The sequence below is a fragment of the Salvelinus fontinalis genome, chromosome 26, assembly GCF_029448725.1.
Source record: "Salvelinus fontinalis isolate EN_2023a chromosome 26, ASM2944872v1, whole genome shotgun sequence".
Lineage (NCBI taxonomy): Eukaryota > Metazoa > Chordata > Actinopteri > Salmoniformes > Salmonidae > Salvelinus > Salvelinus fontinalis.
In genome coordinates this window covers 804,661-876,749 of record NC_074690.1, presented here as the reverse complement: position 1 = coordinate 876,749, position 72,089 = coordinate 804,661, and the positions used below count along the sequence as shown (strand labels likewise).

Genomic DNA, 72,089 nt, shown 5'->3' with positions numbered 1-72,089 from the left:
GTAAAAAAAATTGAAAAAAAATAAATACATTTTTAAACAAACCAGTTAGTGCCGTCCACCATACTACTCAGTACTACTTAGTACTACTCTCAACAAACCAGTTAGAGCCATGTAACGGTCCTGACCTGTTTTATGTTGTTTTTTATGTGTTTATGGTCAGGGCATGTGTTTTGGGTGGGCAGTCTATGTTATCTGTTTCTATGTTGGTTTTGGGTTGCCTGGTATGGCTCTTAATTAGAGGCAGGTGGTTTGCGTTTTCCTCTAATTAAGAGTCATATTTAGGTAGGGCGTTCTCACTGTTTGTTTGTGGGTGATTGTCTCCTGTGTCGTGTAATGTATGTACCATACGGGACTGTTTGGCTGTTCGTTTTCGTTTCGATGTCGTCTGTTTCCTGTCCGTGAGTTTACGTGTAGTTATGTAAGTTTATGTTCAGGTTTCGTTGACGTCGTTTTCTTGTTTTATAAATTTGAAAGTGTTTTGTTTTTCGTGTTGCCATCATCGTCGTGTTAAATAAAGATGGCTTATTTCCCTGAAGCTGCATTTTGGTCTGATGATCCTTCTCTCCTCTCCTCGTCCGAGGATGAGGAGAGAGACAGTCCTTACAAGCCATCCACAATACTACTCAGTACTACTCAATATTACTCTCAACAAACCAGTTAGTGCCATCCACCATACTACTCAGTACTACTCAATATTACTCTCAACAAACCAGTTAGTGCCATCCACAATACTACTCAGTACTACTCAGTACTACTCAGTACTACTCAATATTACTCTCAACAAACCAGTTAGTGCCATCCACCATACTACTCAGTACTACTCAGTACTACTCAGTACTACTCAATATTACTCTCAACAAACCAGTTAGAGCCATCCACCATACTACTCAGTACTACTCTTAAACCTTTGGATGCCGTCTACCATAGCGGCCTCCACTTTAGAGGTGACAATTTTAATACTCATCACTGAATCCTGTATCAGAAGGTAGGCTATACCTCATTACTCCCTTCTTGTTCACAAAGCTCTGCTACACAAGCTTCCAACATAGCCCACTTATATGAGAGACCAAACCCGTTTGCAGGGTTGGTTAACTCTTGAGGTCCCGCTTGTCTCCACATAGTTTGGTAAATCCACCCTTGGTTTTAATGCACCACAGTAACGGAATACATTACCAAAACAAATTCCCTGGTGCCGATAGGGCAGTTTATAACTCTGTTGTCAAATGAGTTCACTGAAGTTTGCAATTGTTTCAGTCGATTATTAGAACTTAATAAACTGTAAAAACCGGATGTTATACATTCATAGCTGTCTTGTAGCTTTTATCATTTTGGTTGTTGTTGTTGTATTGATGGGTTTCTTTTTGTCCTCATGGCACCATTGTAGACACTGGACTAAGTTGGGTTTCCCTGAATAAATAAAAGTTAACAATATATATTTATTTTTATTTTTCTACTCTGAAACGCTGACCTCTGAATTAGAGTACATTTATCTAAATCTCAACTTTGAACTAAGCTATGATGATAATGCTGCTAAAATATAATCAGTTAGTTATCTCTTTAATTCTCGGGAAATATAACCTAAGTAAGTTCTCTGGACAAAAAACTAGAAACACCAAATCTGGAGGTTTACCAAAGGTCAAGCCTTCCCATTCTTTGCTGTTGTTCATGAAGTGTTTTCCTACTGCTCTCAATATGTAGTATATATACCTCGAGGATTTTGAGTCTGGCTATTACATTTCCTTTCAAAGCAGCTACATCTATTAATAGACAGGAAGCAAGAGCACTATTGGTCATGGATGAAATCCAAACAATTGTACAGTGATATTAAAATGAACCATATGGGTTTTAGGAAATCTCTCAAACAGCTGGCAGTGGGTTTATACCTAGGCTGGTTAGCGCTAGCAGTGGGTTTATACCTAGGCTGGTTAGCGCTAGCAGTGGGTTTATACCTAGGCTGGTTAGCGCTAGCAGTGGGTTTATACCTCGGCTGGTTAGCGCTAGCAGTGGGTTTATACCTAGGCTGGTTAGCGCTAGCAGTGGGTTTATACCTAGGCTGGTTAGCGCTAGCAGTGGGTTTATACCTAGGCTGGTTAGCGCTAGCAGTGGGTTCATACCTAGGCTGGTTAGCGCTAGCAGTCGACAGATACAGTATCTATATTATAATACCATAAGACACTTAACAGCGGGTGAATCTCCTCCAACAATTTTGTGCCAGTTTCCTTAATTTTTCTTCTCAAAATGTCACACCCTGACCGTAGATTGCTTTGTATGTTTCTATTTTTAGTTTGGTCAGGGTGTGATGTGGGTGGGTATTCTATGTCTGGGTATTCTATGTTGTAGGTCTAGGTTTTCTGTTTCTGTGTGTTTGGCCTGGTGTGGTTCCCAATCAGAGGCAGCTGTCTATCGTTGTCTCTGATTGGGAGCCATATTTAGGTAGCCTGTTTTCCCACTTTTGTTTGTGGGTGGTTGTTTCCTGTTTAGTGTTTGTTTCACCTTTCAGGACTGTTCGTTTGTTGTTTGTTTTGTCTAGTGTTTCATATTTTAATTAAATAGTATGAACACTTACCATGCTGCACCTTGGTCCTCTTCTCCAGACGACATTCGTTACTCAAAAAGAGCTCTTTATCCTGTTTTATACAACAGGTGGTTCTAATCCTGAATGCTGATTGGTTAAAGCCGCATTCCAGCCGGTGTCTATTTCACGTGTTACCACCGACGATGACGTTAAAATGCCTCTTTACTCTGTTCCATCTGACTGCACAGTCCATGTCTCATCAGCCCAGCCAGGCAAGTTATCAACTTGATCTCCACTATAAAAAGCATCCAGACATTATCTCACATTTCTTTTAGACTAACATTTAGTTTTCAACAGCTGAGATTTGTATAAACCTTGCTGTCTGTCTCTCCAACATTAGCAACATTGTTTCAATATTTCAATTTTCAATCTCCAGCTGTCCCATAGTAATGAACGTGTCAGAAGTTGGGACGAGATAGACAGGCAGGCAACGTTTCTCAGCCAGTCGAAATCATGAATCAGCTGGTATAATTTTTATGGATATATACAAAACAATGTCAATTGAAAAAAAGTTTAACAAAACAAAGTGCAGCTAGTTTGCGCTAGCAGTGGGTTTATACCTAGGCTGGTTAGCGCTAGCAGTGGGTTTTCTTTCCAGCTTCAGTTTGAAGTGATTGTGTTAGATGTTATCATGACACAAGACACGAGACCCAGATGCAGATACAGGAGGCAGATGGTTGAAGTTTAAAATATTCCAAAAAGAAGTAGGCAAGAGAATGGTCGTGGACAGGCAAAATTTCAAAACCAGTTCAGAGTCCAGGAGGTACAGAGTGGCAGACAGGCTTGAGGTCAAGGCAGGCAGAACGGTCAGGCAGGCGGGTGCAGAGTCCAGAAACAAGCAAGGGTCAATAACGGGAGGACTAGAAAAAGGACAATAGCTGTTATGGGATTTTGATGAATAATGACTAAATCATGTATACATTTAGCTTAAAACTATAACTAAACAGAATACTACTATGTTACTGTATGGACGTATGAACATTATTCTAATCATGGTGCTGAATATAATGTGTTTAATTTTAATCAAGAATTGGAACAAGAACTGTCTGTTCCTTGTTAGAAACGAATGGAGTTATCATCAGACAGACTGGAATGGACATTCTGTCTCGGTCACGATCGTCTTCTTGAGACAGATTGGACCAAGGCGCAGCGTGTGCAAAATACATCTTCTTTTATTGAGAAGAGAGAGAAAACACAAAACGAACACTATATACAAACTAACAAAACAACAAACGACCGTCAAGCTAAATAATGTAAGTGCACAGACAAGCAACAAACGTTCAACATAGACAACTACCCACAAAAGCCTACTGCCTATGGCTGCCTTAAATATGGCTCCCAATCAGAGACAATGAATGACAGCTGTCTCTGATTGAGACCCAATCTAGGCAGCCATAGACATAACTAGACAACCTCACTCTTCTCTACACCATACACATACAACACCCCTAGACTAGACAAAACACACAAAGACAACCCACCCCAACTCACGCCCTGACCAACTAAATAAATAACAGAAAAAGGAACAATAGGTCAGGAACGTGACAGTCTCTACCCAGGGAGGGGAGAGACCTTGGGCTGGTTGTAGATTGTTTAACAGGTGGCAGACAATGTAAGAAGGCTGTGAACTGTATTGCCATTGTATCCGGGAGGAGGAAGGACATTTTAAAACCTATGACGTCATTTTTATTATATAACCTGATGTAAATTGTACTATGATCAGTACTCTCGAGAATAAACGCTATTGATTGATTAATTTTGAGACTGGTTTCTGTCCATTTTATGCAAATAAGTATCTTACAAATTCTTATGAACGGGCAGAGTGTTTTAATTTGATTGGTTGCTAACATATAGGAATACAATTCCTTTAACAATAGCAAAGGCAGGAGAATGGGGAAAAAACGCTGGTTGACTTGGAACATACAAGACGAACTGGCACAGAGAGACAGGAAACACAGGGATAAATACACTGGCACAGAGAGACAGGAAACACAGGGATAAATACTGGCACAGAGAGACAGGAAACACAGGGATAAATACATTGGCACAGAGAGACAGGAAACACAGGGATAAATACACTGGCACAGAGAGACAGGAAACACAGGGATAAATACACTGGCACAGAGAGACAGGAAACACAGGGATAAATACACTGGCACAGAGAGACAGGAAACACAGGGATAAATACACTGGCACAGAGAGACAGGAAACACAGGGATAAATACACTGGCACAGAGAGACAGGAAACACAGGGATAAATACACTGGCACAGAGAGACAGGAAACACAGGGATAAATACACTGGCACAGAGAGACAGGAAACACAGGGATAAATACATTGGCACAGAGAGACAGGAAACACAGGGATAAATACACTGGCACAGAGAGACAGGAAACACAGGGATAAATACACTGGCACAGAGAGACAGGAAACACAGGGATAAATACACTGGCACAGAGAGGCAGGAAACACAGGGATAAATACATTGGCACAGAGAGACAGGAAACACAGGGATAAATACATTGGCACGGAGAGACAGGAAACACAGGGATAAATACACTGGCACAGAGAGACAGGGATAAATACACTGGTACAGAGAGACAGGAAACACAGGGATAAATACACTGGCACAGAGAGACAGGAAACACAGGGATAAATACATTGGCACAGAGAGACAGGAAACACAGGGATAAATACACTGGTACAGAGAGACAGGAAACACAGGGATAAATACACTGGAGAAAACAAGCGACACCGGAAGGGGGTGGAGACAATAACAAGACCAGGTGAAACAGATCAGGGTGTGACAAGATGTGTTGTTGGCTAGCTCCTCTGAACAATAGTGTCCTGATGAGTCAGCACATTTTCTATGCCTGACAAAATCGCGCCTCATTAGCTCATTGTTATGGATGTTTCCAAATAAATGTTACTAGAAAACAGCTTAAACAAATGCAAATTCAGCTACTGTTGTTATTCTGGCTGCACTGTTTGACGTGACTGCAATATCTTGTGGAACGATTAAATATTACAAATACATTCATATAAATAACGTTTTTAATGAAAATATGTCAATCATTATTTGAATACGTTGGTAACCCGTTGTATAAAAGTGATAATGCCCTCATAGCCAGTGTTTAGAGGAAATATTAGCACGGTTTTTAGAACGCGATGGTTGCTATGGGTAACAGTGCTGTCACAATGGATATGATGTATGCATTTATAGGCCAATTTTGAAACTGTACAATGGAAACATTTCCCATAACTCTCATTGACTGGACATTCGGAATTAGCAATTACGCGTCCCAATAGTAAACCACGGCAATTATGTAATTCTGTTTCTATTTCTTCTGCAACCAAATTATTTATTGCTGGCAAGTGTCCATAACCAGAGGTAATTAAACTGTTCTGTGTTCTCATTCTTCTTCTCTGCCTGTCTTGTTGTACATGGAACCTGTCTCACATGCATTCATTAAAAAACCCTTAAGATGTCAGCTGCTAGTTTTCAGATTTACACCACATAAACACAGCCATTTTCACTGGACTATCTGTTGCTATCTGTTGCTGCCAAGTCATGATTTCCCTGGGGGTTAGCCTTGCAATAACCAAGTGTTGAGACACATAGCCCTCTATATTTAAATGTTTCAGATACACTCCGACAGGTGTCTGCATCCCATACAGTATCTTCTATTGACATTATCTTCTATTATTTGTCCTCATATGTCTGTTTTTCAGCATAAGGTACGCTGTAGCCACCCTGTGTGGACACCAGGTGAGACCACACACACACAATAACTGTCTCTCTCCTTCACTTCATCCTTCTCCCTAAATCCTCTAGGTTGTATCAGCTGTTTTGGTGTACCCCTCCCGCGTCTGAACTGGCTGACACAGAGGGCACAGCATGGTCATAGGTGAGAGGTCACTTGGTCGGGTCAACAGGAAGTATTATTAAAGAGATGCTTTACGTTGAAATGCAAACAGAGATGTAGTAATCCCAGAGTTAATGATCCAAGGTCAGTTTTGCATTTCACCTCCTGATGATTATGATGACTGACCGTGTTAGAATAAAAAGAACAAGGCTTAATCATGCTCTCTCTCTCTCTATCCATCTGTCACTCGTCTGCAGGTATGTTTTGATGTGAGAGAGGAAGCCAGTCCCGTCATCGCCACTTCACCCGCTCTTAAGATAACCTGGGGGCCAACTGGGGGCCCAAGGCTGGTTAGGAGACACCGCAATTGTGATGAACTGACAGAATATTAGGGTAGCACTGTAATTCATGAATCGTATACTGTCTGCCGCTGTTCTTACTTCTTTCCCTTTCTGTCTTCTACACCTCTCTCTCCACCTCGTCTTTCTTCCTCGTTTTATAATGCACACCATATGTGCATTGAAGTACAGGTTGAACTTGCATTTATAATATTACAATTATCATAAGTATAATGCATGTATTGTATATTGATAAACGCCTGGATAATGAACTTCTTTCAATAAAGCGTTTCACATTCTCCACTGGTTGAAATGAAGTATCTCATTGAAATAATATCCTGTGTCCTCAGATTAATGCAGATGAAGGGAGTTAGATATGCATAGGATTTTTTCTGTATATATGAATTAAAAATCAGCCTTTACTTAAATCATGTTTCTAGTCTATTGCATAGTTACAATGTGTAATCATTGATGTCCCAGGAGCAGGAGTGGTAAACACTGTTGAAGTGTATAATTGTAATACTTACATGCAGACACAGCATCATTCAAATATTGGAGTTTGATATGACTGAACCGCACCTTTATTTGCAAAGGAAGAGTACATGATCAGTGAATATATTCAATGCACAGGCTACAATGTGGGAATCTCCTGAGGTGGTAATAACTACAGTACATGTATATAGGACTTGCATCCTTGGCACAATAAAGTTATTCTATTCTACTTAATTAATAAATTCAGACTTGCAGTTGATACAACAACTATGATAGCTGAGGTTCATAGATTGGTATGAATATTAGTTCAGAACCTAACGTTTTAGGGTCCATACACAGATCGGCTACATACTGTAGTTAGCTATACATCCATAGGCATACAGTTATTTTTATCCTCCACTACACAATAAGCAAGTAAACTGTTAGCTAGCTACAGCTGCATTGCAAGGCAAGCTTACACAATTGTACATTCAATTTGCAGTAAATGCTTTAGCTAGCTAGACCCTTTACATCCACCGTTTCACAAGATGACAGCCTGGTTTGCTCAGGAGTCCCTAAAACATTAAACACAAATTATAAATTAATTATCCTGTCATAACACTAGCTAGCTTGCTGGCTAATGTTAGCTAGTCAGCTAACTTGCTAAATAGCGATTTTCGTAAATTAACTTTATGACAAAGAAATATGCACAAACGTTTGTCTCTACATTAACTAACATATTCCTCTCAATTGTACATGTTTTGCTTGACTCGTTATGACATAACAACTACTTACATTTGGTTCCACCGTAATTTTTTGTCAGCCATCTTCACCCAGGGACGGGTGGCTCGTGTTAAATTCATCGTTTGAACCACTCAATATGATTGGTCATATAAAAACCTTGGGACCTAAATGCATAATGAGTGCTCTAACTTCCCCTGGTGGTGGTCTGGAGCAATGAAGCCATGATGCTGGGTACCTCTAAATCCCGCGCTGTAAGCTCACAACTTTTAAAGGAGGAACCACTGTAATGTTGAAGAACTGCCGTTGTTTAAAAGGTACAAATTCAACATATGATATTTTATATATAAAGGTTTGTCTATATTGAAATTTGGTTAACATGATGACATAATCCTATGGTTAAAAATTGTGTTCTCAAAACCACAGTTGAAAATCATACACTACCACATAAAAGTTTGGGGTCACTTAGAAATGTCCTTTTTTTTAAAAAGGAAAGCAAATTTTTGGGCCATTAAAATAACATCAAATTGATCAGAAATAGAGTGTAGACATTGTTAATGTTGTAAATGACTGTTAAATATAGGAATATCTACATAGGCGTTCAGATGCCCATTATCAGCAACCATCAATCCTGTGTTCTAATGACACGTTGTGTTAGCTAATCCAAGTTTATCATTTTAAAAGGCTAATTGATCATTAGAAAATCCTTTTGCAATTATCTTAGCACAGCTGAAAACTGTTGTCCTGATTAAAGAAGCAATAAAACTGGCCTTCTTTAGACTAGTTGAGTATCTGGAGCACCAGCATTTGTGGGTTCGATTACAGGCTCAAAATGGCCAGAAACAAAGACCTTTCTTCTGAAACTATTCTTGTTCTGAGAAATGTAGGCTATTCCATGCGAGAAATTGACAAGAAACTGAAGATCTTGATACAGCGCCTTCAGAAAGTATTCACACCCCTTGACTTTTCTACATTTTGTTGTGTACATCCTGAATTTAAAATGTATTAAATTTAGATTTTGTATCACAGACCTACACACAAAACCACTTAATGTAAAAGTGGAATTATGTTTTTAGAGATTTTTACAAAGGAATAAAAAAATGAAAAGCTGAAATGTCTTGAGTCAATAATTATTCAACCACTGTTATGGCAAGCCTAAATAAGTTCAGGAGTAAAAATGTGCTTAACAAGTCACATAATAAGTTGCAGGGACTCACTCTGTGTACAATAATAGTGTTTAACATGATTTTTGAATGACTACCTCATCTCTGTGCACCACACATAAAATGATCTGTAAGGTCCCTCAGTCAAGCAGTGAATTTCAAACACAGATTCACCCACAAAGACCAGGGAGGTTTTCCAATACCTCAGAGATGGGCACCTATTAGTAGATGGGTAAAAATAAGAAGCAGACATTGAATATCCCTTTGAGCATGGTGAAGTTATTCATGACACTTTGGATGGTGCATCAATACACCCAGTCACTACAAAGATACAAGCGTCCTTCCTAACTCAGTTGCCAGAGAGGAAGGAAACCGCTCAGGGATTTCATCATGATGCCAATGGTGACTTTAAAACAGCTACAGAGTTTAATGGTTGTGACGGGAGAACACTGAGGATGGTTCAACAACATTATAGTAACTCCAAAATACTAACCTAAATGACAGAGTAAAAAGAAGGAAGCCTGTACAGAACAAAAATATTCCAAAACATGCATCCTGATTGCATTAAGGCACTAAAGTAAAACTACAAAAAATGTGGCAAAGAAATTAACTTTATGTCCTGAATATAAAGCGTTATATTGGGGGCAAATTCAACACAACACTTCACAGTGTACCACTCCTTCATATTTTCAAGCATGGTGGTGGCAGCGTCATGTTATGGGTATGCTTGTCATCATCAAGGACCAGGGAGTTTATCATAAAAAGAAACAGAGTAGAGCAAATCATTGGCAAAATCCTAGCGGAAAACCTGGCTCAGTCTGCTTTCCAACAGACACTGGGAGACAAATTCACCTTTCAGCAGGACAATAACCTAAAACACAAGGCCAAATATACACTGGAGTTGCTTACCAAGACGACGTTGAATGTTCCTGAGTGGCCTAGTTACAGTTTTGACTTAAATCGGTTTGAAAATCTATAGCAAGACTTGAACATGGCTGTCTAGCAATGATCAACAACCAACTTGACAGAGCTTGAAAAAAAATAAATAATAATAATAGTATGCAAATATTGTACATCCAGGTGTGCAAAACTCTTAGAGACTTACCCAGCAAGATACAGATGTAATCACTGCAAAAAAGGTTATTCTAACAACTATTGACTTAGGGCTGTGAAAACTTATGTGAATGAGCTATTGCTGTATTTCATTTTTTTAAAGATTTGCAAATATTTCTAAAAACATGTTTCACTTTGTAATGAGTGTAGATGGGTGAGAGAAAAAAAATATTTTTAACCCATTTTGAATTCAGGCTGTTACAACAAAATGTGGAATACGTCACGGGATGTGAATACTTTCTGAATGCACTGTCGACGGATCATGACATTTGACTACTTTTGTGGTCTCAAAACATCTGACAAATGTCTATTTTAGAGTTAATGACCTTTTTTTTCTCGGTAGCCTTTGATGTCATCATGACCCACTCTCTGTTCTGTGCCTCTCCTCCCTGTTCTGCTCACAATCGTAAGGTCTGTCCTAATTGATGTGATTTAGACTCTACCATCTGCAGGTCTGCACGTCCTTGACCATTCTGTGGCAGGAAAGGGGAGTTGCCCTGACCATCTCTTACAGACTCAGATAAAAAACACCAGACTTGTCCAAGGTAAATTGGGTGTTTCGTCAATGTAAACTTCCACAAGGAGGTGTGAATGTTATTCCTCACTGTAGGATCGTTGGTCTGGATTGCTTTACTTCCCCTCGCTATCTTCCGGAGGGAGACACCCTCTCTGACACGGGGTGAGGTAAACTATGCCTGTGTACATATCTGTGATGAACAATAATGACTTCATAGAATGACTTCATAGAACAAGGGAAGAAAAATGGCCACATGAATACAGCCAATGATACTATTTTGCTGAAAATGTTGCATTATACACTTTGGTCATATATTGCATCCCCGGTTGTGTATTATACGGTTGTTATACCTGCCTATGAGTTGTTATGATGGCTTATAGCAAGTGTTATAATGCTCTATGAGGCATTATGTTTGTGCCTCATAGAAAAAGTGTTAACCTTTTTGGTTTATTTTCTTCCACGACGAGCTTTCTACAGCTAATAGTTGATAACGTTATTTAATAGGAACCATTGTTTTTCAGTTAGGCAAGAGAAGAAGAACATCACTGTTGGGATAGCAGTGGATATTACATAAGGCCATAGCCAGTACTGGATGGCAGTCAGTCAAGACCAAAGCTATCTCATTATGTAATGTTTACAGATCTATTCTTTGCTAGCAATTTAGCATCCTTTTGTTTTCAGGAATGTCTCTTCTTATGCCCCCCACCCCCCTACCCCACCATGAGACAATGGGACAAGCATTACATTTACATTTAAGTAATTTAGCAGACGCTCTTATCCAGAGCGACTTACAAATTGGAAAGTTCATACATATTCATCCTGGTCCCCCCGTGGGAATTGAACCCTGGTCCCCCCGTGGGAAATGAACCCACAACCCTGGCGTTGCAAGCGCCATGCTCTACCAACTGAGCCACACGGGACGTTAGACCGGAATACCTTTTCCGTCATCGCTATTCGCAAAAAATATTACCATACGACAAAGCCTGAGGGATAAAATATGATCTATTCAGGACGTTTTGCCAATCCGTTTCTAAATAAGCCTAAACTGACCAATGTGCTTCTTCTGTACCACGTCGTTATTATCCCCTTTCATATTAAAATAACTCAAGAATACATGACATGTTTTACTGGGGGACTTATGAACTATTGACCAAGCTCAGATGAAAACAACAAACTGAAAGCAGTAGCCTACTGTCGTTGAACACAAAGAGTGGCTATTAGTTTTAATGTGATTGGATGAGCTGGATTTTTCTTTTTTGGGCAGGTTCATTTCTACCTATCACAGTACATGCCAGATCTGACGCCATAAGTACCAGAGTCTGCACTGTGTACGTCTTAGAAACGTTCTATATGTTTGACAGGAGAGAGTTCAATCTGGTTTCATATGTTTGGCAGGAGAGAGTTCAATCTGGTTTCGTATGTTTGACAGGAGAGAGTTCAATCTGGTTTCATATGTTTGACAGGAGAGAGTTCAATCTGGTTTCATATGTTTGACAGGAGAGAGTTCAATCTGGTTTCGTATGTTTGACAGGAGAGAGTTCAATCTGGTTTCGTATGTTTGACAGGAGAGAGTTCAATCTGGTTTCATATGTTTGACAGGAGAGAGTTCAATCTGGTTTCATATGTTTGACAGGAGAGAGTTCAATCTGGTTTCGTATGTTTGACAGGAGAGAGTTCAATCTGGTTTCATTTGTTTGACAGGAGAGAGTTCAATCTGGTTTCATATGTTTGACAGGAGAGAGTTCAATCTGGTTTCATATGTTTGACAGGAGAGAGTTCAATCTGGTTTCATATGTTTGACAGGAGAGAGTTCAATCTGGTTTCATTTGTTTGACAGGAGAGAGTTCAATCTGGTTTCATTTGTTTGACAGGTGTCACGATCGTCAATGGGAGAGAGAGAGGACCAAGGCGCAGCGCGTGAAAAATACATCTTCTCTTTATTATAAGAAGGAAAACGAAACAACAAACGTGAAGCTAAGCAAGAACTAAGTGCATACATGCAACATAGAACATCGACATGGACAATTACCCACAAAACAGCTAAAGCCTATGGTTGCCTTAAATATGGCTCCCAATCAGAGACAACAATAACCAGCTGTCTCTAATTGAGACCCAATGCAGGCAACCATAGACTTTCCTAGATACCTACACTGAACACTAAACCATCTACTCTACTAAACCCCCTAAAACATACAACACCCTAGACAATACAAAAACACACAAACTTCCCCATGTCACACCCTGACCTAACTAAAATAATAATGAAAACAAAGATAACTAAGGCCAGGGTGTGACAACAGGAGAGAGTTCAATCTGGTTTCATATGTTTGACAGGAGAGAGTTCAATCTGGTTTCATATGTTTGACAGGAGAGAGTTCAATCTGGTTTCATATGTTTGACAGGAGAGAGTTCAATCTGGTTTCATATGTTTGACAGGAGAGAGTTCAATCTGGTTTCATATGTTTGACAGGAGAGAGTTCAATCTGGTTTCATTTGTTTGACAGGAGAGAGTTCAATCTGGTTTCATATGTTTGACAGGAGAGAGTTCAATCTGGTTTCATTTGTTTGACAGGAGAGAGTTCAATCTGGTTTCATTTGTTTGACAGGAGAGAGTTCAATCTGGTTTCATATGTTTGACAGGAGAGAGTTCAATCTGGTTTCATATGTTTGACAGGAGAGAGTTCAATCTGGTTTCGTATGTTTGACAGGAGAGAGTTCAATCTGGTTTCATTTGTTTGACAGGAGAGAGTTCAATCTGGTGTCTTATGTTTGAACTACACTAAAGTCCGACCATAATCTAGCAGAATCATACTGACGCTACAGCTCTATTTTGAATGTTATGTATCTTAAAGTTGATTGCTGACATGCAAAACATTTTGGGACTATATCAACAACGGACTAATAAAACAAATACCAAAATACCGTTTTTTTGGGGGGGGGGGGGGGGTGGAGTTTTCCTTTATGGGAAAAATATAGATTTGACATTTGCTGCATTCTATCTATGTTGGTTAGTAAGTGCCAGTTTAACATCAAGGCTCTGATGCTCTGAATGGCTTTGAAAGGCAGCCTTCCTTCCCTTCCACTTATCTAAGAAAGTAGTGGGAGTTATACGGTGGAAACACTACCTTCACGTATCCAAATCACTTATTGAATTCACTTCAATGAATTAAGTGCAACAATTAACCCCCTTCTCAATCCGCATGCAAATTAGAACATGCTACCTGGGAATCGTCCATTCCGTAAAGTTATATAGCATATTACGGCCGTGGCGGCATACCGTGTAGGCCTTGTACAAACCCACAGTGTTGGATGGCTATCCATCTTGTACGGTGTCCATAGTAGGACTGCCTCGGTCTCAGGAGCACTTCTCGAGGCGGTCCTAATATGGATACCTTAATCCTGGTTTATACAAGCTTCGCCAGGGATTCAGAGTTCGCCAACGTACAGTACTTTTCCAGAGGTACAACAACACAGTGGAACATGTCATGTAGAAGCACATTGCCAACAGTGGACCCTTCCTCATATACCCCAGTAACCGAAAGGTTGCTGGATCGAATACCTGAGCTGACAAGGTAAAAATCTGTCGTTCTGCCCCCTGAGCAAGGCAGCTAACCATCTGTGAAGACGTGGATGTCGATTAAGGCAGCCCTCCAGCACCTCTCTGATTCAGAGGGGGTTGGGTTAAATGTGAAAGACACATTTCAGTTAAAGGCATTCAGTGGTACATCTGACTAGGTATCCCCCTTTCCCTTCACGATGACTCATTAAATTGTGTCCAAGGTTCTGGGTCCCAATAGCATTTGAAGCCAGATGACTCCATTTTACTATTAGAGCACGAAACTGCTCTAGTGCTGAGACTCACCGCTTTAAATAAACTGTCTGTACTTTGGGGGGCCCAGACGGGGAGCCTTCGCTCCATATTGGATCGTATCTGGGGTACAGACGTCCAGCGATAAGACAAAAACAGTGATAGGACACACACACACACACAGGGCACAGTGTACCAAATAGCAGGAAACCAAGCTGATGCCTTCAAATCGCTCCCTCTTTGAAACAAAGGCATCATCCTTCTGTTATGATTGACCTACAATCGAGTTTGACTGGTGGCTGCACTGCTCACCTACTTTTGCACGAAATGACTTAGGGGTGACAAAATGGCGTAAACTTCATATGGCTAATTACAATTATGTAGGCATTATTGCCAAGCCACTTTCAGTTCCAGTTCAGTGGTACTGTAATGGTGGCCTGGTTAAACCAGACTGAACGCTGGTCTAAGTGAAGTCAAACAATGGTGAGAGAAGTGTTCAGTCTGGTTGAAAACGGCTACCATACCAACCAGACTACCAACCAAGCTACCAACCAGGCTACCAACCAGGCTACCAACCAAGCTAACAACCAGGCTACCAACCAAGCTAACAACCAGGCTAACAGCCAGGCTAACAACCAGACTACCAACCAGGCTAACAACCAGACTACCAACCAGGCTACCAACCAGGCTAACAACCAGACTAACAACCAGACTACCAACCAGGCTAACAACCAGACTACCAACCAGGCTACAAACCAGGCTACCAACCAGGCTAACAACCAGGCTACCAACCAGACTACCAACCAGACTACCGACAAGGCTAACAACCAGACTACCAACCAGGTTATCAACCAAGCTAACAACCAGACTACCAACCAGGCTAACAACCAGGCTAACAACCAGACTAACAACCAGGCTAACAACCAGACTACCAACCAGGCTACAAACCAGGCTACCAACCAGGCTAACAACCAGGCTACCAACCAAGCCCCATGTAGCTTGCCCACATTGGCACCATATGGGCCCGATGCAGGCTAAAATATTGGCCCCACGTAGCTTGCCCACATTGGCACCATATGGGCCCGATGCGGGCTAACATATTGACCCCACGTAGCTTGCCCACATTGGTTGTGGAGAAAAGTAACTAATACATGCCACCTATCAGATATTTTGTTCCAAAGCCATTTTGATTTATTGGTGTGTGCATCTAGTATGAGATGGGTGGGCCCCAGCGGGAATCTAAACCACTACCCTGGCATTGCAAGCACCATGCTCTACCAACTGAGCCACACAGGACCTACAGAGGCTTTGGGAAACCCAGCCCTCGTTGGTTAGCCAATCAGTCAATTATGGTTTTGGCGGGTGAGTTTGCCCTATAAAACATCCCGTTTGGTTGTTTTGTGACAGGAAGACAAAGGACAAAGGGGAGATTGCATGTGCCAGTCTGTTGTGTGTATGTTGTTTGCCCAGATCCGACAATGAGACTGCTATTAACCTTTGGCCCAGTAATGGGCTGTTTTTGTGGTTTCTCCTCAGGATTGGAAATCCAGTGTACTTTCTAATGAGAACAGCTTTGTTGTCGCGAAAGCAGTGTGAGTAATGCTGAACCTCAAAAGGATGAGATCTAGGTCACCTAAATAGGGAAATATTCCTAATTCCTTCCTAATTACAGCGCTGGAAGTGTTATATAAAGTTACAAGTTGTTCTGAAAATATGAAATGGTTAAAAAGTTAACTCCTTTATGACATGATGCAAATTTGTTCATGAACCAGATTAAACAGAGAGGGAAGACAGTGACTGTGTTGGAATACTCATACTAACATACTGTATACTACATACTTAATGAGTATTTACTACAGTTAGTAAGAGTATTCGAACACAGCTAGTGTTTGTGTCCCAAACATCACCCTATTCCCTAAATGGTGCACTACTCTTGACTAGAGCCCTGGTTAAAAAATAGTGCACTATGTAGGGAAAAGGGTGCCATTTTGGGAAGTACCCAGTATTAGCCTGTTAAACTCTGAGTGTTTTTTTTAGACCCAGTACTGGGTCCACCCCCCATAAAGGCCATAAATCATGCACTATACTCGTATGCATAGAGTATGCTCGAGTCACCAAAAGTGCAAACATTTAGTATGCATGGAAAGGGTACACACCTTGATGGTCATTGTAAAATAATGCATTTACTTCTGCATCCATATTACCTTGTACGCATCATCCACGTGCGCCATTTAGCTAGGTCATCGTTTACAATAGGAAAAGTGAATGGAAATAGACGTTAGAAGTTTCCTAACCTGTCTGTGTTATTATTTATTTTTTTGTTCACTCCCTAACTTAAACGCTGATTGCTGCGGTCACTTTAAGATGTCAGGTTTGACAATTCGTTCAGCCATTTTGGTACATTGACTCACTATCAAAACCAGACGCAACTGGTTTCAAGTGGCCAAGAGACGTCATGTGATCTCCTACCGCTATCTAGTGGACAAACTGGGAATCAGACAGGAGATGTATTTACATCAATGGATAGATAAGAGACTTCACCTTTCTCCTCGTATGTATAGATAGCATTCCTGTAAGAGGAAGAATAGCACGTTGCACAAGCCCTGCGCTTTTAAAATGCTACGTTCCTATAGGAATTTAAACGTTTAGAGCCACCATTACGTAAAAGATCAAACACAGGTTTTTTCTTTATTTTTACTAAAATCCTTTTGGAACAGTAATTGGTGACATATGTTATTTCAAATCTTGACTTTTAAATCTCTTATTCTCCAACATGGAGACAAACGGTACATTTCTAGGGGTTTTGGCCTGCTGCATCTTGGGCTCTGTAGTAGTGACATTGTTTCGTCACCTTTCACATTGTTTTGACACCTTTATCGGAATCCCACAGTTCTTACCTTTGTAACACCATTAAGCATGTCTTTGTAGGCCGTATCGTTTTAAAACTGAAATGTACTTTATGAGAGTAGTATAAAATGCATTGTTTAGAAAATTCCACCAGAGGGTGTCAGAGTTAAAGAGGTTAGCTCAGTGTTCTGATGTGAGGTCTGAGTTAAAGAGGTTAACTCAGTGTTCTGATGTGAGGGCTGAGTTAAAGAGTTTACTGTAGCTCAGTGTTCTGATGTGAGGTCAGAGTTAAAGAGGTTACTGTAGCTCAGTGTTCTGATGTGAGGTCAGAGTTAAAGAGGTTACTGTAGCTCAGTGTTCTGATGTGAGGTCTGAGTTAAAGAGGTTACTGTAGCTCAGTGTTCTGATGTGAGGTCAGAGTTAAAGAGGTTACTGTAGCTCAGTGTTCTGATGTGAGGTCAGAGTTAAAGAGGTTACTGTAGCTCAGTGTTCTGATGTGAGGTCAGAGTTAAAGAGGTTACTGTAGCTCAGTGTTCTGATGTGAGGTCAGAGTTAAAGAGGTTACTGTAGCTCAGTGTTCTGATGTGAGGTCAGCTTTAAAGAGGTTACTGTAGCTCAGTGTTCTGATGTGAGGTCAGAGTTAAAGAGGTTAACTCAGTGTTCTGATGTGAGGTCAGAGTTAAAGAGGTTAACTCAGTGTTCTGATGTGAGGTCAGAGTTAAAGAGGTTACTGTCTCACTCCCACTGTGAAATTTGGTAGGGGCAGATTTGTCTTTGTGAAGGACGCATGAATCAAGCCATGTACAAAGTTGTCCTGGAAGAAAACTTGCTTCCTTCTGCTCTGATAATGTTCCCCAATTCTGAGGATCTTTTTTTCTAGCAGGACAATGCTCCATGCCACACAGCCAGGCCAGTCAAGGTGTGGATGGAGGACCACCAGATCAAGACCCTATCATGGCCAGCCCAATCTCCAGACCTGAACCCCATTGAAAACCTCTGGAATGTGATCAAGAGGAAGATGGATGGTCACAAGCCATCAAACAAAGCCGAGCTGCTTGAATGTTTGCGCCAGGAGTGGCTTAAAGTCACCCGACATCAATGTGAAAGACTGGTGGAGGGCATGCCAAAACGCATGAAAGCTGTGATTGAAAATCAGGGTTATTCCACCAAATATTGATTTCTGAACTCTTCCTATGTTAAAACATTAGTATTGTGTTGTTTAAAAATGAATATTAGCTTATTTTGTTTGCATTATTGGAGGTCTGACAGCACTGCATGTTTTTTGTTATTTTGACCAGTTGTCATTTTCTGCAAATAAATGCTCTAAAGGACAATGTTTTATTTTGGAATTTGGGAGAAATGTTGTCAGTAGTTTATAGAATAAAACAAAAAATTTAATTTTACCAAAACACAGACCTATGAATAGTAACACTACAGAAACTGATAATTTTGCAGTGGTCTCTTAATTTTTGTCCAGAGTTGTATGTATGCAATATAACTTCCAATAAATAGCATCTGAGGAAATGCACATATCTGCTAAATCGGAGTGGTTTTTTTTGTGTCTTGTTCTTTTCAGTTGTCTACGGAACAACATTTCATTATGTTGCAGCTCCATCTTCAGGTTCCAGACGATGCGAGGTAACCAAACCCAACTGGGAAATTCATCTTAACATTATGTTTGAAATACGTATGGCTTGAATATTGTACTGCAATGTATTTAAACACATTCTCAACAAAGTCTGCACTTCAGTAAATATAGTCTACTAAGCTGGTTAGAAATACATATTCAGTTTGCATAATTTTAAATTGACAACAAAGTAATATAAGTAAAATAATGTCATTGAATAAACAGGATATTCATAATACACTGATTAAACTGTCAAATATATATATTTTTTTTTTTATCTCTGTACCCCCACACATTCAATAATCTGTAAAGTCCCTCAGATGAGCAGTGAATTTCAAAGACAGATTCAACCACAAAGACCAGGGAGGTTTTCTAATACCTGGCAAAGAAGGGCACCTATTAGTAGATGGGTAAAAAAATGTAAAAGCAAACACTGAATATCCCTTTGAGCATGGTGAAGTTATTAATTACACTTTGGATGGTGTATCAATACACCCAGTCACTACAAAGATACAAGTGTCCTTCCTAACTCAGTTGCAAGAGAGTAAGGAAACCGCTCAGGGATTTCGCCATGAGGCCAATGGTGACTTTAAAACAGTTTCAGAGTTTAAAGGCTGAGATAGGAGAAAACTGAGGATAAATCAACAACATTGTAGTTACTTCACAATACTTAAACGACAGAGTGAAACGAACAACGTCTGTACAGAATAAGAAAATGTGGCAAAGAAATTAACTTTATATCCTGAATACAAAGTGTTATGTTTGTGGAAAATCCAACACAACACATCACTGAGTAACATCTTCATATTTTCAAGCGTGGTGGTGTCTGCATCTTGTTTATCAGGATATAAAAAGAAATGGAATAGAGCTAAAGCTCCCTGGAAGAAAACCTGGTTCAGTCGGCTTTCCAACAGACACTGGGAGACCTTTCAATAGGCCAAACACAAGGCCAAATATACACTGGAGTTGCTTTCCAAGACGACGTTGAATGTTCCTGAGTGGCCTAGTTACCGTTTTGACTTAAATCGGCTTGAAAATGTATGGCAGGACTTGAAAATGGTTGTCTAGCAATGATCAACAACCAACTTGACAGAGATTGAATCATTTTTTTTTAAAGAATAATGTGCAAATATTGTACAATCCAGGTGTGAAAAGCTCTTAAGAGACTTACCCAGAAAGACTCACAGCTACTCAGAAAGATTCACAGCTGTAATCGCTGTCAAAGGTGATTCTAACGTGTTAACTCAGGGCTGTGAATACTTATGTAAATGACATATTTCTATAAATTTACAAACATTTCTAAAAACATGTTTTCATTATGTCATTATGGGGTATTGTGTGTAGATGGGTGGAAAAAATATATTTAATGCATTTTGAATTCAGGCTGTAACTTAACAAAATGTGGAATAAGTCAACGGGTATGAATACTTTCCGAAGGCATTGTATGATATTATAATAAATTATAATTATAAATTAATTATAATAATAAAAATCCGTCAATAAACTAGAGATATCCGTTTATTGAATGGGCTGATTCTCAATCCACCGCATCCGGCTGTGGCGCATCCGGCTATGGCGGTCTTGCCTATCTGCAGTGGAAGGTGGCCGAGCTACAGCGGTGTTTGTCAGATCACGAGAGATCCCGAAAATCGGTTTTCACATGAAAACGCCTGTAGTGTCCTAACGGTTTGGCCTACAAACTAGTATGACCAATCTATGGACTCGTAAATGGAATGGATGTATGGAGGTCGTTTTGTGCCTACCTAAAAAAAAAAGGGGTTCAATATGTGTAAAAAATATATATAAATATGCTAGATGTAGGACAGACACTTCAAAACCTTATTCCTTATTATTTATTTTTTTGTATGTGTTTTTGTCATTTATGAATGTGTTATTCAATGCATTTCTATGGGATTTGGTATTAAAGGTCAAATTCAATTATTTAATTATATTTTTTATATATATATTTTTTATATACCTAAAGGGGTCCTAAAATTCCAAATCAAATATCTAAATGCTCCATGGTATGACTGCCAATGTCTTTAACTAATTAAATAATTGCTTGATGACCTTTACTCGCTTTGGTTGCTTGCTGTTGATCCCTTTCCACCTGAAGGTGGCAGTACACAACTAAATGTTGATATTGTTTTAAACGCCAACGACGGAGAAGGATACGTTTTCCCTTTTCCTGTTTATAGTATTTCCTGTTCCGGTTTTCTAAACGCGTAAACAGAGGTTTGAAAACATACATTTGGCATTTGCTTCCAAGACAGCAAAGGTAGTTTTCCCCCCCCCCTCTTAGCAATAGTTGAGATTTTGGAAATGCACAGACCGGATTTCAGACAACCCAGTCCGGGCGGAATGGGATCGAGAGGAGGTGGTTTCAGAAGCCCGACAGGATTCGACAACAGCGCGGTGGGAATGCATCCTTCCCCACCGTGGGGATTTCGTGGTGGTCCCCCTCCGTCTTTTGGACCACCTAGATTTGGTCAGTTTGATAGTGCCTCTCCAAATACTCCTCCGAGAGACTTTGGTGGTAACGGTAATAGGGGTTATCACGGTGGAAGTGGGGGTAAAGGAAGATGTAACAACGGCTCATCTCCAGCGTATACACCGCGTAGACAGAATCCGAGTCCTCGTGGTGCTTCTTACAGAAATTCTCCATACAATTCACAAAGTCCTGGACAACATATGGGTTATCAGGTAACTATTGAATGTTTTTTGTTGTTGCGTACACTTGGTGACTAAGTAACCCTTTGTTATAAATTGTCATTTATTTTAGCGACTCGAGTCTGTGTACTCGTAGATCCGGCTTTGTTTCAACTACTATTTCCCACTCGGACGCCTCCGAATTAACGTTACACATTTGATATAACAAATATATTTGTCTTTCCAACGATAACATAAATGATTAGTGAGTAGAAGACGACGAAACGTTATTTTTCCCATCAGTATGATTTGACTAGGTAGTATGTTTTGGCGTTTGTCTCATTTCTTTTTTAGTTTCGATACCACGGCGCTCCTGTTTCTCACACGTTTCTGTAATTGACCTCCCGACGCCCCATCATTTGATTTAGTTATGCAAAAGTCGTTTAGTTTCGATGTCTCATAACGTGATGGTTCTTTTCCTGAAGGGTTCCCCTCGACATTCCACTCCGTTTGGGTCGCGTGGTGGCAGAGGCCAGGGGGCACAAGGTGGTGTGGAGAAGTTTTACAACGCTTCTATGCTGCAGGACCCGTGGGCTAGCCTACAGCCAGTGCCGGTCACAAGTACAACCAGCTCCCAACAGCAAACCACACATACAGGCAGGCCAGGGAGGTATTTCAACTAGGACTCCCCCCCCTTCAAACCATGCAGATGAGGCCTCAACCCTTTACGTTTCATATTTGCCCTGTTCTTTCTTTTGTTTCGGGACTATTACCAAAAACCATTGATGTATGGTAAAGTTGCCTATAACACAGACTATAGTACAGCAGTCTTTGAAGATGTCAGAGGATTCACCAGCAATTGTTAGTGGACACAGACTGTCCACTATCTGAAGCTCTTTTCCAGCACACCTTGATCACACCGTTACATTTTAAACCTGATCGTGAGACTCTCAATTTCAGGGCAAATGGCAGCATACTAAAACCAAACACAGGGAATCAATTATACTCAAATTCTTTGGTGAAGTTTATTTTATCCATTTTGCAGGCTAGTTTAGTACCATACGTGGTCTGTCTGTGTACCTTTTTAATCATATGTTAACGTTTCCCGTTTTTAACATTGTGTCAGTATAAAGTGTCGATTAGTAAGGGGACCCTTTTTATTTACTTTTACTCCTCAGAAGTACAGCTGTGAATCTCTAGGTCCGTATCCATAAAGCATATCCCAGTAGGAATGCTGATCTACAATCAGTTTAGCCTCTTTTTTTTCATCATAGTGAATAAGATGTATGTGGACAGATCCTAGATCAGCACTTCTACTCTGTTTTGTGGATACGGGCACTGATCTCCACAGGTTAGCATTGCGTTGGAAGAACTGATTGATTAGTTGGGTCTAGCCTGTTATGATGGACTGTATACACTTCAGATTTGTTCTAGGCCTATTTCTAATGATATTACATTGTTAAATGTATTTTACTGGTATTTTCAAGACGGGCAATATAAACCAGTGACTGCCTCAGGTTTCTACATGTGTAAATATGTATTCTAAAGGATGCTTTTCCTTATTGTCAAGAAATATCATTTGGAAGTTTGATGTAAGTGTTTGTAGTAAATTCAAAAATGGTAAAAAGGTTGACTTAAGACAATTGCTCCGCAGCATACCACCCTTCCCCTGTGTAGGGTGCAATCTTTTGGATGGGGCTGTTAAATGGTTGTCCTGGCTCTCTGGTTAGGTGTTAACCCTGGTGTCCTGGCTAAATTCCCAACCTAGCCCCATTCCATCAAGGCCACTTAATCATCCCCCTCATTTCTAATTGGCATATCACTCCTCACCTGATGGGAGGTGGGCAAGGTGATTTGTTTTTTTTCCCCTCGTACTATGTGGAGTGCTTTGAGTACCTCGGGTGGTAGAAAAGGGTTAAATAAACCTAATCCATTATTAATTCATGATGGCCAAAGAGTTAGGCCTACTCAATTATGTAAATGCATGAGTCGCTTCCTTATATAATCTGTTAACTTTAAGTCTCAATATATGATTTTACAAATTGACATGGTGCTTGTCCCTTATGCAACAGTACTACATACTTCTGTCTGTGTATATACACACTCATGTGAAAATGTAGTTTACTCTGGTTTGAAATTTGTATTAAACATTGCTTTAACTTTTATAGCTGTTCATCTTGTAAGGTTGTCCAAGAAAAAGCCAAAACATTGACATTAAGTTATTTAATTTCCCCTTTCCTTAAGTTTCCAGTCAATTTACACTATTCCACATGTTATGAGTTGAAAGGACCTCTGCTACCAGCGGCCAGCATTAGGGCAGCGGGCAGCACAGACTTAATGATAGCGTCATTGCTCCTAGATATCAAGCCTCACACACACAGAACATTAGCATGGGATACCAGGGGCGTGTTCATTAGGACACACAGTGGAAACTGTTTTTCGACGAGAAACAAGACTTTCTTGAAGTTCATAGTTCCTCCCAGTTTCATTCCATTTGGTGCCTAATGAACGAGACCCAGGTTACAATAATTGTCTTGGTAAAAAGAAAAGTACTAGGCCAGAACTTACGTTACATCTGAGGAGATGGTTTAAAATATTATTTGCAGTGTGCGACTCAACTTCATTAAAAAAAAAAAGTTATTTGTGACAATTCTCGAATTTTCAAACAAGACGGAGCCTTAAGCATAGTGGGCCATTGGTGCAATAGTTTCCCATTCAGTTTGTATCCTCCTTTCAGAACCCTTCATTTTAAGTTCGTTGGTACATTCCATCCAAGGACTGGAGTAACACCTATCTATATGATAGCACAGTTAACATGGAAGATTCTTAACTAGGGATGTTCACGCCTTCATTTTCTGAAATGCATTTCCCCTGTTAACTCTCTTCAATATCAAAAGTAGCCTATTTTGACATTTAAAAGGGACTAGGTAAACTACTTAAGTGTGTGTATATATTGTAAATGAGTACATGGAATAATCAGGTCGGGATTATTGGTCTGTATAGCCTTGCCTCAACTCTCAACGGCACGATAGACATTTGTCTAGCAGCAAGGTTTTCGGTTGTGAGAAAATCCCAGTGCCTCAAGGCATAGCAGAACTCGGCTAGGCGACGTATGTGCCTTGCTTACTCCCTTGAAGAAGAAAAACCGGCAAAAGTACTTTGTCCCTCTTAAGACGCCGTAGCCAGTATACGCTTACTCAAAAATCCAAATAATCTTAAAATAACTCAAGATATCTGTGCTTCATTTAGATGTTTTTTTCCGAAGTCTGTCACGCAATTTGACATTTAATGTTTGATGCAGTATCGCTCAAGCAAAGCGAAAGTTAACGAAAACGAGTCGTCTCTCGAATGACAAACACTTTAATTGAATAATCCCTACTATTGACCAATCACCGACACAGGTGCGTAGACTCCGGCTACCGAATTTTCAGTTTGCCTGGGGGGGGGGGGGTTGTGCACAAACAGCAGAAAAACCCCTTGCCGAATAAGAAAACGGCAGAAGGTTATTTATCAGACTATACAGAGGACCTCTGTAACATAAAGTATGTGGAATATTGTTAAAGGGATACAGATGTGCCCCGGGATAGAAACCTAAATGCCATTTTCCAATTGCATGTTCTACACACGGATAGATGTGTTATACAATGCTCTGATAAAAGGTGTGATGATCCATCTAAATGAAATTGGAATTATCTTTAAGGGGCCAGGGTTGAACTTTAAATCCCATAATTAACTGGGTAGAAACTGTAATCAATGGAATGATTCCCATTTTATTGTAGATGGAAGGGCCTGTACATTCCTCCGACATTTTATAGCAGGATCTAAAGACTTGGAATATGGACTCGGCAGTTACAGAATGTAATGGTTTCTTAAATGGTAACGTACTAAAATAGCCATTCATAATCATTTTCCAGTACACCGATTTTGTGCTACAGGCCTAATTTTAATCACCTGTTCATTTATTAGGGAGTCATTGGAAATTCCTACTTTCAATTTTCAGTCTTGAGGCCAGGCTGAAAGACAAACTGAGATACTACCAATTTTCTAAAAACAACCTCTGGTTTAGATGAAACTTTAATTTTTTTACAATCATTATTACTCCTTTGTATATTGATGTAACTATGGTCACCAAAAGACTATCCTCTTAAATTAAGGCAAATATCAGTCCAGTTTCCCAGACACCGATTTAAGCCTAGTGCTGGACAATAAAGCATGCTCAGTAAAACTTGAAAAAGCTTTTTAGTGACTAAGGCTTCACGTGTCCAGGAAAGCAGCCTGTCTTGTAATCTTTAGTATAAGCCCCTCAGCCTCTGGCCTGTTTAGTATAAGCCCCATAGCCTCTGGCCTGTTTAGTATAAGCCCCTCAGCCTCTGGCCTGTTTAGTATAAGCCCCTCAGCCACTGGCCTGTTTAGTATAAGCCCCTCAGCCACTGGCCTGTTTAGTACAAGCCCCTCAGCCACTGGCCTGTTTAGTACAAGCCCCTCAGCCACTGGCCTGTTTAGTACAAGCCCCTCAGCCACTGGCCTGTTTAGTACAAGCCCCTCAGCCACTGGCACTGTGTGAATGACTACGGAGTTGCCGAGGTATTTCTTCTGAACAAGTACCCATGGTTCATTAGAGAACTCCACTGGCCTGTATAGCACGATGCAAAGTGTCACATTTCACAGCAGACTAACCAGATGGCAGAGAGACATTCCAGTGCAAGAGAGTAAGTTTGACTGTGGGATCCCATTCGATATCTTTCAATTAAACACCCTTAGTTTCAAGTCTATTCTGTGTGAAGTCGAGCTTCCTGGAGTGACGTTGAATGTAGCGGCATTTGAAGTTAGCCATGAGATATAATAAAAATGTGCCCTTGTTAGCAGACGCTTTTATCCAAAGTGACTTGATCGTGCGTGCGTGCGTATGGGTGGTTCCGGGAATCGAACCCGCTACACTGGCGTAATAAGCGCCACGCTCTACCAACTGAGCTACATAAAGGAACTATAGTGATTTACTTTCACGCTGATACTACACTGCAAACGTTGCGTGAGCGTTCCGATAGCAACTGTTGGTTTGTTTGGCTACTACACCAGTGGCATACCACAGATGTCAGAGCCAGCCACTCATTTAAGTTTGCCTAAATTGATTATCTCTCAGAACGATAATTAAGAGGGGTCATTACTGTTCTTGGGATAAAATATTACAATTGAAAGAATGTCTTTTGTGGCCTCAAATTCCTTTTTTGGTTTCAGTTGTAGTCTTACCATTTTAGTGTTTACTATAATTGGACAACAAACTCCCCGTTAGTGAACTCACCTTTTAAAAAATTTAAATAAATAAAAAAAAAAACAGTATTTTCTCTCCCTTGGCCATGGCTTCTGAGAGGGAAACCTGGGTAATGTTCATTACAGAACGCAACAGATATTTTAACTTCTTGCAACAGAAAGCTAAAATGAGCAATTGTTATTAGACAAGTCCAGGTAGTCCCTCCCTGTTTCAGTCTGTTTTCTTCCATTTGGTACCAAATGAACACGACCCAGAGGAAATGGGCAAGGTGGAGAGCGCTCGGGAAGGAAGCCGATGGACGGAACGCCTCATTATAAAATACAGCACCGCTCTCTGATTCTCTTGGCCAGGCTCTTCCTCTTCTTCTTTCCGTTCTTCTCTTTGCCATCCTCCATTTTTCTGGCTCTGATCTCACGCATCAGGTCAAAAAATACCTGCAAGGAAGAGAATTTTCTTGGTCATTGATTTTATTTTTTTCTGCTAGGGGGGGGGGGTCGCCAAATACAGAGCATAGCTTCATGAAAAGATACAAAAACAGGCACTGTACTGTAAAATCCTGTTTTCTGTGCAGATGTTTATGGTCGGCATTTAACATTTATTTGGCAGCTTGCCTCCCTTCTATACTAATTTGTATGACCTCACCCACCACATATCACAAACAATTGTTATGGCCTAAAATAACAATGGTTTCCTACCCTGTAAGCAGTCTAAGGACAAGGTTTGACTGCAATCCATACACCAATCCATAATGCGAGTGTAGCGAAATGCTTGTGTTTCTAGTTCCAACCGTGCAGTAATATCTAACAATTTCACAACCATCCCTGTATGTAAAATAAATTAAAAATAAATAAATAAAAGCCCCATCACCTTGTCAACATTTGCACGGGTCTTGGCGGAGGTCTCCACGTAGCTGACGCCCCACTGCTCGGCCCGGGCCTTGGCCTCCTCGCCGCTCACCTGCCTCCGCTCCTCCAGGTCTGACTTATTACCCACCAGGAGAAAGGGAACATTCTCATCCTCCTTCACTCGCAGGATTTGTTCTCTGGAGAGGAGAGAGGGAGGTCATGTCATCCTATAGATCTCTGGAGAGTGGATGGAATTAATTCCTGAATTGACCGACCCCAGAACCTGGTCTCTCTCCTTTTCACTTCAAAGCCCACTCTTATTACCTGAAGTCAGCGGTGGCGGCGAACGACTCGGCCTCGGTGATGGAGAAGACGCAGAGGAAGCCCTCACCGCTGCGGAAGTAGTTGTCTCGGATGGCGGCGTAGTCCTCCTGGCCCGCTGTGTCCAAGATGTCGATCTGCACCTCCTCTCCATCCAATACCACCTTCTTCCTGTAGCTGTCCGCCTTGGTGGGCTCGTAGTCCTCCACAAACTGATGGAGAGAAGTAGGAGAAAGAGATGGACATATTGAGGGAAGAGTTTCTTTATAAGGCCAGGTTACATTATAAATAAAATGTTTTGAAGATTAAACCACAAAGTAATTTTGGCAGAAAGTAATTTTGACAGAATTGAGGAAGAGAAAAGTCCTTTTGAGAGTGGAAAATGGGGCCTTAGTGCGGAGTTTCCACAATTGATATCAGTGACCATTAGTGTCCATTTTCAGGACATGTTGGCCCTGTTTTAAATATTCTTAAAAAGCATTCTTCTTTCCTTGAAGTAATCACTGATCTGATTGGCTTGGCGTATGCAAGCTTTCCACTGCATTGATGTCACTGGTTATGTCGTGTCAGAACAGTGATTTACTTCCAAGGGGAGGAAGAAAACAACATGAAGAGTGTTGTAACAGGTCATCGACGATGACAGGGCTTCACACACACACGTCAGTGGCTCACCTCGTCATACATGAACTGTAGGGTGAGGGCTGACTTGCCCACTCCTCCACTCCCCACCATGATCACCTTGTGGAGGGCCAGAGAGTTCTGCCCCTTGGGCTTGTTGGTTGTCATGACCGCTCACACACACACACTCACAGGGAGGGAAAGAAGAGAGGGAGAGGAGGGGGAGAGGGGAGACAGAACCGAAGCAAAGGGTTGGTTTGAAAGTCAGGCGATCAGGAGACGGTGGTAATGTCTCAGCATTAAGGGTGATCCAACAGTCCCTGTGAAGAAGAAAATGAAATAAATAAATACATGTCACTGTTTATAGTAGCAGTGTAGTGATATAATCTCATACTTTACAACTTTAAAAAGTCACTGTTCATAGTAACAGTGTAGTGATATAATCTCATGATTTAAAACTTTCCATCGTACAAAAAAAAAAAATATCACCAGACAATACAGTAGGCCAATGTTGGCATAGGTCATTTAGATTACCTGAACTTTGAAATAAAAGTTAAATTCACCCAGTGATTCATGTCCATCTATCATTTTAAGACGCTATTCTAACAATGGCGTAGTATTTAGTCAGTGTTTAACACCTTTTCACATGACCATGCTAAATCAGAAGTTGGTGGTTGCTCAGTTCAAAGGTAGGAAAAGGAAAGGCATTGTCTTGTGAAGTCTAGACCTACTTGTAACAAAATGTTTCAAAAGGGACGATAAAGCCCTATTTCATTTGACGATCTGTCATAAAAGATGTAAAAAAAGAAGCTAGTCATTATTTACAACAACAACAAAAAAAACAAGCAGCTGCAAGGTCCTCAGCCTCAAAAAAACGGTCAATGTGTCCGAGGCCAAACCAGTTCGCCTAGCCATTGATAGGCTTAAAGGGTTGGTATTGTTTATATGCAGTTGTTGGGTTTGTTTTAAGCAAACACTGTTTAAGTGCTACATCAGGACACAATCACTCTTTTCTAAAGCCAGTGAGTGGGCGGGAGAGAGCACAACACCCCCTTTTGTCTCAGCAGTTGGCCATTCCTCATTGAATTTCACATCAGTCAGAAGTGTAGTTTTAGGGAGGAGGAGGAGGGGGGGGGTGGGTGTTTAACAAGAAAAATCCTTCGCTATTTCAGTGTTTACTGTCCATTTTTGAACATATACAGGCCCTTAGGCCAGTGATTCTCAACTAATTTTGCCTTGGGACCCAAATTTAACCAGTCACAATATATTTTTGCCAAAATGCAATCTGGAAAAATATTTGTAATTCTATATTGATATTAAAATGTTCCAATTATATGACAAGGGAACAGTCCCCACCTTTTTTTCATTGTCAATAATTTAATTTTGCCCATAATCCTGAATGTTAAAACCACAAAATAAAACTAATCCGCTAAATAGCTCTGCTAAAAATTATTTAAAATACTGCGATCGAAGAAAAATAGGTAAATTATTTCAAAATATAGGTTTGTTATTTCTACATGTTTTAGTCTTAGGTTCAGACTGGAGTTTCTTTCATAACGTCAAAACTAGATACAGTGGTTAGCAAGCTTGAAGGAAGTCTATTTATTTAACCGTTTACTTAACTAGGCAAGTCAATTAAGAACAAATTCTTATTTACAATTGCGGCCAAACCCTAACCCGTACGACGCTGGGCCAATTGTTCACCGCCCTATGGGACTCCCAAGCAGGTCCGGTTGTGATACAGCCTGGAATCGAACCAGGGTCTGTAGTGACTCTGCTAGCACTGAGATGCAGTGCTTTAGACCGCTGCGCCACTCGGGAAATTTCACAAAGGCTGGGGAGTGGAGACATAACCCAATTTACATCACACAGACGTCGTTGGCATAGGTTACATAGGCTAATGACAGGCTTGTCAGTTGGTTGAGCTTGTTTGCCATCTGGGTTTGGCAGTGTTGTTCAGACGGAGATACACTCACTGCCCTCAGGGCGATATGGGCAAAAATATCATAACACAATTTTTTTTTTTTAATTGTTGGTGGTATGAAGGTATTTTATGTTTCTGAATAATGAATGTTTAGAATGACTTTCTGAGTAATGCATGACTCTTAAATAGCAGAAAATTAATACATTTTAATTTTAAATGGGCTTTCTCCATTTTGATGGGTTTTATACTCAACCAAACTAGGACAAAACTGACAGTGAAGTAGAACATTTTAACATTGAATCAAAAATTATCGCTATAGACTATTGTAAAAATCCATACAGTTATACACCATATATCATCCAGCCCTACAGAGATCCATGCACTGCCCTCAGGGTTTGTGATCAAAGGAATCCCCATTTCTCACCTCTCTGGTGTGAGGATTCAACTAGGTGCAGATCTAGGATCAGCTTCCACAGTAAACCATTAGTCTTAACCATTAGTGTGGGGGGAGGGGCTAAACTGACCAAGGATCAGTGTGTAGGGACAACTTTAATGGCTGATGTATGAACCTAATAAAGTGAGCTCCGATTTTCCAGCAGATAGCAAGGTAATAATACTACTTCCTCTTCCTCCTCCTAAACTGGTCCTTGGGACCTCCCTCGGTACCCCTTGCGTTTCCACATACTTGCTAGATTCCCTGATTCTGATTTTACCCTGATTCCCTGATTCTGATCTACCCTGATTCTGATTCTACCCTGATTCCCTGATTCTGATTCTACCCGGATTCCCTGATTCTGAATCTTCCCTGATTCCCAACTCCCTGATTCAGCTATTGCTATTCTATGGTGGGAGCTACCTCAGGTCCTGTCCTCCTGCTTGCCATACTCGTCACTGCTGTATAGTCCAATGTCTATTACGGACATGGTAAGCAGATGACATCACTGTCTAGGCTGTTCTCTTCATTTGATTAGCTTTAAAAAAAAAAAAAAAGGCAGACCGATGTGGCATGCATTGCCAATTGCGGCCCTCCTTTGCATATTTCGAGGGCCAGCGTTAAAAACTCAGGGAAATGCTGGAATTCCATCTGATGTTAGAGCTAGTGATTTGATACCCTAGTTCCACTCGGTCCAGTTCAAGACATAGGTCTACCTCTCTAGTTTTACAGTTGGTCCAATGGCCTTTTATCATTGTTTTGCAATAATGTTCAGGGTCATTTCATTTAGGCAAAATGTTCTGTAACAGAAAACAATCCGTTTCTTAAAAATGGACAGATAGCCCAATACTTTACAGTTTCGGGAACGTTTTCTGCCGTTTTGTACCGAACATGAATATGTAACTTTTTTGTCCGACTTGTCCAAATTCACATATAAAATGTGAGATATAGATCTGTCACTCATCGAAAGCAAGTCTAAGAAGTGGTAGATCTGAAATATTCACGTTATTTCTATGCTTCCCGTTCTTAAGTTTCGGCTTTGCGTCTTACATCCGGTTTTGTACGCCAGCTTCAGAACAGCTGAAAATACAATATTTTGGGTTGTGGAAAAATATATTTCACAGCAGTTTAGCTGGTACAATGATTCTCTACACTATACGTGCCTTCGGAAAGTATTCAGACCCCTTGACCTTTTCCATATTGTTACGTTACAGCCTTATTCTAAAATTGATTAAATCGTTTTTTCCCCATCAAATCTACACACCCCATAATGACAAAGCAAAAACAGGTTTGTAGAATTTTTGTTTTTACTCACTACTTTGAAGAAACTTTGGCAGCGATTACAGCTTCGAGTCTTCTTGGGTATGACGCACAGCTATTTTCAGGTCTCTCCAGAGATCGGGTTCAAGTCCGAGCTCTGGCTGGGCCACTCAAGGACATTTAGAGACTTGTCCTGGCTGTGTGCTTAGTCGTTGTCCTGTTGGAAGGTGAACCTTTGCCCCAGTCTGAGGTCCTGAGCGCTCTGAAGCAGCTTTTCATCAAGGATCTCTATACTTTGCTCCGTTCATCTTTGCCTCGATCCTGACTAGTCTCCCAGTCCATGCCACCACCATACTTCATCATAGGGATGGTGCCAGGTTTCCTCCAGACGTGACGCTTGGCATTCAGGCCAAAGAGTTCAATCTTGGTTTCATCAGACCAGAGAATCTTGTTTCCCATGGTCTGAGAGTCTTTAGGTGCCTAAACTCCAAGCGGGCTGTCTTGTGCCTTTTACTGAGGAGTGGCTTCCGTCTGGCCACTCTACCATAAAGGCCTGATTGGTGGAGTGCTGCGGAGATGGTTGTCCTTCTGGAAAGCTCACCCATCTCAGAGGAACTCTTGAGCTCTGTCAGAGTGACCATCGGGTTTTTGGTCACCTTCCTGACCAAGGCCCTTCTCCCCCGATTGCTCATTTTGGCCGGGCAGCCAGCTCTAGGAAGAGTCTTGGTGGTTCTAAACTTCTTCCATTTTTTAAGAATGATGGAGGCTACTGTGTGTGGACCTTCAAATGCTCCATAAATGTTTTGGTGCCCTTCCCCAGATCTGTTCCTTGACACAACCCTGTCTCGGAGCTCTACGGACAATTCCTTCGATCTCATGACTTGGTTTTTGCTCTGACATGTGGGACCTTATATAGACAGGTGTGTGTCTTTCCAAATCATGTCCAATCAATTGAATTTACCACAGGTGGACTCCAAGTTGTAGAAACATCTCAATGGAAACAGGATGCACCGGAGCTCAATTTCGACTCTCATAGCAAATGGTCTGAATACTTATGTAAATAAAGGTATGTTTTTTAATTTTAATACATTAGCAAATATTTCTAAAAACCTGTTTTCGCTTCGTCATTATGGGATATTGTGTGTAGATTACTGAGGATGTTTTATTTATTTAATCCATTTTAGAATAAGGCTGTAACGTAACAACTGTGGAAAATGTCAAGGGGTCTGAATACTTTCCGAACGCCCTATACTTGCTTGTTTTGTCACAAACTGAAATTAGGCTAAATATTAGAATTTGAGCGACCAGGAAATGGCTGAACGATCACTGCATAGTGCATCTTAAAAAGACAGTTAAGGCCTCGGTTGAGGTGACTAAGCCCTTACCCATGTTAGGTTTTTGATCAACCGATATCAGTATGCTTAAGGTCTTTAGTAGATATTGTATTGACTAGGATTATTTAAAAAAGGACTTATGTTGATCAATTGGCCCCACCACCTGAAACATAGCCTAGGGCTAGATAATGTGATGTCTGACATTTCCACTGCCAGGTTATCAATCAGGCCCATTGTCATACTTATCTTGTACTTTAGATTCTAATATAGGCCTTTTGTCCTAACTGTGAGCGACCAGCGATGCCTCCGAACTCGGACCCATCACCCACATGGGTGATGTCATGGCATCTGTTATGCCAGTCCCCTCTTGTCTGTGAGGACCTAGGCTAGGCCACCCTGTCATGGTCTGCTGCCGTCGACAGTGACCTGATCCTACTATACCATACTAGGCTGTACTATATTAGCCTAAAATCGATTGTACCGTATTATTAGAAGGTGCCGCTAACCCTCAAGCATCAAAAGACGCCGAGAGTCTCATTGCCGATAGGTACTTGTCACAGTTGGGAGACCGTTTCCTTCTCTTGCAAGAACAAAAGCGGTACCTGCTGCGTGCCGACCCGGTAGCGATGAATCTACTGTTTTCTACTTGTAAGAATCACAATGATCGTCAGTGGTCAACAACTTGACTGAGCCAATCAGAGAGCACAAACTCCCCACATGTGGGAGTCAACAGGGGCGACAAGAAACAAGAGGGCATTTTCTCCGTACATCCACGGTTAAATGTCATGAGACAGTCACACTTCATATGCAATGTAGGCTATGGGATCATAGCTAGCAACGCACACGACACTAAATATGACTGCCTCACCACTGATAAGTATTGGGGCTCCCGAGTGTCACAGCGGTCTAAGGCGCTGCATCTCAGTGCTAGAGGCGTCACTACAGACCCTGGTTCGAGTCCAGGCTGTATCACAACCGGCCATGATTGGGAGTCCCATAGGGCGGTGCACAATTGGCCCAGCGTCGTCCGGGTTAGGGTTTGGCTGGGGTAGGCCGTCATTGTAAATCAGAATTTGTTCTTAAATGACTTGCCTGGTTAAATAAAGATTAAATAAAATAAAAATGTCTGTGCCCGAATCAGTCTTCCCTTCTTCCTCTTACTTAAACTACATATTGTGTACTAATCGTACTACATACTATTTTGAATGTACTGTTTAGTAAATGTATGCAGTTATAAATAAAACATACTAGGCTCACGTATACTAAATGTGTTATCCAATTGCGTTGATTCATTCATTCATTTTGCCCCTCCCCTTATCTGATTTATTAGCTCTTGTTAAACATTGAGTGGGTCTGAAAATATTTCTCTTCCTCAGTAGCGTGCAGCAAATTCGTACTACATGAAAAGCCGAAATAAATGACATCCTGGAATTTTAAAGCGTTACTAGATTTTTTAAAAATATTTCACATAGTATAAAACGTTCTTATTTTCACGTACACAATTAGTGAATTGAATGCAAATCAGAAGGCAAGTACTGGTACCTATTCGGACACGGACAATGTTTTTGCGCATTGTGTGTTATCCAGAATTTATTTTTTCTTTTATTTTTAACTTTGCCTTTCTTGAACTAACACCTTCTCTTACTAGCACCTATTTTGCTGATGGCTACTTTGAGGAACATTTGACTTACTATGACTGTGATGTGGTTGTCTCACCTAGCTATCTTTAGTGCCTTCATCTTAACTATAAGTCACTCTGGATAACAGCGTCTACTGGGCTAAATGACCTAAAATGTTTATGGCAGCTGTGGCCTCAAAAGCTTCACTGTTAGATATTACTGCACAGTCGGAACTAAAAGCACAAGCATTTCGCTACACTCGCATTAACATCTGCTAAACATGTGACAAATAAAATGTGATTTGATTTAAAATGGCAGCTGTGGCCTCCAAGCTTCACTGTTAGATTACTTGTTAGATATTACTGCACGGTCGGAACTAGAAGCACAAGCATTTCGCTACACTCGCATTAACATCTGCTAAACATGTGACAAATGAAATGTGATTTGATTTAAAATGGCAGCTGTGGCCTCCAAGCTTCACTGTAAAACACGTCTAGTACTGACTGACATTCTTATAATTCCCCGAGGTCGTGCAGGTAGTTCTGTGGGCATTGTTAAGTGTGATGGAAATTCCAAATGCCCCTCTGTTTTGTTATTTCAATGACTGCCGGAAGTAGCTAGCTAGCTGTTGTGTTTTTAGAAAATGGTGTAGTGGCTTAACATCCCGTTAGAAACACTATCCATCTTTGAATCTCAAATGGCACCCTATTCCCTACATAGTGCCCTCATAGCCCGTAGGCTTCTGGTCAAAAGTAGTGCACTATAGGGAATAGGGTGGCGTAGGGTTCTGGTCAAAAGTAGTGCACTATATAGGGAATAGGGTGGCATAGGGCTCTGGCCAAAAGTAGTGCACTATATAGGGAATAGGGTGGCGTAGGGTTCTGGTCAAAAGTAGTGCACTATATAGGGAATAGGGTGGCATAGGGCTCTGGCCAAAAGTAGTGCACTATATAGGGAATAGGGTGCCATAGGGCTCTGGTCAAAACTAGTGCACTGTACAGGTAATAGGTCTCTGTTCAAAGGTAGTGCAGTATATAAGGAATAGGGTCCCATTTAAGTTTCCATATTGGGAATAGGACTCTCCCTGGTCAATTGTTTCCCACAACACTGCCAACACACCCAAAACAATGGCCACGCGGCCAACACACACCCAAAACAATGGCCAACAAGTTTCCCATCCTCAATTTGTTTTCATGTTGACTTGTAAATTATTAATTTATTACCCTTTTACCAGGTAAGGTGACTGAGAACACATTCTCATTTACAGCAATGACCTGGGGAATAGTTACAGGGGAGAGATGAATGAGCCAATTGGAAGCTGGTGATGAATAGGTTGCCATGATGGTATGAGGGCCATGGATTCTTTAATGATCAGAGTCAGGACACCTGTTTTAATGTCCCATCTGAAAGACAACATAAGGCAGTGTCCAGAGGAAAGAGTGCCTCCTACTGACCCTCCAACACTTCCTGGATGGGAGACCAGATGCCGCAGGGACTGACCAGGACCGACCTGCTTAGCTTTAGAGGCCAGCCAGCAGTGGGATGCAGAGTGGTATGCTGCTGGCAATCAGCTCAGTGATTTTTAATTGAGAAAATCTGTAAATATAAGCAAGCACAGTAGGCTCATGCTCAAATTCACATTTCACACAGACAAGTGAAAACACTACCTTGAAGACTATCAGGCCTTATGACTCCACAAATTAAATGTTCTGTAAAGTATTCTGAAACCAAATCTTCCTCTACACACAGACATTCTCCGAAACAAACCTGTCACCTCAAAACATGTGCCCTGTCTGACATCTAGTAGCCCCAGTAGCAATGTAGGACAGTTCTGGGCTCTTTGGTGACATTATTGTTTTAACGTTTTTTTTCTTTAAATTACAAGGAGCACATGTGCTACTAATGTGAACATTATTTGTGAATAAAGACCACAATGAAAAACACGGCAATCGGCATTTGAAACAATAAAGCACCTCCCCGCCACTGTTTCGGTAAAAGGTTGAAGGATGGGGCTGGAGAAATGTAAACACTCAAATTCATAGAGCTATGGAATGCACGGACTGACAATCCATGATATCAACATACAGCAGGGTTGCCCGATAGGTGGTGCGTTGGCCAAACTTTGCCTTCGGGTAAATCTATATGCTCGCCCCCAAATTTTCGGCGCAAAAAAAAAATACAATTTTCGTTGGACACCCGACTAAAATCACCAGGTAATGATGAGGTCAAAGTGATTTGCAGTGGCGGTGCAATAGCATTGTCCATGTTTTTATTACTAATATCAGTCTTGTGTTTTGTGGAGTTTCAATGCTCATTTACTTTGACAAATATAAGCAGCCCAGCAGATGCATTTGAGCATGTATATGCCATTTGTGGTGCTACAATTAATGAAGCTTTGGCTTTCTTTACCTGTTCTCGCGTGGGGAAAAACAAAAAGTATGGGTTGTGTTGTCAAAATATAGCGCATTTGGAAAGTATTCAGACCCCTTGATTTTGTTACGTTACTGCCTTATTCCAAAATGTATTATAGTCCCCCCCTCACCAATCTCCACACAATACCCCATAATGACAAAGCAAAAACAGGTTTAGAATTTTTGGAAAATAAATACAAAATTTAAATATCACATTTACGTAAGTATTCAGACGATTTAGTCAGTACTTTGTTGAAGCACCTTTGGCAGCGATTACAGCCTCGAGTCTTCTTGGGTATGACGCTACAAGCTTGCCACACCTGTATCCAGAGACTTGTCGCGAAGCCACTCCTGCATTGTCTTAGCTGTGCGCTTAGGGTCGTTGTCCTGTTGGAAGGTGAACCTTCGCCCCAGTCTGAGGTCCTGAGTGCTCTGTAGAAGGTTTTCATCAAGGATCTCTGTACTTTGCTCCCTTCATCTTTCCCTCGATCCTGACTAGTCTCCCAGTCCCTCCCGCTGAAAAACATCCCTACAGCATGATGCTGCCAACACGCTTCACGGTAGGGATGGTGCCAGGTTTCCGTCAGACACGACGCTTTGCCTTCAGGCCAGAGTTCAATCTTGGTTTCATCAGACCAGAGAATCTTGTTTCTCATGGTCTGAGTCTTTTAGGTGCCTTTTGGCAAACTCCAAGTGGGCTGTCATGTACCTTTTTTTACTGAGGAGTTGCTTCTGTCTGGCCACTCTACCATAAAGGCCTGATTGGTGGAGTGCTGCAGAGATGGTTGTCCTTCTGGAAGGTTCTCCCATCTCCACAGAAGAACTCTGGAGCTTTGTCAGTGACCATCGGGTTCTTGTTCCACCTCCCTAACCAAGGCCTTTCTCCCCCGATTGCTCAATTTGGCTGGGCGGCCAGCTCTAAGAGCCTTAGTGGTTCCAAACTTCTTCCATGTAATGATGGAGGCCACTGTGTTCTTGAGGACCTTCAATGTTGCAGAAATTCTTTTGCTGCCCTTCCCCAGATTTGTGCCTTGACACAATCCTGTCTCTGAGCTCTACGGACAATTCCTTCGACCTCATGGCTTGGATTTTACTCTGACATGCACTGTCAACTGTGGGACCTTTATATAGACAGGTGTATGCCTTTCCAAATTATGTCCAATTAATTGAATTTACCACAGGTGGACTCATATCAAGTTGTAGAAACATCTCAAGGGTGATCAATGGAAAAAAGATGCACTGAGCTCAATTTCAAGTCTCGTAGCAAAGGGTCTGAGTACTTATGTAAATAAGGTCGTTTTATTTTTATATAAATTTGCAAAAATGTCAAACTGTTTTCACTTTGTCATTATGTCATTAATACTTTCCGAAGGCACTGTGGCCAAGTCGTGTGATCGAGGCGTTATGAAAACAAATGCGAGGGGGCATTATCGTGAACTCACGTAGATGTTGATGACTTGAGGATGTTCCAGTGTTTCAAAACAACGGATTTGACTCGACTGGCACATTGTCGTTTTGTCCTGGTTTCCATTAGTGCCATTGAGTAGGCTTATAACTTTCAGTCTCCCCCTAGCACGGGGATAGGCCTGTTTGATCACACCGACAGCATCATTGCATTTTGGTACACCAGAAATACATTCATTTTGCAATGTAACGCTGCGTTTGCCTTGCAGCGTTGCGTTTCAGAGGCAGTTGCAGTGCGTTCTGTGTGGTGTGTAACGTTGGATGTATCTAACGTATGCATCAAACTGTATGTGTAGACAGCTTGACAGAAATGGTTGCAGAAGGTGAATGTTGAACTGTTTTTGCGCACATAAACAGATGATGCTGCGTAATATTTTGCGTAATGACGCTGTCTGTGTGATCAAGGCATAACACTTACTGTATCGGGTTGCAGGAAACCGGTGCGCAAATCATTACCTTTGCGCTTGACCTCCTGTCTGTATTACAGTTGCCTGAAAGTCTCTTAGGAATTGACCCACCGGTATGTTCTGCTTAAGGTGGTTACTGACTGTAAAAGTGTATTCCTACTCTGCAGCTTGCGAGAAGATGGTAGACTCCAACTTGTTTTCTTTATTTTTGTGGATTGTAAGATCCAAGAAGTCTATTCCCCCCCTCCCAAACTTATATCTGCTGTGAATTTGAGATTGGGGTCAGAAATTCATAAGAAATTAAATCTGAGAGAAGAGCGTCAGTACTGTTCTATACCAGTAGGATGTCGTCTATGCAACTTTGCCAAAACGCACCATTCTGGAAATATGTTTTTGTGGACATAATAAACGGTCTCCTCTGCATCCCATAAATAAATTAGCATAGTTAGGCGTGAATTCAGCTCTCATCGCTGTCCCCGGAGTCTGTTGGTGGAAACTGCTCGCATATTGGAAGGCATTTGATGCGAGGGCTTTTCAGTGAGACAGAATAAAGAATTAGAATAAAGGTAAGATACCCTGTGGGTCTAGTGTTGACATAGCGAAGAGAGCACTCGTAGGCCTGCGTCATGCAGGATAATAGAGACTGAACGTCAAGTGTAACCAAGTTGCTTTCATTGTTGCATCTATAGTTATTGATCTTAACCACGTCCCCGGTATCTCCTAAAAAATAAAGAAAAAAAAGCTGGCAATGCTGGCACAATTTTAGAGATGGAAAAACAAATCTACATACTAAGATAGGGGTTCAATAGGGATTACTTTTACCTGACACTCGGACGGAAAATAGGTTTTTCCATGCTTAACTATTTTTCGGGAAGCCATAAGTTGATTGTATCCCAATGGGCTCCCGAGTGGCGCAGCGGTCTAAGGCACTGCATCTCGGTGCCAAGAGGCGTCACTACAGTCCCTGGTTCGAATCACATCCTGCTGTGATTAGGAGTCCCATAAGGCGGCTCACAATTGGCCCAGCGTCGTCCGGGTTAGGGTTTGGCAGGGGTAGACAGTCATTGTAAATAATAATTTGTTCTTAATTAACTGACTTGCCTAGTTCAATAAAGGTTAAATAAAAAATATATAAAAAATCAAGGTTGGAAATGATTGTGTTTTTGTCAAATACGATCTGTTTGGGATTCCTGCAGTCAATTTGCAGTCTACACATTATTTCTAGCCTACATTAAGGCTATATGAATCCTAGCTACTTTTGAAGCTCCTCTCGTGAACAAACTCTTTCATTATGTTCCACCACATATTTGCATTCTACAGAGGCTGCCGGGACAGCGAAGAAATCATTACAACAATTATTACATTGGTGATTTGTTTCTCTCTATAGGGGCACAGGTGCTCCCAAATAAAAAGTCCAGGTAGTGCAGCATACACTGTTCTCATTTTCAGGACAAATGTAAAGTCATTATTTTCCATACACCTAGCCAGGTGCAAAGATCTTATTCATTAGAAACCTGCCTCTTCAGTCGAATGGGTATAAATGCAAAGGTAAGACAACAAAAGAAAGGTGAATCTAATTCCACATAACTGAGTAGCTTCGATCCCCACTTGCGAGACATTTCGCTAACCACCACAATTAAATCATAGAAAGAGCGCACAACATGTTTGTCCTGAGCTTCACATACAACAAGTGTCAAATCAACAGCCATTTGTAAACAAGTTGGCATCATGTAACTTATGCGCATATATAGGAATGGGTGTGGTTGGTATGTTTACCCAGTGTAAGAGACGGACGTGTCTAGGAGATGAATATTTAAATACTGAACCGATAATCAAGCCTGTCAACCGGTTTGTTGGTGCATGTATTCAACAATATGGGTTGTAAAAGCAATACATTACAATTTGTTATTGACCATAATAAGCTAAAGCAACAATGTTACACTGTATCGTCATTTCATCAAATAGATTAGAACATTTGCTATTGACAAGTGTATTTGCTTACTAGTTACTAGCTAGCCATAGGCTAGATGTTCAGGCCGTTACATCAGGCCGTTACATCGCCCGCTAATAAAAGCATCCATTCATTGGCTACATTTTAATAGCAGCTAGCTATTACTGTAGTTAGCTAGTAATATGCACCTAGTGTTATGCTTGCCATAATTTATAAACATTTTAAACAAACTGCTTTAATGTAGCTAGCTCACTAGTTAGTTATAGCGAGGCACCTGCTTACCAGAATGAAGGTGTCGTGTACGGTGTAAACAAAGTCACTTGCCGCTCGGCTAACGACGTTAGCTAGCTACTGTAACTAACTGGATTATAGTAGTTGGTCGCAAAAAGTAGCAGGTCAAACGTCGACACTGTCCGCACCAGTAGCTATTGTGGGATATGCTACGTTTGTACCGCAATATATGTATACCGGCCCTCAAGGCTCTTCCAAGTTAGTTTTGATTTAAAAAAATAAAAGGGAAGAAAAAAAACCTCTGTCAGTCCATCATTATTTAACAAGCTAGCTAGACGTGTGTTCAGCTAGCTAGCAATTTCGCCCGGCCGGTGATGCTGAAGGCGTGCGCTGTTCAAGCTGTCCACAAATGTCGTATAAATCAAAATGCCAATAAATCTAAATCACATAGGCCTATAACTTTTTCCGTTCACCTTATTGACTATGATCATGCAGGTGTTTTCTTCCAAATTGCTTCTAAAAAAATATTCCTTTGCTCCTACGCAGACAGGTGTTTTCCATGAAAAATGACTATAGGCGAGGGGTGTGGCTATGGTTTGTGAACATCTCTAAATCATTCATCATCAAAGTTCCTCGGTAAAATATGATGATGCCAGTATGCATGTAGCTAGTGTTTATACAAATATTTTGTAGGCTATATTGTTGTAAACAACCGGGAAAATAGACTAATGATAGTTTCTTGCCTCTCCCAACCAATGATTTATATACACACTATTTGACTAAAGGGGCGATGCTTTGAAGCCACCGCGCCTCCATCTTGGCACTCCCACCACCACTTTAAATAATATTTTGAAAGCAATAAATGCATTTGTCTACATTTTGTTTTTGCCACGTTTATTCTATGACAGACACGTGATGCATACTTTTAAATGATATGTGAGCTACAAAAATAAATATTACCTTTAAAATATAATTTTATTAAGCACTGTTACAAAAAATACTTCAATACATCCTATTTTGTTCCTTAAACATTTGAAATACTGTATATAGTGCCTTCTATCTATCTATCTATCTATATATATATATATATATATTTTTTTTTTTTTTTTTTTTTTAAATGGAACTAAGATTTTCACTGTACCCTGCAATCACACCTGCAGCCCTGTGACTATTAAACACTCAATCTGTAGAATTTCATTATATTTTTACGGAGGACAGACTGCTTCTTCTGGGGGAGTGTCAATACAACCGACCAGTGGCTTCAAAGCCTCTCATTGGCCAATACATAGCATCAGCAATCCAGGATTTATACACGTCATTGCTCCCAACAACTAATGATGATTTCAACATTTACATGCTAGTCATTTAGCAGACGCCCTAGCGTTTATCCAGAGTGACTAACAATAGTGAGTGCATACATTGTCATACTGGTCATCCGTGGGAATCGAACCCACAACCCAATTGCAAGCACCATGCGCTACTTTTTAATATTTTATTTTATTAACAAATATCAACAAACAAAAGAGGAATAGTCACATGCAAACAGGCATACATACAAACTATTTACATTGCCAGGAATCCTAAACAAACAAATCATATTAATTAATAATACAAGTTTTAATTGCCTTTTTGTTTTTAATTTTAGTTAAAGTAGTGCCATATTGTTTCAAATCATTTATAAAGTGAAAAAAGTTAGGTTTTGAACTAGACCATTTGCATTTGTGAATATGAAATTTACCTAGTATTATTAGCAGTTTAATTAAATATACTACATCTTTATCTATGTCAGAATTTCTGAAATAAATCATTATTTCAAAACCATTAAATAATACAACCGGTACTATTTTTTTGTAACAAAATTCTGTATGTCAATCCCAAAAATTCTACTATAAATACAGGCAAAAAACAAATGCTCCTTCTCCATTCCACAGAAATCCCATTTATAGTCAATATTCAACGCACCATGCAATATCAACTGAGCCACGCAAGACTGTGGTGATGTCATATGTTTTGCTTTACAAAATGAATACCATACGGTAATTCTAAGAGCTTAATGTAGCTACAGATAACAGTATGAGGGGGGGACAAGCGCCGACTGCTTGAACGGTCATCCAACTCGGAATTCGAACTCGGGCCTCTAGAAAGAGCTCAGACTTTCCGACTGGAAGATTACTGAAGTCATGATAAGACCTCGTATTTTTTCCAGAGTTCCCAGTTGTTTTGAATGTGGCATAACTCGTTCCAAATGGACAAATTATAACCTGTAACACAGATACTCATAACACTGTACACGTAGCCTTATCCCATTGGACAGTTGATCTAGCCTCATTGTACATTCCAGATGTGTATGGTATAAAGCTGGATTTATAAGTTAGCCAGTGAACTTTCATTAACAACCAGAAAGCTAAACTTAGATGTGTTTTTGATTGTTGAGTGAATTAGACCATGCCTCTTTCAAGCCATCTTTCCTAACAAAAAAAAAAAGTGTTATTACAGACCATTTAGGAAAGTTTGCTGGCTAAACTCAATGATCCCGTTTTGTAGTATACCCCTCAGCTGAACAAGCGGCGATATTTCAATATTAGCAATTTCAAACTGACCTAAAAGATACCACCTGGGAAAAATATGCCTCCTTTCCAAACATATCCCCAAAAATATAGACAAGACAAAACATTTCCCCCTCAAAGGCAAGTAGATTGAGGAGCATTCGGAAACTATTCAGACCCCTTCACTTTATTACATTACAGCCTTGTTCTAAAATGGATTAAATTGCCCCCCCCCCCCCCCCCCCCCACACACAAATAAAAAAAAAACATCACATTTAGATAAGTATTCAGACTCTTCACTCAGTACTTTGTTGAAGCACCTTTGGCAGCAATTACAGTCGAGTCTTCTTGGGTATGATGCTACAAGCTTGGCACACCTGTATTTGGGGAGTTTCTCCCATTCTTCTCTGCAAATCCTCTCAAGCTCTGTCAGGTTGGATGAGGAGCGTTGCTGCACAGTTATTTTCAGGTCTCTCCAGAGGTGTTCGATTGGTTACAAGTCCGGGCTCTGGCTGAGCCACTCAAGGACATTGAGACTTGTCCCGAAGCCACTCCTGTGTTGTCCTGTTGGAAGGTGAACCTTCGCCCCCAGTCTGAGGTCCTGAGCGCTCTGGAGAAGGTTTTCATCAAGGATCTCTTTACTTTTCTCCATTCATCTTTCCCTTAATCCTGACAAGTCTTCCAGTCCCTGCCGCTGAATAACATACCCGCAGCACCTGACCCCCCCCCAACTGACCAAGGCCCTTCTCCCCCAATTGCTCAGTTTGGCTGGCTGCCAGCTCTAGGAAGAGTCTTGGTGGTTCTAAACCTGAACCATTTAAGACGTTTTTCTGTTTAATTTGCAAAAAGTCTAAAAACCTGTTTTCACTTTGTCATTATGGGGTATTGTGTGCAGATTGATTTGGGGGGGGGGGGATAATTGAATTAATTTCAGAATAAGGCTGACTTAATGTAGAAAAAGTGAAGGAGTCTGAATACTCTCCGATTGCACTGTAGGTACCAAACTCAGCAAAAAACGTTCCCTTTTCAGGACTCTGACCTTCAAAGATAATTTGTAAAAATCCAAATAACTTCTCAGATCTTCATTGTAAAGGGTTTAAACACTGTTTCCCATGCTTGTTCAATGAACATGCACCTGTGGAACGGTCGTTAAGACACTAACAGATTACAGACGGTAGGCAATTAAGGTCATAGTTATGAAAACTTAGGACACTAAAGAGGCCGTTCTACTGACTCTGAAAAAGACCCCCAAAAAGATGCCCAGGGTCCCTGCTCATCTGCATGACTGTGCCTTAGACATGCTGCAAAGAGGCATGAGGACTGCAGATGTGGCCAGGGCAATACATTGCAATGTCCGTACTGTAAGATGCCTAAGACCGGTAGACGGGACGGACAGCAGATCGTCCTCGCAGTGGCAGAACACGTGTAACACCTGCACAGGATCGGTACATCTGAACATCACACATGCGGGACAGGTACAGGATGGCAATAACTGCCCGAGTTACACCAGGAAAGCACAATCCCTCCATCAGTGCTCAGACTGTCCGCAATAGGGGCTGGTCTGAGGGCTTGTAGGCCTGTTGTAAGGCAGGTCCTCACCAGACATCACCGGCAACAATGTCGCCTATGGGCACAAACCCACCGTTGCTGGACCAGACATGACTGGCAAAAAGTTCTTTTCACTGACAAGTCGCGGTTTTGTCTCACCAGGGGTGATGGTCGGATTCGCGTTTATCGTCAAAGGAATGAGCGTTACACTGAGGCCTGTACTCTTGAGCGGGATCGATTTGGAGGTGGAGGGTCTGTCATAGTCTGGGGCGGTGTGTCATTGCAGGCAATCTCAACACTGTGCATTACAGGGAAGACATCCTCCTCCCTCATGTGGTACCCTTCCTGCAGGCTCATCCTGACATGACCCTCCAGCATGACAATATCACCAGCCATACTGCTCGTTCTGTATGTGATTTCCTGCAAGACAGGAATGTCAGTGTTCTGCTATGGCCAGAGAAGAGTCCGGATCTCAATCCCATTGAGCACATGTGGGACCTGTTGGATCGGAGGGTGAGGACCATTCCTCCCAGAAATGTCTAGGAACTTGCAGGTGCCTTGGTGGAAGAGTGGGGTAACATCTCACAGCAAGAACTGGCAAATCTGGTCCAGTCCATGAGGAGATGCATTGCAGTACTCTCTGCCACACCAGATACTGACTTTTGATTATGACCCCCCCCCCCCCCCCCCCCCCCCCCCTTTATTTAGGGACACAATCAATTTCTGTGGAACTTAACAGACAAACATGTACACATGTTAAGTTTGCTGAAATTGAACACAGTTGACAGTGAGAGGAAGTTTATTTTTGCCGAGTTCATATTAACCAGTAGGCCGTGATTGATAATAACGAGAGGTTAAGTATCCAACAGGTTTGTTTTCAAGCATAAAATCTTACATTGTAGGCCTACACAAGAATATAGTGTGATGGCGTTGCCTTGAAATGGTTCATTGGATTAAAATGTACTGTAAATTCTGCACTGGTCTCACATGATTACAATAGTTACAATGAAGCGCCATAGTCGTTGGAGCAGTTTAGAGCCACACAAAATGTTTAATGAAATAACTTCATTCAATAAAATTGCATGTCTAACTAAATACTAGAGGTCGACCGATTATGATTTTTCAAAGCCGATACCGATTATTGGAGGACCAAAAAAAGCCAATACCGATTTAAAAATAAATAAAAATTGTAATAATGACAATTACAACAATACTGAAGAACACTTATGTTAACTTAATATAATACATCAATAAAATCAATTTAGCCTCAAATAAATAATGAAACATGTTCAATTTGGTTTAAATAATGCAAAAACAAAGTGTTGGAGAAGAAAGTAAAAGTGCAATATGTGCCATGTAAGAAAGCTAACGTTTAAGTTCCTTGCTCAGAACATGAGAACATATGAAAGCTGGTGGTTCCTTTTAACATGAGTCTTCAGTATTCCCAGGTAAGAAGTTTTAGGTTGTAGTTATAGGACTATTTCTCTCTATACGATTTGTATTTCATATACCTTTGACTATTGGATGTTCTTATAGGGACTTTAGTATTGCCAGTGTAACAGTATAGCTTCCATCCCTCTCCTCGCCGCTACCTGGGCTCGAACCAGGAACACATCGACAAAAGCCACCCTCGAAGCAGCGTTACCCATGCAGAGCAAGGGGAACAACTATTCCAAGTCTCAGAGCGAGTGACGTTTGAAACGCTATTAGCGCACACCCCGCTAACTAGCTAGCCGTTACACCAGTCTAATCTTGGGAGGTGATAGGCTTGAAGTCATAAACAGCGCCTGCTGGCAAAACACACAAAAGTGCTTTTTGAATGAATGCTTACGAGCCTGCTGGTGCCTACCATCGCTCAGACTGCTCTATCAAATCACAGACTTAATTAGAACATAACACACAGAAATACGAGCCTTAGGTCATTAATATGGTCGAATCCAGAAACTATAATCTCAAAAACAAAACGTTTATTCTTTCAGTGAAAAATGGAACCGTTCCGTATTTTATCTAACGGGTGGCATTCATAAGTCTAAATATTTCTGTTACATTGCACAACCTTCAATGTTGTCATAATTACGTAAAATTCTGGCAAATTAGTTCACAATGAGCCAGGCGGCCCAAACTGTTGCATATACCCTGACTCTGCGTGCAATGAACTCAAGAGAAGTGACAATTTCACCTGGTTAATATTGCCTGCTAACCTGGATTTCTTTTAGCTAAATATGCAGGTTTAAAAATATATACTTCTGTGTATTGATTTTAAGAAAGGCATTGATGTTTATGGTTAGGTACACGTTGGAGCAACGACAGTCCTTTTTCGCAAATGCGCACTGCATCGATTATATGCAACGCAGGACACGCTAGATAAACTAGTAATATCATCAACCATGTGTAGTTATAACTAGTGATTATGATTGATTGTTTTTTATAAGATAAATTTAACACTAGCTAGCAACTTACCTTGGCTTCTTACTGCATTCGCGTAACAGGCGGGCTCCTCGTGAGGCAGGTGGTTAGAGCGTTGGACTAGTTAACCGTAAGGTTGCAAGATTGAATCCCTGAGCTGACAAGGTAAAAAAAATCTGTCATTCTGCCCCTGAACAAGGCAGTTAACCCACCGTTCCTAAGCCGTCATTGAAAATAAGAATGTGTTCTTAACTGACTTGCCTAGTTAAAGGTGTAAAAAAAAAAAAAAAAAAAGGCAAAATCGGCATCCAAAATTACCGATTGTTAGGAAAACTTGAAATCGACCATTCCGATTAAAATCGGTCGACCTCTACTAAATACACATTTTTTTTTAGAGATGCTTTATTCACATGTAATTCAGACTTGCAATACAGAAAACAAATATACTTCACCCTCAGCACATTGGGCCAAAGCCGTTTTAAATGGCCCTAAAATACAATACGCTGACATATCATTAATCATTTTTTGCATATACAGTATAGGCTACACGACAACTATCACCACTGTCTGCAGTTGTTGCAAAAAGAATGCTCCTGTACCAACTGCGTGCTAAACTAAACCAGTAGTGGTTTAGTGACACATCGCAAAAAGCTGTGATATATATTTTGTGTCGTCCCCCCCCCCCCCCCCCCCCCCCCTAAAAAGAAAAAGAAGTGCTCTCTGTTCTGGCACCCAACCCATTTAATTACTGTTCAGTGGTATATTCCACACCCCTTTTAATTAATGTCTGTTCAGTGGTATATTCCACAAACAATCGTCTCCTTCCTGTTCGCTGTCAGAGCCCTTCGCTCATCATCAGTCTTCTTCCTCCTGCCACTGTGGGTGTTAGTTCTCCCTCTCTCATATGGGCGTGGCCCTCCACTCCTTGCCCTCCGTCAAGGCGCGCGGTTGGTGGATGAACACGCTATACCGCACGCCCTGATTGGCCGCCGCCCTCACAAAGCCACTGTTCGCCGTCATTGTGACTGCCCGTAGTGTGTCGCCCGTGCCGAAAATCATGAGCGAGCGGGGGTTCACCTTGGAGCTGGCCGTGAGGCGCTGGGTGCGCTCCGACGGCTGATCGGACACCACCTGTAGCCGCCTCAGCAGCTCATCGGCGCGCGCCTTCTCGCCGGGGCCGCCGAGCGTGTCCAGGATGACGCGGAAGTCATTTACGGCCGACTGGCACGCGTACAGCTCCTTGCCTGCCATGAACTCCTGGAGGCGAGGGAGGACCTTGTCTTGGCGCTCCTGAGCTGCCTGCTCAGTCAGCACCTGCTCCTTGAAGGCCAAGCGGCAGTGGCCGTGGCTCAGTGACGACACGTACGTGATTAGTGTGGTGATGTCCAGGTTGGCCCGCCGGCACACATCCACCTTGACCTCGGTGGGGAATGCCAGGCTGGCCACGATGGTGTCGCGGTCAACTCGCGTGTCCTCCACATCTCCTGCATCGTCGTCTTCGACAAAGTTTTCAACGTCTTCATCTTCCTCCGCAGCCTTGCCTTCTCTCTCTTCCTCTTCGTAGCAGTGTTCCATGCCCTCCTTGTTTGCTCCCTCCCCCTCTTCCTCCTCGCTTCCTTCCTCCTCCGCCATCACCAAGTTCACCGCCACGATGTCCCCGCGCACCGAGATGCCAATCTCTCGCAGGCGGTCGGCCATTGGGCTGGAGACGCCGTTGTAGAAGGCAAAGATAATGTGTGGGTTGCTGTACTGCACAGGCTGCTGGCGGCTGGCCTGCAGGAAGTCCTCAGCCTGCTCCACCACACTCTTGTCGCCATACTGGCCCCGACCCTGCCAGATGTTGTGCAGTGCCTCTGCCTTGCGCCCAATAGCCTTGACCCAGGTGTGCCCGCCGTTGGCCACCACATCCACCACCAGCGTCTGCTTGGCGCCGCTGGCGTCCTCGTAGGCGAACACATGCAGCACGCTCACCACCATCTCCAGTGACTCTGCCGACTCCACAATGGCCTGTTTTCATATAGATTTATTGGAAAGATTTACAATACAAATACAAGTTGATGTGAATACAACAATACACAGTAAAAACCAGTGAGGATTAAACCAAAAAGTCAACCAACATATTTCCAATATGGTCCTCGTTGTCAGATGGGTAAAACAATGGACAGCTACAGAGCAAGACTAATTGTCCATTGGGCTCTCTAAAAAGGAACCTTAACATATAATTAAATTGGGAAATACATACAATATATACACAAGACCCACCTTCAGGTGAGTGAGGTTGGTGCTCTGCAGGTGGGACTCCTTGATGAGCACCTTGCCCGCCTCCACCTTGGTCAGGAACTTGAGCTCGGCTCGCAGCTTGCTGCAGAGCTTAGCCCGGCCCTCCACATCACGCGCCTGCCTCGCACAGAGCTGGTCCACACGCTTGAGCAGCTCTTGGGCCACCTGGATACGCTCCTGCAGCATGGAGTGTGTGGCGGCCATCTTTGGTGCATTATTCCTGAAGTGACGGGCCAAGGATAGACTCACACATTAGGGTGGTTGTTTACGCCACCAATAACATCATTTGATGTTCTTAAGCATGCAGAATCTGCATTGATCTAGAAATGTAGCAAATGTGAAAAACTAATACAACCATTGGATTTCAAAAACATGATACGATCAACTACACAATCATTTTTTTGTGTATTAACACAAACTACAACTTCTAGCCTTACTCAACATTCAATTTAACCAAAGCGCCTGAATATACAATTTGTTTCAGCAAGGGATGGAACATTCAAATCAATCAACAAACTCCCAATTTACATAATGACACTAGTGAGTGTTAGAATCACGTGGGACTTTCAGAATTTAAATCGTAAACGAGTCAAGAGACGCAATTCCAACTGGGTGTGGGCGAGTAAACATATCAGTATCCAAACAGTATTATTATTATTTGTAATAGTTAAGAGAATAATTTACAGGGAGCAGCAGATTGCCAGTTGTCTTAGATAAAATGCCTTCAGAAAGTATTCACATCCCGTGACTTATTCCACATTTTGTTGTTACAGCCGGAATTCAAAATGGATTAAATCGATATTTTCTCACACACACAAGGACAAAGTGCAAACATGTTTAGAAATGTTTGCAAATCTATTGATAGAAACACAAATATCCTTTACATAAGTATTCATACCCCTCAGTCAATACTTTAGAAAATAACCGTTGGCAGTGATTACAGCTGTGAGTCTGAGTAAATCTGAGGTTTCCACACCTGGATTTTGCTACATTTGCCCATAATTTCTTTCAGAAGTCTTCAAGCTGTCAAATTGATTGTTGATCATTGCTAGACAACCATTTTCAGGTCTTTCCATAGATTTTTTAAAAAGTATATTTAAGTCAAAACTAACTCAGTCACTCTGGAACTTTCACTGTCTTCTTAGTAAGCAACTCCAGTGAAGATATGGACTTGTTTTAGGTTATTGTACAGCTAAAAGGGGAATTCATCTCCCAGTGTCTGGTGGAAAGCAGAATGAACCAGGTTTTCCTCTAGGAATTTGCCTGTGCCTAGCCCCCTTCTGTTTCTTTTTTTATCCTGAAAAACTCCAGTCCTTAATAATTACAAGCATACCCATAACATGATGCAGCCACCACTATGCTTGAAAAATATGGAGAGTGGTACTCCGTAATGTGTTGTATTTGCCCCAAACATAACACTTTGTATTCAGGACAAAAAGTTCATTGCTTTGCCACATTTTTTTGCAGTATTACTTTAGTGCCTTGTTGCAAACAGGATACATGTTTTTGGAATATTTGTCATTTAGTTTAGCATTGTGGAGTAACTACAATGTTGATTCATCCTCACTTTTCTCCTATCACAGCAATTAAACTCTAACTGTTTTAAAGTCACTATTGGCCTCATGGTAAAATCATTCCTCTCCGGCAACGGAGTTAGAAAGGATGCCTGTGTCTTTGTGGATGGTGTATCTCGACACCCAGTCACTACAAAGTGTAATTAACTGCTCAAAGGGATATTCAATGGCTGCTTTTTATATTTACCCATCTACCGAAGCATTGGAAAACCTCCCTGGTCTTTGTGGTTGAATCTGAGTATTACATTCACTGCGTGACTGAGGTACCTTACAATTATCTGTATGTGTTGGGTACAGAGAGGAGGTAGTCATTCAAAAATCATGTTAGACTCTTATTGCACACAGTCCATGCAACTTATGACTTATGCACTTTTTTTTACACTCCAGAACTGATTTATTTTTGCCGTTACAAATGGGGTTGAATACTTACAATTCGAAAAACATAATTCCACTTTGACATTATAGGGTTCTGTGTAGGCAGTGACAACAAAAAAATATTAATTTAAAACATTTTCAAATTCAGGCTGTAACACAACAAAATGTGGGTAAAAGGGTGTCAATACTCTCTGAAAGCACTGCCGTTTCAGTACTACAGCACCAGTTGCTAGTAGAGTTCATTGTTCCTAGTGTTATACGGAATGTTTTCCCTGATGCACCGCCTGTGACACAGCTAACTTTGTAACAAATTAACATCCGTTGAGTTAGAAGCTCGTTATTACAGTCAGCTGTGTGTTATCAAAAAAACGCCCTTACAACATGCAACAACTAGTATCTCGTTCGTTTTTCCCGTTTACTAGTGGTTGTCGTTAGCTAGCATATGGGTTCATTAGCAACATTAACCAGCTAGCTAACGCGCAGCTAGCTAGCTAAAGTTTGCTTGCTACCGACTGTTTTTGCGCCTGTCAAGTTGAGATTGTTTGGGTTTTACTTTTAACAAAACGAAACACCGCACAGTATGAGAATGTATCATAAGTATTCAAAAACACTTACGAAAAAGCCGGTAAATTACTATGCTGCGTTGCAGCTACCTTGATACGTGTACCACTGGCCCGGTGACAGTGCTTGTTCGCCTCTCTCAGCTGTCTGGTCGGTGGTCGCGCTTGGCTCTCATCAAGTAGAATGTTGTGAAACAGAGAAAATACCTCTGTCGCCATCTACCTTGGAGTTGAAGTAGGCCTACTCTCACACCATTTTAAATAGGCTTACTTTATTTCAATCTACAAATCACAAGTGAACGCCTTTTCATCAATGTATGTCCTAATTGCACCGAAAATTCAGCCTCTCTTTGAAAATTTAAAATAATCTCAACTGCACATTCAACACACAGCAGACAACTGGTTCCCTTATAGCCATGATCACAATTGAGAGTAACAGTAATGTCGTCTTTTTGTAGGCACTAACTGTGCCATGGTTCGTTGAACAAACCCTATGGAGAAACGAATTTAGTTTTTGTAGTGTTTTTGGATAAACCCCGAAAATAAGGTTTGCGGTAAACAGACTTAGAACAAAACATACAAGATTTTAGGACTATGACATAACCTTCATCAGCTAACATCACTTTTTGGGGGGGAACTTGGAATTTGGAAGCATTTATGAACAAAAATATAAACGCAACATGTAACGTTTTGCTCCCATGTTTCATGAGCTGAAATAAAAGACCCCCAAAACATTCTATCCACACAAAAAGTTTTTTTCTTCTCAAATGTTGAGCACATATTTAATTACATCCCCTTCAGTGAGCATTCTCCTTTGTCAAGATAATCCTTCCACTTGACAGGTGTAGCATATCAAGAAGCTGATTAAAAAGCATGATCATTACACAGGTGCACCTTGTGCTGGGGACACTAAAAGGCCACTCTAAAATGTGCAGAAATTGAAAGTTCATTTTCCCATAAGCCTCCAACATTGTTTTAGAGAATTTGGCAGTCCGTCCAACCGGCCTCACAACCACGTGTAACCACGCCAGCCCAGGACGTCCACAACCGGCTTCTTCACCTGCGGGATCGTCTGAGACCAGCAACCCGGACAGCTGATGAAACTGAGGAGTATTTCTGTCTATAATAAAGCCCCTTTTTGGGGGAAAAACTCATTCTGATTGGCTGGGCCTGGCTCCCCAGTGGGTGGGCCTCCCACCCATGGCTGCACCCATGCACAGTCATGTGAAATCCATTAATTAGGGCCTAATTTATTTATTTCAATTGACTGATTGCTCTATATGAACTGTAAAATTGATGAAATTGTTGCATGTTGTGTTTATATTTTTGTTCAGTATATTGAATTTAAACAACACATGAAGGCTTAATGATTCATAAAGGGTCATGTTAACTGACTGATATTATCTCACAGAACAAAACGTATAGGCCTTATTTTCGGCGTTAGTTCCAATACCCTATTCTTTCACCATTCATTTTGCCCATAGGAATGGCTGAACGAACCCAGAGGTAAATCTACAAACTGGCGAGCTCTATGGAGAAGATTGATCACGACTTATACCATGGTATTGTTGAATAGTCATTTCTGATTGGCTTGTAGGGCATTCTAGAGTGTGTATTATATCCCTTTAATTTATAATACACAGTATAATTCAATGGCTACGAAATTAATTTTTACATGTTTTATGCTCAAGCTGTTTTTGAATGCAAAAGTCAAATTCAAAACATTATTGGCATTTTTTACATTTGTTTTTCATAACAGCAAGCTAGGACTGACGGTTTGGTTTGCTCAACTGTGAGCTAAGCCAGTGGTGCTCAAAGTCGGCAGCGGAGGTATGCAGGGATCCATGAACAGATCTCAATAAAACGTACAAAAAGAATAATTACATTTCATTTTTCTTATGAATATAACTAACAAATTAAACACATTTTGGCCAAGGGATCTGTAGAAAATGTTTATAGCGTGTAATACAATACAATACAATGGTTCATTCCACGAAAAGAGTGCCTTTTGCATCCCTTTGATATTTTAAGTAGAAATTATGAACCGGTATTGAATTTTAAAAGCCTGTTATTAAATGAAGTGGCGATTTTTTTATTATAAATAATGGCCTGCTAAAGTGCCAAAACTCAACCCATTGTCACTTCTAGGAGGATTTTAACCCAATTAATCCCAACATTTCTCCAAGTTTCACTATCATTATAAAGCCCCAGTTATTTTGTTGCTTTGACAAAGTCATTTCTGAAGATTATTTATTTAATGTGATTCAAATCATATAAAATTGTATTTGTCACATGCGCTGAAATACAACAGGTGTAGGTAGACCTTACCGTGAAATGCTTACTTATGAGCCCTTAACCAACAATCCAAAATATACATAAAGTAAGAAACATTTGCTTAATAAACTAAAGCGAAAATAGTAATACAATGACAACCACAAGGCTATATACAAGGGGTACCGGTACCGAGTCAATGTGCAGGGGTACGGGTTAGTCGAGGTATTTGAGGTAATATGTGCAATACCTTCAGAAAGTATTCATACCCCTTGACTTATTCCACATTTTGTCGTGCCCAGTCCCAGGGTCCTTAGCTTAGTGATGAGCTTAGATGGCACTATGGTGTATGTGCAAGTAAGCACAATATTTCTATGCTTCCAGTTCTTAACTTTAGTTTTTGCATCTTTTACTTTGGGTTTTGTACACCAGCTTCAAACAGATGAAAATACAATGTTATTGGTTATGGGAAAATATGTTTCACATCGGTTTACATGGTATAATGATTCTCTAGACTATACTTGCTTGTTTTGTCAAATAAACTGAAATTAACCAAAACTTTTATAATTTTAGGAACCAGGAAATGGCAGAGCAATTTCTGCATAGTGCATCTTTTAAATATTATTTTCAAAAGAAACATTGAACATCTAATAGTCAAATTATAGAGTAAAAACAAGTGAGCTGGTTCTAGTGTGTGTGTGTGTGTGTGTGTTTTGTCAGTATTCATGTGGTGTGTGTGTGTGTGTGTGTGTGTGTGTGTGTGTGTGTGTGTGTGTGAATAGAGTCATTTACATTTACATTTAAGTCATTTAGCAGACGCTCTTATCCAGAGCGACTTACAAATTGGTGCATTCACCTTATGACATCCAGTGGAACAGCCACTTTACAATAGTGCATCTAGATCTTTTAAGGGGGGGGGGGGGGGGGGGGGGCAGAAGGATTGCTTTATCCTAGGTATTCCTTGAAGAGGTGGGGTTTCAGGTGTCTCCGGAAGGTGGTGATTGACTCCGCTGTCCTGGCATCGTGAGGGAGTTTGTTCCACCATTGGGGTGCCAGAGCAGCGAACAGTTTTGACTGGGCTGAGCGGGAACTGTACTTCCTCAGTGGTAGGGAGGCGAGCAGGCCAGAGGTGGATGAACGCAGTGCCCTTGTTTGGGTGTAGGGCCTGATCAGAGCCTGAAGGTACTGAGGTGCCGTTCCCCTCACAGCTCCGTAGGCAAGCACCATGGTCTTGTAGCGGATGCGAGCTTCAACTGGAAGCCAGTGGAGAGAGCGGAGGAGCGGGGTGACGTGAGAGAACTTGGGAAGGTTGAACACCAGCCGGGCTGCGGCGTTCTGGATGAGTTGTAGGGGTTTAATGGCACAGGCAGGGAGCCCAGCCAACAGCGAGTTGCAGTAATCCAGACGGGAGATGACAAGTGCCTGGATTAGGACCTGCGCCGCTTCCTGTGTGAGGCAGGGTCGTACTCTGCGGATGTTGTAGAGCATGAACCTACAGGAACGGGCCACCGCCTTGATGTTGGTGGAGAACGACAGGGTGTTGTCCAGGATCACGCCAAGGTTCTTAGCGCTCTGGGAGGAGGACACAATGGAGTTGTCAACCGTGATGGCGAGATCATGGAACGGACAGTCCTTCCCCGGGAGGAAGAGCAGCTCCGTCTTGCCGAGGTTCAGCTTGAGGTGGTGATCCGTCATCCACACTGATATGTCTGCCAGACATGCAGAGATGCGATTCGCCACCTGGTCATCAGAAGGGGGAAAGGAGAAGATTAATTGTGTGTCGTCTGCATAGCAATGATAGGAGAGACCATGTGAGGTTATGACAGAGCCAAGTGACTTGGTGTATAGCGAGAATAGGAGAGGGCCTAGAACAGAGCCCTGGGGGACACCAGTGGTGAGAGCGCGTGGTGAGGAGACAGATTCTCGCCACGCCACCTGGTAGGAGCGACCTGTCAGGTAGGACGCAATCCAAGCGTGGGCCGCGCCGGAGATGCCCAACTCGGAGAGGGTGGAGAGGAGGATCTGATGGTTCACAGTATCGAAGGCAGCCGATAGGTCTAGAAGGATGAGAGCAGAGGAGAGAGAGTTAGCTTTAGCAGTGCGGAGCGCCTCCGTGATACAGAGAAGAGCAGTCTCAGTTGAGTGACTAGTCTTGAAACCTGACTGATTTGGATCAAGAAGGTCATTCTGAGAGAGATAGCAGGAGAGCTGGCCAAGGACGGCACGTTCAAGAGTTTTGGAGAGAAAAGAAAGAAGGGATACTGGTCTGTAGTTGTTGACATCGGAGGGATCGAGTGTAGGTTTTTTCAGAAGGGGTGCAACTCTCGCTCTCTTGAAGACGGTAGGGACGTAGCCAGCGGTCAAGGATGAGTTGATGAGCGAGGTGAGGTAAGGTAGAAGGTCTCCGGAAATGGTCTGGAGGAGAGAGGAGGGGATAGGGTCAAGCGGGCAGGTTGTTGGGCGGCCGGCCGTCACAAGACGCGAGATTTCATCTGGAGAGAGAGGGGAGAAAGAGGTCAAAGCACAGGGTTGGGCAGTGTGAGCAGAACCAGCGGTGTCGTTTGACTTAGCAAACGAGGATCGGATGTCGTCGACCTTCTTTTCAAAATGGTTGACGAAGTCGTCTGCAGAGAGGGAGGAGGGGGGGGGGAGGGGGAGGAGGATTCAGGAGGGAGGAGAAGGTGGCAAAGAGCTTCCTAGGGTTAGAGGCAGATGCTTGGAATTTAGAGTGGTAGAAAGTGGCTTTAGCAGCAGAGACAGAAGAGGAAAATGTAGAGAGGAGGGAGTGAAAGGATGCCAGGTCCGCAGGGAGGCGAGTTTTCCTCCATTTCCGCTCGGCTGCCCGGAGCCCTGTTCTGTGAGCTCGCAATGAGTCGTCGAGCCACGGAGCGGGAGGGGAGGACCGAGCCGGCCTGGAGGATAGGGGACATAGAGAGTCAAAGGATGCAGAAAGGGAGGAGAGGAGGGTTGAGGAGGCAGAATCAGGAGATAGGTTGGAGAAGGTTTGGGCAGAGGGAAGAGATGATAGGATGGAAGAGGAGAGAGTAGCGGGGGAGAGAGAGCGGAGGTTGGGACGGCGCGATACCATCCGAGTAGGGGCAGTGTGGGAAGTGTTGGATGAGAGCGAGAGGGAAAAGGATACAAGGTAGTGGTCGGAGACTTGGAGGGGAGTTGCAATGAGGTTAGTGGAAGAACAGCATCTAGTAAAGATGAGGTCAAGCGTATTGCCAGCCTTGTGAGTAGGGGGGGAAGGTGAGAGGGTGAGGTCAAAAGAGGAGAGGAGTGGGAAGAAGGAGGCAGAGAGGAATGAGTCAAAGGTAGACATGGGGAGGTTAAAGTCACCCAGAACTGTGAGAGGTGAGCCGTCCTCAGGAAAGGAGCTTATCAAGGCATCAAGCTCATTGATGAACTCTCCAAGGGAACCTGGAGGGCGATAAATGATAAGGATGTTAAGCTTGAAAGGGCTGGTAACTGTGACAGCATGGAATTCAAAGGAGGCGATAGACAGATGGGTAAGGGGAGAAAGAGAGAATGACCACTTGGGAGAGATGAGGATCCCGGTGCCACCACCCCGCTGACCAGAAGGTCTCGGGGTGTGCGAGAACACGTGGGCAGACGAAGAGAGAGCAGTAGGAGTAGCAGTGTTATCTGTGGTGAGCCATGTTTCCGTCAGTGCCAGGAAGTCGAGGGACTGGAGGGACGCATAGGCTGAGATGAGCTCTGCCTTGTTGGCCGCAGATCGGCAGTTCCAGAGGCCACCGGAGACCTGGAACTCCACGTGGGTCGTGCGGGCTGGGACCACCAGGTTAGGGTGGGCGCGGCCACGCGGTGTGAAGCGTTTGTATGGTCTGTGCAGAGAGGAGAGAACAGGGATAGACAGACACATGGTTGACAGGCTACAGAAGAGGCTACGCTAATGCAATGGAGATTAGAATGACAAGTGGGCTACACGTCTCGAATGTTCAGAAAGTTAAGCTTACGTTGCAAAAAAATAAAAATAAAATACAAGATCTTATTGACTAAAATGATATAGTACTGCTGGCTGGTGAAGTAGCCTGGCTAGCAGTGGCTACGTTGTTGAAAGTGAAGCTGGCTAGGTAACCTCGACAATTTCACTAAATTTCTCCAAACTACACAATTATCATGGATACAAGGACAGCAAAGACAACTAGCTAACACTACGCTAATCAAGTCGTCCCGTTGTAATGTAAGTTTCTACAGTGCTGCTATTCGGTAGAAGTTGGCTAGCTAGCAGTGTTGGCTAGGTAGGAGGACGGCAGCGCGGCAGGCGAAAAATAGCTGGCTAGCTAACCGATAATTACTCAAAGCTACACAATTATCTTAGATAAAAAGATAGCAAAGAAAACTATGTAGCTAGCTAACACTACACAAGTCAAGTCGTTCCGTTGTAATGTAATCGTTTCTACCGTGCTGCTAATCGGTGGCTAGCTGGCTAGTTAGCAGGGTTGACTACGTTACGTTACGTTACGTTAGGGCGAGAATACCTGGCTAGCGAACCTCAGCGAACCTTGATAACTACACAATTATCACCGATACAAAGACGGCTATGGAGCCAGCTAAGTAGCTAGCTAAGATCGAACAAATACAAATCAAAGATAGCAAAGACAACTGTGTAGTCAGCCAACACTACACTGATCAAGTCGTTCCGTTGTAATGCACTCGTTTCTACAATGCTGCTATTCGGTGGCAAGCTGGCTAGCTAGCAGTGTTGGCTACGTTGCGTTACGTTAGGGCGAAAATAGCTGGCTGGCGAACCTCAATAACTACACAATTATGTTTGATGCAAAGACGGCTATGTAGCTAGCTAAGATCAAACAAATCAAACCGTTGTACTGTAGTGAAAATGAAAATCAGACCGTTGTACTATAATGAAATGTAATGAAAAGTTTATACTACTATTCGGTAGACGGTGGACGTTTGCTAGCTGCTGAGTCAGTGCAAGAGTTGTGCATTAAGACATTCACTCATGCAGGGATGGGGAATAGCCTAATAGCCTAGTACTCTGGAGTCCTAAAAACAATTTAATTAATTTATGTTATTTGGCGGGTCTCGGATTGGCTCTCGGGAACAATTATATGTGGGTGGATTGAGAAGAAATAATCTGCCCTGATGTGGGTATCGAGTGGGGCTTGGAATTGACGTGGCCGGGGAGGCTCCAAAAAAACTGACCCGTACAGGACTCTACTCTGCACCAGGTGATCTACTCTGCACCAGGTGATCTACTCTCCACCAGATGATCTACTCTGCACCAGATGATCTACTCTGCACCAGATGATCTACTCTCCACCAGATGATCTACTCTGCACCAGGTGATCTACTCTGCACCAGATGATCTACTCTGCACCAGATGATCTACTCTCCACCAGATGATCTACTCTGCACCAGATGATCTACTCTGCACCAGATGATCTACTCTGCACCAGATGATCTACTCTGCACCAGATGATCTACTCTGCACCAGGTGATCTACTCTGCACCAGGTGATCTACTCTGCACCAGATGATCTACTCTGCACCAGATGATCTACTCTGCACCAGGTGATCTACTCTGCACCAGGTGATCTACTCTGCACCAGATGATCTACTCTGCACCAGATGATCTACTCTGCACCAGATGATCTACTCTGCACCAGATGATCTACTCTGCACCAGATGATCTACTCTGCACCAGGTGATCTACTCTGCACCAGATGATCTACTCTGCACCAGATGATCTACTCTCCACCAGGTGATCTACTCTGCCCCAGATGATCTACTCTGCACCAGGTGATCTACTCTGCACCAGATGATCTACTCTGCACCAGATGATCTTGAGACGAGCTGCCCGAGCTCATTTCCAGGTACGCTAACAGCGAAGGACGAACATCTGGGCCGAAGGTATGTTGACCTCCGCTTCTTGCTCTGGGAAGAGCGGGGGCTGATATCCCATGGAGCATTCGAAGGGGGATAGTCCAGTAGCTGAGCAGGGGAGAGTGTTCCTGGAATATTACACCCAGACCAGTTGCTGCCTCCAGTTGGTGGGGTTACTGGCAACAAGACACCGGAGTGTCGTCTCCATATCTTGATTAGCTCACTCCGACTGGCTGTTGGACTGGGGATGAAACCCGGAGGACAGGCTGGCCGACGACCCGATAAGAGTGCAGAACGTCTTCCAGAATCGGGATGAAGACTGAGGACCCCGATCCGAGACAATGTCGAACGGGAGTCCATGGATTCGCAAGACGTGCTGCACCATGAGCTGGGCCATCTCCTTGGCGGAAGGGAAGAGGGATGAAATGGGCGGCCTTGGAGAACCTGTCAATCACCATCAGGATGGTGGTGTTGCCATCTGATGGAGGAAGCCCAGTGACAAAATCCAGGGAAATATGGGACCAGGAGCGATGAGGAACAGGAAGTGGCTGAAGGAGACCAGACTGAGCATGCCGTGGAGTCTTGCTTTGGGCAGACACTATGCATGCGGCGACGAAGGCCGAGACATCAGGAGCCATGGTGGGCCACAAGAAGCGCTGTCGGAGGAAAGCCAAGGTACGACAAGCACCAGGATGACAGGTAAGCCTGGAGGAGTGAGCCCATTCCAGGATTTGGGACCGGACCGAATGAGGAACAAACATCCAGTTAGCTGGGACTCCTCCAGGGTCCGGCTGGGAACATTGTGCTTTGCGAACCAGAGCCTCAATACCCCAGACAACCGCAGCCGGCAAACATGAGGCAGGGAGAATGGTCTCTGATTCCGAGGGTGTGGCAGCGGAACTGTACATGCGGGAAAGAGTGTCCGGCTTCACATTTTTGGACCCTGGGCGGTAGGAGATGGGGAAATTATACCTAGTGATTAACAGAGCACACCGGGCCTGCCTAGAGTTAAGGCGCTTGGCTGTGCTTAGATATTCCAAATTATTGTGGTCGGCCCAAACCAAAAATGGATGTTCCACCCCTTCCAGCCAATGCCTCCACTCCTCCAGGGTCATCTTTACTGCTAGGAGTTCCCGGTTGCCAACGTCATAGATCCTCTCCACCGAGTTGAGACAATGGGACATGAAGGCACAAGGATGAAGCTTTTGGTCCTGGACGGATCGCTGGGAAAGGCCCCTACTCCCACGTCGGAAGCGTCAACCTCCACCACAAACTGACGGGTCAGATCCAGATGGATGAGGATGGGGGCAGTGGTGAATCATTGCTTCAAATCCACAAAAGCCTTGTTTGCTGCTGGGGACCAAGTGAACGGTACCTTGGGAGAGGTGAGTGCAGAGAGGGGAGTCGCCAGGTTGCTGTAGCCCCGAAAGAAATGGCGGTAATAATTAGCAAACCCCAGAAACCGCTGTAGCTGCACCCTGGACGTGGGTTGTGGCCAATCCACCACCGCTCTCACTTTTTCCAGATCCATCTGAACATTCCCTTCAGACGTATCCCAGAAAAGTGATTGTGGAGCGGTGGAACTCGCACTTCTCCGCTTTAACAAACAACTGGTTCTCCAGAAGGCGCTGAAGAACTTGTCGCACATGGAGAACGTGTTCCCGGGCAGAATGGGAGAAAAACACGATGTCATCGAGGTACACAAAAACAAACCGATTCAACATGTCCCAGAGCACATCGTTAACCAGAGCCTGGAAGACACCAGGAGAGTTAGTGAGTCCAAACGGCATGACCAGGCACTCATAGTGTCCACTTGCTGTATTGAAAGCAGTCTTCCACTCGTCTCCTTCGCGCATCCGAACAAAGTGGTAGGCATTTTGGAAGTCCAGTTTAGAAAATATGGTTGCCCCCTGGAGAGGTTCGAAAGCTGAGGAGAGGAGTAGTAGCGGGTACTGGTTCTTGACTGTGATGTCATTGAGACCCCGGTAATCAATACATGGATGCAGGGTCTTGTCCTTCTTTCCCACAAAGAAAAACCCTGCGCCGGCAGAAGAGGGCTAAGGGCAAATGCTTCTAGCCGTCAAAGAGTTATCAATGTACTCCTCCATAGCCTTGGTTTCAGGGCCAGACAGGGAATAAGTTCGTCCTCGAGGCGGTGTGGTGCCCGGGAGGAGGTCAATCGTAAGGACGATGTGGAGGAAGGGAGGTAGCACAAGCCTTACTGAAAATCTCCCGGAGGCACTGCATCGTAGTGATAGAGGCGTCACTATAGACACCCTGGTTCGATTCCAGGCTGTATCACAACGGGCCGTGATTGGGAGTGCCATAGGGTGGCGCACAATTGGCCCGGCATCGTCCGGGTTTGGCCGGGGTAGGCCGTCATTGTAAATAATAATTTGTTCATAACTGACTTGCCTAGTTAAATAAATGTTAAAACATTTAAAATATATATATTATAATAATAATAGATACAAATATAAATTAAATAAAAAAATAAAGAGTACATCAGGCTTATCCTGATGTCCGACACCTGGCACTCCCTATCACATGGAGGACCTCTCTCCCTCGCGATGTTTACACTGGCCCGGACAGATTGACCACTGATTTCGGCTCTGCTGGATACTGGGCTTTGGCCTGGATGTCTGGATCACTGGATGAGCAACTGTCCACCAGGTGGAGCCGATCCCCAAGATACCCCAAAATATGTTACATACATACTTTTCTCTCATGTATGTCACACAGAGTATCTGCGCATGTACACACGGGTTTTCTACAACGTGTAATAAGTTGCAAGTAAAGTTACAGGCATTTTTTTTTTTTTAAAGAGACAACCATTGATTGGGAGCAAACCCAAATGCAACTTTGTTGCAAGCAACCGTCCAAGTTGCTTCATGTGGTGCACCTCTGCAGCTACGCCAAAATCACCATTGAATATCATAACAATCTTTTGAATTAATTTTCCAAGATCTTATTCAGGTATCTGGATAATATCAACGTAATCGTGGGTTGTTACTTTTTGGGTCCACTGTCTCTTTAAAACTGTAGCCTACCTCTCGTCATTCCAATGGTAGGCTATTGACACTCTGGGGAAAAGAGAGAGGGGGGGGGGGGGGGGTTTACAGCAAATCGCCGTTGCCTCTCGCGGCCGCCGAAAGTATGTCTACATGGTAACGGTTTCATACTCGGCAGGATTGGATGCATTGCGTCTTGACGCAACAAGTTTCGGGTTTTGTTTATATCAAACTAAAGCTGGATGCGAATAAGTTTCCATTTGTAACACTCGGAGATAAAATACTTTTTTCGCTTTCAACAGTCGTTGGAATAGTGCACTATTACCTGCACGTCTTGTAAGAATTTAGTTTAAAATCAAAATGTATTCAGTATCTGTAATGACATGCTGACTACGTTTGGATTTATGTTTTGAGAAGAACGTTTTTTGGGGGACTATCTTCCGCTGGGGGAAAAAGAAAGAGGATCCACGCGAATTTCCCCTCATATAAACGCGCACGTTTTTGTAGGAATACTTTTTATTTGATGGATACCTCCGAGCTCTGTGAATAGATAATGCATTACACAGGATGGGTGCGAACAATGGGAAACAAAGTGGGAGTGAGGGTAAGTGCAACTGGAGAAAAGGAACGAGTTTTACAGTACGTTCTGAAGCCATAATTGTGGCAACGTCATACCATTTTGCAGGCTACGTTGTTTCACTAATATAATCATCCAGGCAACACAATTGACCTAATCTTTCTTCATACAGTGTCGTCAGTTATGTGTAGCTATGAAATATTGCTATATCCCGAAAAAAAAGCTGATTTGATCTGAAACAGGCATATCTTGGACAGACAATCTAAATTCGATTTATTACGCAGCATAGGATATTCACATTACATTTCATACAGAGGGTAGTGCGTATGGCCCAGTACATCACTGGGGCCAAGCTTCCTGCCATTTGATTTACATTGGGCCATTGGTAGCCTTGTCGTTGGTATATCTCAGGTATAACCAACTAAAAGTTATATTCATTTTTTAAAGAGTATGAATGATTGATTTAAAGACAACAGATCACACCACAGCCCATAGAGCAGCATCTGAAAAGCTTAACCTTTCTCACCAGAACTCTGTTTCTGCTGTGGTGGTGGAAATGATCTGACCCGTTCTGGTGGTGGAAATGATCTGACCCGTTCTGGGGGTGGAAATGATCTGACCTGTTCTGGTGGTGGAAATGATCTGACCCGTTCTGGTGGTGGAAATGATCTGACCCGTTCTGGGGGTGGAAATGATCTGACCCGTTCTGGGGGTGGAAATGATCTGACCCGTTCTGGGGGTGGAAATGATCTGACCTGTTCTGGGGGTGGAAATTATCTGACCTGTTCTGGGGGTGGAAATGATCTGACCTGTTCTGGGGGTGGAAATGATCTGACCTGTTCTGGGGGTGGAAATGATCTGACAGTTCAGCAAAGAATAGACACACAGATTCAGAAATACCCTGTTGTATAAATTTAAAGCATTAAGAATATACATGTTATCTTCTTGTTGGCCTTTTCTTGATGTGATTTAACTCTGTATGTAGCATGTCTGAAATTTCCCATACAAATCATTTGGAAAGTATTCAGACCCCTTGACTTTTTCCAATTTTTTTTAACGTTAGCCTTATTCTAAAATGAATTAAATAGTTTTTCCCCCCTCATCAATCTACACAAAATGTCCCATAATGACAAAGCAAAAACAAGTTTATAGACATTTTTGCAAATGTGTATATAAAAAATATAAAAAAACGGAAATATCACATTTACATAAGCATTAAGACGCTTTATTCAGTACTTTGTTGAAGCACCTTGGCAGCGATTACAAGTCTCGAGTCTTCTTGGGTATGACACTATAAGCTTGGCACACCTGTATTTGGGTAGTTTCTCCCATTCTTCTCTGCAGGTCCTCTCAAGCTCTGTCAGGTTGGATGGGGAGCGTCGCTGCACAGCTATTTTCAGGTCTCTCCAGAGATGTTCGATTGTGTTCAAGTCCGGGCTCTGGCAGGGCCACTCAAGGACATTCAGAGACTTTTCCCGAAGCCACTCCTGCTGTGTGGGATCAACGCGTTTCGATCCCAGGCTGTGTCACATGATCATGTCACGTGATCGGGAGACCCAGGAGGCGGCGCACAATTGGCCCAGCGTTGTCCGGGTTAGGGGAGTGTTTGGCCGGCTGGGATGTCCTTGTCCTATCTAGTGACTCCTTGTGGCGGGCCGGGCGCCTGCAAGCTGACTTTGGTTGCCGGTTGTACGGCTTCCAGGTTAAGCGAGGAGTGTGTCAAGAAGCAGTGCGGCTTAGCAGGGTCGTGTTTTGGGGGACGCATGGTTCTCGACCTTTTCCTCTCCCGAGTCCGTACGGGAGTTGCAGCAATGGGACAAGATTGTAACTACCAATTGGATATCACGATATTGGGGATAAAAAGGGTTAAAAGTACCAAACAAATTATATAAAAAAATCTCTCAACTTTGCTCCGTTCGTCCATCCCTCGATCCTGTTTAGTCTCTCAGTCCCTGCCGCTGTTAAAACATTCCTACAGCATGATGCTGCCACCACCCTGCTTCACCGTAGGGATGGTGCCAAGGTTTCCTCCAGACTTGAAGCTTGGCATTCAAGCCAAAGAGTTCAATCTTAGTTTCATCAGACCAGAGAATTTTGTTTTTCATGGTCTTAGAGTCCTTTAGGTGCCTTTTTGTAATCTCCAAGCGGGCTGTTATGTGCATTTTACTGAGGAGTAGCTTCCGTCTGGCCACTCTACCATAAAGACCTGATTGGTAGAGTGCTGCAGAGATGTTTGTCCTTCTGGAAGGTTCTCCCATCTCCACAGAGGAACTCTGGAGCTCTGTCAGTGTGACCAAGGCCCTTCTCCCCCGATTGCTCAGTTTGGCCGGGTGGCCAGCTCTAAGAAGAGTCTTGGGGGTTCCAAACTTCTTCCATTTAAGAATGATGGAGGCCACTGTGTTCTTGGGGACCTTCAATGCTACATAAATGTTTTGGTACCCTTCCCCAGATCTGTGCCTCGACACAATCCTGTCTCGGAGGTCTACGGACTATTCCTTTCATCTCATAGCTTGGTTTTTGCTCTGACATGCACTGTCAAATCTAGACAGGTGTGAGCCTTTACAAGTCCTATCAATTAAATTTACCACAGGTGGACCACAATCAAGTTGTAGATACATCGCAAGGGTGACCTATGGAAACAGGATGCACGTGAGCTCAATTTCGAGTTTTATAACAAAGGGTCTGAATAAGGAATTTCAGTTTAAAATCAGGTCTTTAGAAAAACATTTTTTTTTTCGCTTTGTCATTAAGGGGTATTGTGTGTAGATTTATCATTTAATCCATTTTAGAATAAGGCTATAACTTAACAAAATGTGGAAGAAGGGAAGGGGTCTGAAAACTTTTCGAATGCACTGTATCTCACTTGCAACAAAATTTCACAGATTTTGCAGAGCACTGACAAGTGTTATTATGCACAGTGGAAATTATTATGAATGATATCAACGAAATCCAAACCAAATTGGACCTACTTTAAGGGCATGTTCATGCTTTATATGGTCTTCTTGGCTTCAATTATGTTTGGTCCTGTATACGGTAATGCTAACCAGAGGCTGTAAGTAACTAACTTACACAAATATGGAGAAATGGTCTGGTGTTTGACAACAGCCAAGTTAAATGTGGAAAATCGTATAGGCCCCCCAAAATTTTTTTTTGGGGGGGGCGAACTAACCCTTGTAGCCAAAATTAGTGTCTCAAGCGTTCTCATTTTACTTTTATGCAGGGAAAACCTAAAATAACAGCAAAAAATTAAGAAATATGCTTCGATGTTGCCATCTTAAAAGAAATATATAGATTTTTTTACACTTCCAATGGCCTCATCTGTCATACCTTTTAGGGTTTTGGCAGCTGTTTGAAATTAGTGGGATTCATTTGCACAGGCTGCCTCTGTGCGCTGATTTTTGCTTGGCATCACACCCGTAGCTGTGTCCGAATACTCATACTAACCACACTAACACTATTATTTGTGATGTAAGTTGAGTATCTAGTATGCTTATTGGTCATAGTATGGATACAGTTAGTATGCCAAAAGTTCCCCGATGTCGTCCTAACAGTGACTAACCCCATTCCGTACTAATTTGTGCAACTGCGACATTCAAACGAGGCTGCAATGAAATCTAATGGGACTGTAGCGACTGGGTTGGCATCGAAATCTGGCGTGTGAACTAGGTTTCTATTCAAGCGTTGATTGACATGGTAATGGCTCTATAGTATTGGAGAAAAGTTTTTAAAAAATGGACCTCTCCGACGCTGTACATTACATCGTGACGTGTCACGACGTAACGTACAGCTCGCATAAAGCAACTAATTCTGTCTTACAGTCTCTCTCCACCAGGTGTAGCACTTCTCTCATCGTTTAAAAACAAGAAAGGGACAGGGTAAGGGGGGGATACCTAGTCATTTTTTGCGTCATCACTGCAAGCTATCATAACTCTCAAAAGCCGCTGTTTACTTCTGAAGATCGCTTTAGCGCCGCACTAAAAACCCGATTCAAATTCGACACAAACCTTCAAATAGGTATGTAATGACACATTATATAAACCCTTTGTCGTGTTTTATTGACATTTTAGAGGTGATAAGGTGATAAGTTGGACAGATCGAGTGAAAAAAGCTGTTTCCCCACACACATCTCCCCCTTTCCCTATCACGCAATAGGTTTCGCTTCCCCACACGCCATTTTTAAAAATACCCGACGGGGCTCATTGCCTTCTTGAATCATGCAAAGATAGGCATCATCAAGGGCTTGTCAATGATTTTGTTGTGAAGGGGAGAAATTGTACTTTACAATGATATTGATATTACAGTTGATCTGGAAGTATAATGTTTTTTGGGCGCTAAAATAAGGTCAAGGTACGGACCAGCGCGATGTACAAAAGTTAGTTCACTCACATTACATTTGCCAAAATATGAAGTATACAAGCAGCGGACACTATTACCGTGGGTTTAGGACCCATAATGCAATTCTTTTTATGAGAAATGTGAGGAAAATGTTGTGCAATGTAATAAAGTAACAAGCTAGCATTAAGTTGCATAGCAACAGCATCAACTTCCGGTAGACAGGTGAAGCGCTCGCACACTCAACTGAAACGATACCGTTCTTTTCCAGTACACAAAAAAATGAACTAGTAGTATATACTATTTAAGTATATAGTATACAGTATGTTAGTATGGGTATTTGAACAGCGCTAATGAGAAAAGTGTGCTTAATGCTACATATGCTGCCCTTACGAAATAAATGATGCAACTGCCGTTATTCTGTAATTACTGCATCCCAAAATACTACAGTTGATTGCGAAACTGCAATTTTTAAAAAACAAATAAGGGTGATCAGCAAGTCAGCTACCTTTTTGTTTGTCCCAACACAAGGACAACATTCTTGGTACAAATAGCTTTGACAGCTGCATCACAAGCACAAGCTCATTTTTGGTAGTGAGGAGGGCTTGACCCATGAACACAGTGTAAAGTCATGTTATGAAACCTCATGCCGTTTTACTAGACTGTGGCTATTGGCAACATTAATTGAGGTGTGAAAGAGAAAAATTCGACAGCTGGTGACCAAAGTTGTTTTCTGTGTCATGAGGTGGGATAAACACCAGCTTAAGTTGTCATTCCCTATTCCTGTACAGGCCATGTGGCCAAAATGCCACTCATACAGGAAGCGTTATTACCAGCCTCTTATGCAAGACTCTAATTTTAATTGAATTAAAACTTGTTAGTTGAAATCAAATCAAATAATTTAAATATAGTAAGACTTTGTTAGTTGTGATATCAGGTTTCTCTAGAGACATAATATTAAGTAATGCATATCATCATAGGGTGGAGGGGGACCTGTTGCAGTGATCCTGTCCTGAAAGATGGATCACCTGCAGAGATCCAGCACCTTATGTACTCGCATTGGTTATAACTGGTTATTACTAGGTATGAGCGTATACAATATCCAAATTACAGTTGATTTAGTTGCAGTCAAAACACCTTTTATAAAAGTCTGTCAGTGGTATGAATACTTGGTAGAACTGTAATACAAACACCAGCTATTCTCTGAATGTACATTAGATGCCATAGAAATAGAGGTTCTAGAACATGCATCCCCATTCAAGTCAACATTCTGTAATTATATTTATATGGTACGGTAATATTTCATCCATTTTGTGTGTGTGTGTTGGATATTTGCCTGATCTGACCTGGTTCACTACCGGGATCGCAGCAGTAATGAGTCTGGTATATTTGATGCTATGTTGGTATATGTTCACCCCTTTGTGGAGTTCAACATTAACATGATTAGTTAGTGAATTAGATGAGAGTAAGGATTTACAGTAGACTAGATTCTGACCATAGGCTATTGTGCCTCACCTGGGAATGAAATCTTGGTCGACTTGTGTGTGGCTCAGGTTGTGTTCCCTGTGGATAATTTTGTTCACACTACATACTATAGAACACTGTTATATATATATATATAATGTTCGATATATATATTAGATAGACTTATATATTTAATAGATCCATTTCACTGTTTAGTTTCTCATTTGTTTTCAAATGCAAAACTCAGAGCGGTGACTAATTTAAAAAAAACATGTTTTTATGCAATATGCCTCTGCCACATTCTTCTCCCACTGAGTGGCTCGTTGGCTGGAGTTTTAAACCTGCGGTAAAGCAAACCAATAAACCAGCTCCTTCTTATAAGGTTACGCTTTGGGTCGTCCTCCCAACTGGCTCACGTTGATGACAACAGCAAATTTCCACTGGAGCAATAGCTTGAGGTATAAGATGCCCATAACCACAGATCTAGGATCAGATTAACTTCCTAACATTAACCGTTTGGGTCATGAGAAAATATTGGACCTTGTATCAGTAGTAAGGGGCATAGAATTACATATAAAACTCCTTCTACCTCAACTAGACATGGATAATAAGGCCCAGGGTGGGTAATATAATTAGCTACTTCAGTTCAAATGTGCTTTTCTTAGAGGCAACATAAGTCATTCTAATTACTGTAAACTGGAAGGGAAACCGGGAGTAGAAAAAAATGGGGGAGCGAGGTGGTAACAGAAATAACAAGTCAGATCACTGGTCTACACTGGGTCAAATGGTTCCAGATCACTGGTCTACACTGGGTCAAATGGTTCCAGATCACTGGGTCAAATGGTTCCAGGTCACTGGTCTACACTGGGTCATATGGTTCCAGATCACTGGTCTACACTGGGTCATATGGTTCCAGATCACTGGTCTACACTGGGTCATATGGTTCCAGATCACTGGGTCAAATGGTTCCAGATCACTGGGTCAAATGGTTCCAGATCACTGGGTCATATGGTTCCAGATCACTGGTCTACACTGGGTCAAATGGTTCCAGATCACTGGCCTACACTGGGTCAAATGGTTCCAGATCACTGGGTCAAATGGTTCCAGATCACTGGGTCAAATGGTTCCAGATCACTGATCTACACTGGGTCAAATGGTTCCAGGTCACTAGTCTACACTGGGTCAAATGGTTCCAGGTCACTGGTCTACACTGGGTCAAATGGTTCCAGGTCACTGGTCTACACTGGGTCAAATGGTTCCAGATCACTGGTCTACACTGGGTCAAATGAACTGGTCTACACTGGGTCAAATGGTTCCAGATCACTAGGTCAAATGGTTCCAGATCACTGGTCTACACTGGGTCAAATGGTTCCAGATCACTGGTCTACACTGGGTCAAATGGTTCCAGGTCACTGGTCTACACTGGGTCAAATGGTTCCAGGTCACTGGTCTACACTGGGTCAAATGGTTCCA

At 42.3% G+C, this 72,089-nt stretch overlaps 4 protein-coding genes across 6 annotated transcripts in view; 2 read left to right on the top strand and 2 right to left on the bottom strand.

Moving 5' to 3' along the window:
• The first annotated feature begins 21,256 nt into the window (after positions 1-21,256).
• On the top strand, positions 21,257-23,880 carry mplkip (M-phase specific PLK1 interacting protein). The gene is made up of 2 exons (XM_055882326.1): positions 21,257-21,769; positions 22,201-23,880. Exons 1-2 carry the CDS (start codon positions 21,389-21,391, stop codon positions 22,396-22,398), a joined length of 579 nt encoding a protein of 192 aa, XP_055738301.1. The 5' UTR covers positions 21,257-21,388; the 3' UTR covers positions 22,399-23,880.
• A 43-nt stretch (positions 23,881-23,923) lies between these two features.
• Positions 23,924-42,555, bottom strand: LOC129823530 (ras-related protein Ral-A). 2 transcript variants are annotated; one of them, XM_055882324.1, is made up of 5 exons: positions 41,854-42,555; positions 28,823-29,088; positions 28,154-28,362; positions 27,852-28,026; positions 23,924-27,418 (listed from the first exon to the last, which is right to left on the bottom strand). In XM_055882324.1, exons 2-5 carry the CDS (start codon positions 28,934-28,936, stop codon positions 27,296-27,298), a joined length of 621 nt encoding a protein of 206 aa, XP_055738299.1. In that variant the 5' UTR covers positions 28,937-29,088; positions 41,854-42,555; the 3' UTR covers positions 23,924-27,295. The 2 variants fall into 2 exon arrangements, with proteins under 2 accessions (XP_055738299.1, XP_055738300.1); XM_055882325.1 differs by having other exon boundaries at positions 42,276-42,555.
• Positions 42,556-48,983: 6,428 nt separating this feature from the next.
• c26h7orf25 (chromosome 26 C7orf25 homolog) lies at positions 48,984-53,325 on the bottom strand. 2 transcript variants are annotated; one of them, XM_055882322.1, is made up of 3 exons: positions 53,147-53,325; positions 50,565-50,802; positions 48,984-50,309 (listed from the first exon to the last, which is right to left on the bottom strand). In XM_055882322.1, the coding sequence occupies exons 1-3, from the start codon at positions 53,308-53,310 to the stop codon at positions 49,203-49,205; spliced, it is 1,509 nt and encodes a 502-aa protein (XP_055738297.1). In that variant the 5' UTR covers positions 53,311-53,325; the 3' UTR covers positions 48,984-49,202. The 2 variants fall into 2 exon arrangements, with proteins under 2 accessions (XP_055738297.1, XP_055738298.1); XM_055882323.1 differs by having other exon boundaries at positions 53,185-53,274.
• An 11,028-nt stretch (positions 53,326-64,353) lies between these two features.
• The window catches only part of fbxl7 (F-box and leucine-rich repeat protein 7), a 99,581-nt gene continuing 91,845 nt past the window's right edge, over positions 64,354-72,089 (top strand). The window contains exon 1 of the mRNA XM_055882321.1: positions 64,354-64,847. Coding sequence (XP_055738296.1) covers positions 64,811-64,847 — 37 coding nt within the window. The 5' untranslated portion in view covers positions 64,354-64,810. The remainder of the gene's footprint in view (positions 64,848-72,089) is intronic.

Excerpts from the sequence above, each read along its gene's own strand:
- mplkip (XM_055882326.1), top strand. The coding sequence starts at position 21,389 with ATGCACAGACCGGATTTCAGACAACCCAGTCCGGGCGGAATGGGATCG. Across the intron at positions 21,770-22,200 it reads GACAACATATGGGTTATCAG|GGTTCCCCTCGACATTCCAC; the intron begins GTAACTATTGAA and ends CTTTTCCTGAAG.
- LOC129823530 (XM_055882324.1), bottom strand. The coding sequence starts at position 28,936 with ATGACAACCAACAAGCCCAAGGGGCAGAACTCTCTGGCCCTCCACAAG. Across the intron at positions 28,363-28,822 it reads TACAGTTCATGTATGACGAG|TTTGTGGAGGACTACGAGCC; the intron begins GTGAGCCACTGA and ends TCTCTCCATCAG. Across the intron at positions 27,419-27,851 it reads CCCGTGCAAATGTTGACAAG|GTATTTTTTGACCTGATGCG; the intron begins GTGATGGGGCTT and ends TCTTCCTTGCAG.
- c26h7orf25 (XM_055882322.1), bottom strand. The coding sequence starts at position 53,310 with ATGGCGACAGAGGTATTTTCTCTGTTTCACAACATTCTACTTGATGAG. Across the intron at positions 50,803-53,146 it reads AGTAATTTACCGGCTTTTTC|GAATAATGCACCAAAGATGG; the intron begins GTAAGTGTTTTT and ends CCGTCACTTCAG. Across the intron at positions 50,310-50,564 it reads CCAACCTCACTCACCTGAAG|GCCATTGTGGAGTCGGCAGA; the intron begins GTGGGTCTTGTG and ends ATATGAAAACAG.